The 72,089-nt window shown below is 44.2% G+C and overlaps 2 protein-coding genes across 3 annotated transcripts; one reads left to right on the forward strand and one right to left on the reverse strand.

The window, feature by feature from the left end:
• Positions 1 to 1,217: 1,217 nt before the first annotated feature.
• On the reverse strand, positions 1,218 to 56,323 carry LOC147433488 (metal-independent phosphoserine phosphatase-like). 2 transcript variants are annotated; one of them, XM_086490172.1, is made up of 7 exons: positions 56,015 to 56,323; positions 55,568 to 55,708; positions 55,320 to 55,370; positions 55,130 to 55,243; positions 34,350 to 34,481; positions 34,135 to 34,210; positions 1,218 to 1,740 (listed from the first exon to the last, which is right to left on the reverse strand). In XM_086490172.1, exons 2-7 carry the CDS (start codon positions 55,643 to 55,645, stop codon positions 1,526 to 1,528), a joined length of 666 nt encoding a protein of 221 aa, XP_086346298.1. In that variant the 5' UTR covers positions 55,646 to 55,708; positions 56,015 to 56,323; the 3' UTR covers positions 1,218 to 1,525. The 2 variants fall into 2 exon arrangements, with proteins under 2 accessions (XP_086346298.1, XP_086346297.1); XM_086490171.1 differs by having other exon boundaries at positions 55,568 to 55,778; positions 56,015 to 56,322.
• On the forward strand, positions 35,974 to 38,262 carry LOC147433489 (uncharacterized). The gene has a single exon (XM_086490170.1). The coding sequence runs from the start codon at positions 36,783 to 36,785 to the stop codon at positions 37,686 to 37,688; it is 906 nt and encodes a 301-aa protein (XP_086346296.1). The 5' UTR covers positions 35,974 to 36,782; the 3' UTR covers positions 37,689 to 38,262.
• Positions 56,324 to 72,089: the final 15,766 nt, after the last annotated feature.

The following is a 72,089-nucleotide window of genomic DNA, read 5'->3' on the forward strand; positions in this document are numbered from 1 at the left end:
ACGTATTTGTTTGAAGCTGGCTACATCCGATGGTTTTGGAATGGGGGCATGTATGGAAAACATACCACAGCATTCAAAGAATCTGGGGGGTCATTGAAAGACCAGTCAGGAAAGTGGCCCATTTGTGCCTATCGAAGTCTCATTGTTGACCAAAAGCCATAAGAAGAAGAGCCTGTACCTACCTAGCAATGAACAAAACATGCAAGAGCCCAGAATACCATATGATCAAGCCTTACGCCAGTCGAGTACATAAGTTGACAAAGCAAATGACTGGCCCTGTGAAGTTGCAACTAGACTTACAATTAGAAGCCAATGCATTATAAGAACAGAAAAAACAAAGATTGATAACACAATAATATGTTGGCTTCAAGTATGAGTTGCAGAAGCAAGAGAAGCATGTTGATGATCTTCTTGATAAGAGCAGAATGGCCAATACTAAGCTCGTAGCTCAAATTAAATACGAGGAGGCTGTTATGGCTCAACAAGCTGGAAATTTTGAAGCAAAGAAAAAAAAAAAACTAGAGCAAAGACTCACTGGAATTATTGGAGGAGAGAGTCCATGAAAAATATATTACCATGCTCTAGGAGCAATCGTTTGAGAGAGAGAGAGAGAGAGAGAGAGAGAGAGAGAGACAGAGAGAAATGAAATGAAATGTGGTCCAAGATGGCTTTTTATCGAGATCATCTTCTTGAAGGATGCGATCAATAGCCTTCAGGATGGATTTGATTCCATCCTTTCCTTTTTGCCTTATCTTTAAGGATCTTGCTACTTCAATGAAGAGAGATAGACACATGCTCACTTGACTAAGCAATCTACAGTTTCTCATGACAATTTGGATCTCTCTTCTTCAGAGATGGGAGACTTCGGTGTCTTTATCGTAACCGTCTAGCGTTCTCATCATAGCATTACATGCTTACAATATTGCAGTAGCAATTTATTACTGCTTGATTGAGGTCAAGCTTCGGTTCTTCCCTTAAGACTGCACACCCCACCCACACGATTCAGATATTCAGCTATCAAAAGTCATTACTAGCTTGAAGAAAGGGGACTGTTACCTTCTATTAATAGTCCAAATTGCTTTCTACAAAGGGATATCAAAGAAAAAAATAAAATCGTCAGCTTAGCATCATCCCATTCAAATGTGCTCAACACATCCTCCAAGAGTTTATAAACCAAGCAAGAGGCCCAAGACCTTGAGACAATGGCAAAAGTGGGATCAGCTAAAACGCCCAGAGTATATAGCATTAAACGTGTTTCTGTTTACATTTGCTTTAAATGACCAGCTCAAGGCGGCCTAAATTTCACAATGGTGAGCACAAACTGGCTCTTAACTCTTGAATAATTCATTATACTTATTTTTGGGAACTGACACCCCTTTTTGTGCGCGAAGACTCGGCATTATTTTACTTAATAAGCCTTTGAAAGCATCATAGCTTCTGAGAAATTTCTTTGATATTTTGGTGGCATCAAAGCCCAATAGATTTGAATAGACTAGGAATGTTGGCATCAAGAACACAAGCACTTTTAAGCTGTATCCTGATCAGCAAACGTTTTGGCTTGTATTCGTCCTGTCAAATGGGAAACATCTCCCCAGCTCTGCAGAGTCCATACCTTGTGATTTGTTATTTTCAAGACATTAATAGATGTGTTGAGGACTTTGCCTGGTGGCGGTTTTCCTGTGACATGATGATGCAATGCATTCAAAACTCCTCCATGTGTGACAACCACAACTTGTTCACCTGTCAAACATGTACAATTAGCCTCTGCCACATACAATCAACCAGCTTCTACCTAACAGCTAACTTCTTATATCAAGTCAAAACAAGAAAAGCGCCCCCAACAACTGTTGCAGCTGCTGTACTAAGGGACACAACCATGAAGCTTCAACCGATTCTTAGCATTGAAAAACATTGGTGACTCATTAGAGATTCAAAAATCGCAGACTATTTATCTGAGGCATGATCAAACATCCTGAGTGAAAAGTTATCAGAAGCTGCTTGCTGGATATTTGCCTACTATCAGGCAGCTTCCTAAAAGGACACGGACAAAGTTTTCAAACAACATATGTGGAGCAACCAACACCTGCTCCCAACAAACTCGTTTTTCAATTTGAAAATAGTCTTCATTTGACATTTGATTGGCCTGCACACTTAGTATTTTTGACATCCTTCCTTGAAGAACTGGTCTTCATGCCCAACTGATATACAGAATAATGATTCAAAGCTTCCGATGCTCAAATGCTACTAGCTGTTACTATATCACGATCAGGACCAAGAGTCTTTTCATAAGTAGTGTCTCTTCTTTTCGAAGACTGAGGAGGAACATTGGAAGCACTTGGACATAGTGTTTCAGGAATTGCGAAAGCATGAGTTCCATGTGAATGCAAAGGAGTGAGTTCTTGTTCTTTCTAATTGAGATACACTATCTCGGCCATATAGTCTCACACAAGATTGGCCAACTCCCACTACGGTACATGATGTACGTAGCTTTTTGGGATTGTGTTCCTATTATCGGAGGTTTATTCGAGGCTTTGCTCAAGTAGCAAGACTACTCCATGACCTAACAAGGAAGAAGATCCCTTCCAAATGGGGATCGAGACAACAAGGCGCCTTTGATAGGCTAAAGTATCTATTAAGCCATGGACCTATTTTGATCGTGCCAACCTTAAAGAAACCATTCGAGGTTCATTGCGATGCTTCAGGTGATTGCATCGGTGCAGTGCTTAACCAAGAAGCCCATGCAGTGGCTTATGAAAGTAGACGGCTTAAGGATGCGGAATTGCATGCCTCGATCTACAAGAAGGAACTTATGGCTCTGATTCACGCCTTGTCTACCTAGAAGCATTATCTTCTAGGAGTGGATTTTGTGATCAAAACCGATCATCAAAGTTTGCAGTATTTCCTTACGCAACGGAAATAATCTGAAAAGCAGATGAGATGGGCTAATTTTTTGCCCATGTTTCACTTCCAGATCCTTAGTAAGAATGTGGCTGCAGACGCATTGTCTAGACAGCCTAGGGTGAATGAAGGCACAATGAGATCGCATATTCCATAGTATTTGGATATGTTGAAATCTTATATGTCAGAAAGACAGTCTAACTGGAGAAGTATTTGCCCTTGTCAAGTACGCGTATAACAATACCGTACATTCGTCTTCGGGGAAAGCATCTTTTGAGATTCTTTATAGTAAGCCTTTGCTTCCACCAATCCTTGTCTAAGGATAGGATTTTGCAACATATGAGTTTGTCCGAGATATGGACATGGCCTACAGGCAAAGTTAAGACAACCATTTTGCCCTCTCAAGAAAAACATAGAAAGCTGTGGACAAGCACAAAAGAAATCTAGACTTAACAGTCGATCAATTGGTCTTACTCAAGTTTGAGAAGGCAAGACTAAAGAAACAAGCGACTCATAGAGGAAAAGTGGTAAAACTTTCCAACCGTTATTATGGGCCATTTAGATAATTGACCAAGTGAATGATGTGAGGTTCCGATTAGACTTACCATCTAATTGGAAGATCCACAATGCTTTCCATGTTAATTTACTCCGGTTATATGTGGAATCGTCTCCAAGTCAGCCTATTGCTGAGGAACCTCCTAAGGTTGAGGAAACGGAAGAAATACTCCAACCGGAGCAGATCATTCATCATCAAGAGCGGCCACTCAAGTCCGCGAAGATTACACGGAAGTATTTGGTTAAGTTCATGAATTATTCTACTCTAGACGCTCAGTGAATGACCGAGCAAGAATAAGAGTCTTATCCCGAAATTCTGGAAGGATATGTAGAAGCACTACAGTTGATGACAACTCGTTAGAAGCTAGAGGGATGTTGCTAAATTTACTAGTTTCTTATTTTTCTGAGTAATTTCTTTTATTGAAATTAGGATATTTAAATGTGTGCACTTGAACCGTAAGGTTAGGAAATGTAGATCTACTGGAATTATTAAAAGCCATTGGGAATAGACAACTCTGATGTGTCATATGATGGGTGACAGTAAGCATCGCGAAGGGGTTGTACCGTTAGTTCGGTATGAGAGACCGGGAAACGGATAGCCCTGTGCATCACATGATGAGTGACGGGAGCATTGAAAAGGGAATATTCCTTTGGTCTGGCAGGAAATCCGAACAGGAAAAAGGAATACGCGTAAAAATGCAAGCACAAGAATAAAGGTGGGTTCTGAGAAGCTTTCTGTGAAAGTGGGACATTCACGGGGAAGGTTTATGCTTTCCCGCGAGGAATTTGTGTCTGCATAGCATCTATGCTTGGGAACTGCATCCGGGGATGCCTGGACTGTGTTTGTGTAGCATAAATTTTCAGCTCACTGGTCTTTTTGAATTTAAATACATTCACACTTTTTTTAAGTGACCTGCTGCCCACTAAAATAAAGCAAGACAGAAGGCGCCCCCTCCTAAAAACTGCCAACGCGGACCCTCTCTCTCCTCAATCTAACTGCTGGCTGCCAACCCTCACTCTCTCTCTTTGCTTTTCTTGTTCGCCAAGGTCTGCTATTTTTGGCTAGGTTCGGACCGGCTATTCTTGCCGGTGCCGAGAGCCTATAAAAGCAACACTCACCCCCACTCGCAGACATAGATTTGTCAGTGCTAGCTTGGAAGAGACTGTACCGGGAGAAGACGCAAGTGATCGCGAGACCACGGAGCACGGAGGTCGCTTTTCCGTGCAAGGAGCGACAGATGAAGCTTGCATATATGTTCTATGATTTGTTGCCTTGTGTGTTTTCTGCAGGTACTCCATCTTGAAGAAGAAGCAAGAAGGCCTTAGGCTATGCTTGGGAATTCCACGAACGGAATTCGGAAATTGTCTGCGAAGCCTCGGCTCTAAGTACAGACGGAAAAAGGATTGAGAGCTCGTCTCTAGGAACGACCATCAAGTCTACGCATTAGAACGGAGGGGTTTCCTCCAATTTCTGTGCTTGTTAAAGAAAAAACAAAGACATCCCTAGTAAAGATTCTCTTTAAGGGGGGGGGGGGGGGGGGGGGGCAGCCTTCTAGTCTCAAATTGTCACAAAATGATGACGTGGCAGTACTGCCCGGACGTGGTAGATGATGACGTGTCAGACAGTACAGAGGCCAGTAAAAGGCATTGTGGCAGGTAGCTTACGTGGCAGTATGGACATCCGAGAAACGCGTTGGCTCACGTGGGTGTTGTACGGAATTCCGCAAATTGCGTTGGAGGCTTTTTGCTTTTTGGGACTCTTTGCTTTTGAGTAAGAAGCTTTTGGACCAATTGCTTTTGAGTTTAACTGCTTTTGGGACTCTGCTTTTGGCATCCCTTGTAAGAATAAAAAGGGCCCAAGCGCCTCGCTCTTCAGAGCATCTGGGTCTGAGAGCAGAGGTCCCTTGGGAGTTGTACTTTGATCAAGCATTGATATAAAAGAAATACCAAAAGGGGCGCCAATCTTTGGGGCCAATCTCTCTGGGCACGGAGCTACGGTGGGCCATGTGGACAAAAATTGAAATGTGATTTAAAGTTTTGAAGTATTTTAAGTGATTCTCTAGTGTGTCGTGTTGAATTCTCGTCTTGGGGTGTCCAAAGCTTGACAGTGGTATCAGAGCTTTAGGCGTGTGCTTTTCTCAAAGCATACCGGTCCTATCAAAAAGAAGACAGGGCACTTGGGCACAATTTTGGAAATTGGTATTGAAAAATCTCTATGTCCCGACCCCGGATTTATTAGCCACTTCCACCCTTACTTCATTGTGCATCAGGCGCGCTCCCGTCTTCATCGCTTTGTCTTATAGGGCATAAGCCATAAAGAATCCCAGATTACACATGGGTTCTCCTGGAGAATCTGACAGAGATAACATCTCTCAGCGGGAAAGCAAAGAAGAGTTGAAATCCGGCATGGAAACTGAAGAAAAGAATGAAGATTTGGGCAAAAAAAAATTCGACGGAGAAGTTTGCCAGAGCGAAGTACAAGCGTTAACTGTAGGTTCACATGTGTGTGATCAAGTACTCCAGAGACCCAAGATTTGCGAAACACCTAAAGAATTACCCGATTGATGAGATTTACTCGAGATGGCGTGAGGCCATTGAGTCTCCTCTCACGACGGGGTGGAAAGCTGAAAGGACAAACAAGTGCAGAAAAGCGGAAGCTTTACTCGCAGGAAGAGCTGGAACAGAGCTGTTGACTAGAAGATGAACCAAATACTAGAAAGGACATTGAAAGGGATACTGATGTACTGACAATATGGTTGTTTGTGACAGATAACCAGAAATAGAAGCGAGGAACTCGCATCTGTACGATTGGGAAGCATGGAGTTGGACATTCACTCTTTTGCAACCAGGTGAGCCATCTCCTTGCTAGTTTTGCAGGTGAATCGAGGATGAGATGGTGAAATCGGAAGCGACGGAAGCTCAAGAATGGATCCTTCAATCGAGATAAGAATGATGAATTTGAATAAATGGATGATGACGCATGTTGAATGATTCTAGTGCATCAAGACTCCATATGAATGAGGTGACTGGATACTATGGTGAGTGCATCAAGAGTTCCTGCCTGATGAGATGGCTACACAGGGATCTAGGTGCATCAAGACTTCTGGACGGATGAGATGACTAGATGATTGAAATATTGTGTTCAGTATGAACTAAGTGTGTGAATGAAGAGCTTTGAAATAGGAATTTCCGAAGATGATTCTGATTATGTGTGAGATTAATGTTCTCTAGAAGAAGTTGCTAGATGTATGCAGATAACATGTGAAAATTGAAGATAATGGATGACAAATTTGGAGCAATGACAAATCTAGAATGAACCTGATAAGTATCATGAATTTTGAATAAAACTAATGGAAGAAACAGGATAACAGGATTGTGAAAAGATGATGATGATGACTTTGGAGCAGTGACAGCTCTTGAATGAACATGAAGTGGTAGAGAACGAGGAGATACTCGTTCCGAAACAGATACTAGAAAAGAAAGAGAAAGGTAAAGTGAACGGTGGTTCTTAGATAAGAACCATCCGGCATTGACTGCAAAATGGATGGAGGACCTAGCAAATACATCTCAGGTTTGAAACTTTACCTTGATGCTTTTGGTCTAGCTTTGGCTATTCCAAGAGTTCCCACCGGAGATCAGCAGGTAAAATCTAGTGCAGGTGGGACTGCACAAGAGGGGAGTTACTCCGCTCCTTTGTCACAATTACCTGGATGGGATAAAGTCATTGATTTCGCTTTGGACTGATGTGCTGACAGTATTCTGTTGGATGACTTTATGAAAGAAGTACTTCGAATTGGGATTCCTAGAAATGATTACTCGCACAAAACAGTGCTTGAGTGGAATAATTGACGAAATCCTGCAGCATTTCGGTCTTGAAAATCTCTATAGACATGATCCCAATAAGGATTAGTTAATTCAACATCAATGAGGTCCGGGATGGATCTAGATGTGATTACTAAATACGTTGCTGGCAGTCATGGTCTGAGATTTGGAATGAATTTTCTATGATTGATTTGGTTTGTCATGTGATGTGATGTGATGTGACGTGACTGTCGTCTTTGTACAAGTTCTAGATTTGTGTCGTCTAGTGTGTCGGTACTTAAGAGTCAGTGTCTACTGAACTCGTTTATGGCTTATGTCTGATTTTGTAGGCGTAATCGAGGGCAATTACAATTCTTTCAAGAGGGGGGTATGTCACAAAATGATGACGTGGCAGTACTATCTGGATGTTGCAGGCTCGTAAATGCACTTGCAGACAACTGACGTGGCAATATGGACATCCGCGAACTGGTTTTTATTAACTGGTTGTTATCCTTTCAGGGGTGCTGAGCTGACAATACTCTGCCATCACTATATATTTTGATAAAAGTTGCAACACGAATGATTTATTCTCCCATTTTGATTGATGTCTTTAGTATTTCATTGAGTATGATTGGATGGAATGACTGCAACATTCTGACTTGATGATGTACTAATTCGTTAGAGACATCTGTGGAGTTCGAGTTAGAACTAATGTGATGATTAGTATGGATAAATCTAGTGCATCAAAGGTCCAATTTGGATAAGATAAATTGTGTATGTGGTTTTAGTGCAGATATCCATCAAAGATCGGTCAGATGTGGATTTGATGGCTAATATTGCTACTCTGGGATATCAAAAGTTCTGATGAGGATGAGATGGTGAGATAGAAATTTGATTGATTTTTGTGAATCAAAGACATCCGTGGAGTTCAAGTTTGAATTGGACATGATGACTAGTCTCATTGATTCCAGTGTAACCAGCCTCGGGTTCCACAGCCACCTAGACCTTGACACGAGCTCTTCTTTCTTCACAGAAGAGATGGTCAAGAAGGCCATCCACCGCCTACAACACCGGCGGTCTTTAGGTCATACAGGATCACCGAGTGAGAGTCTCATTTACACAGCCGCCACTATAGACCTGTTGATACATATATTGAACCGGGCTATAGAAGAAGGCTGCCCAGAGGAGTCGACTCGGCACACCATTGTGCCAATCCACAAATCTCGGGACACCTTGGACCCAGGGAATTACAAGATTATCATGATTGGTCATACAATGGCCAAACTGTATGGGGCAGTACTTGAGGCTGAGCTTAGCTCATATGGAGAAATTGAGGGCCTACAGGCTTAGGCGGAGCTTCTCCACCATCGACCACATCTTCGTTCTGCGCTGCCTCATTGATGCTTTATTGCTGCTATGTGGACTTCGGCAAAGCGTTTGACATAGTCCAATGGGAGAGGCTCTTTCAATGACTTCAGAGTCTACGGATACCATCGGAGATGATATGGGCCATCTATGCTCTCTATGAGAGAGTGATTGGGAGAGTTTGTTGTCTAGGCAGTGTGTCACAATCCATTGCTAGCACCATTGGTGCCAGGCAAGGATGCCCCTCTCCCCACCCTCTTTGGTCATGACACAACGAGCCGAACAGACTTCAGCAAATGAAAGTAGAAAGAGAAAGAGCAACCCAGAAAGAAAGGATGCATGACCCAAGCTTACTCCTCAGGAGAGAGCTCGCTTCATTAGAGAGGGGAAGTGCTTTGGATGCGGGGAACATGGACATATCTCCGTGAAGTGCCCTAAAAAGGCACAGAAAGAACAGAATGACAAGGACGACGATAGGTCTGAGAGTTTGAGAACAGCTGAGGAACGTGGAAGAAAAGGCAAGATGAAAACAGGACTGGTTCCAGATTGTGTGGGTACCGATCCCAACACCATGGACGAAAGTACAGAACTTTGCCGAGCTTGGGGCAAAGTGAAAGATCAAGAGGCCCTGATCTTCTTTGATGGAGGAGCCAAGGCCAACTTCATTTCACCGGAGTTGGCGGCGCGGCTCGAGATCACTCCCGATCGGATGGGACCACTTGCGGAGGCTGTTCTAGCGGCACCCGGTAGGGACATAGCCATTACACCTGTCATTGGCAAACTTGGTTGCATTGTCAGGGGTATTTGGGGCATGAGGACTTTTACATAATTCCTTTGGAAGGTTGTGCTGTTCTCTTGGGGATTCCCTGGTACCACAAGAACAACGCCGTGGTCAATTATGGGGCGAGCAAAGCGACATTGACTACAGAGAAGGGAAGAACCATTTTACTTGATATTAAACTAAAGGGCGAGTCTGTCCCTATTGTATCGGCTTTGGCCATTTCTAAATTAATGAAATCCAGTCTGTTTGTTTACTCAATCTTTATGAAAGAATTGAGCGATAAGGATAGGACAAATATGTCTAAACTTGATAAAGAACGCCAAGATTTTCTCCACTCTCACGCCAATTGCTTCTCAGAGGGCCTACCAGGCGAGTAACCACCTACTCGTCCTGAAGATCATACCATTGATCTGATACCTGGAAGCACACCATTGAACCGGCCACCTTATTGTGTGAGCCGAGCACAGAATGAACAAATTATGAACCAAGTGAAAGACCTCTTGGAAAAGGGTCTTGTCTAGCCTAGTACTTCACCGTATTGCTCTCCAGTGTTGTTGGTTTTGAAGAAAGACGGATCTTGGAGAACGTGCATCGATTATAGAGCTCTCAACAAAATCACCATCAAGAACAGTTCCGATTCCTAGGATCGATGATATACTCCACAGATTACAAGGATCCTCGTGCTTTAGCAGGATTGATCTAAAGAGTGGATATCATCAGCTCAAGATCGCGTCGGGAGACGTCTACAAGACAGCTTTTCGGACGACTTTTGGATTATTTGAGTTTTTGGTGATGCCTTTTGGCTTAACCAATGCTCCTGCGACATTTAACCGGATGATGGATATGATTTTTCGAGAGTACAGGCTATTTGTTGGCACTTTCTTTGACGATATCATTGTTTTCTCCAAGAATGAGGCAGAACACAGCGATCATCTGCTTCAAGTCTTTCAGGCATTACGAGATCACAAGTTAGTGATAAATGCAAAGAAAAGTGAATTTTTCCTACCAGAGATACACTTTTTGGGATACATTGTCTCAGCAGCAGGAGTGCAAATGGATCCGGCCAAGATAGAGACTATATGTGATTGGCCCGATTTGAAGAATGTCCATGAAGTTAGAAGCTTCCTGGGACTGTGTTCGTACTACAAGAGGTTCATTCGAAAGTTTGTAGAAGTTGCTTCCCCTTTGCATATCTTGACATAGAAAGGAGTCCCTTTCTCGTGGGGACCCACAGAGGTGACTGCCTTTCAGAAATTGACTACGGGACCAGTTTTGACTTTGCCGGACTTGCAGAAGTCATTTGAAGTATATTGTGATGCTTGTGGTCGTAGTCTGGGTCCGGTCTTAATGCAAGAAGGCCATGTCATTGCTTACGAGAGCCGATTGTTCTCAAGGCCGGAAATGACAGCATAGATTTATGAGAAAGATCTTTTTGCAGTTATCCATGCTCTTACTCAGTGGCGGCATTACCTACTCGGAGCGGATTTTACTATCTTTACAGACAATCAAAGTTTGCGCTACTTCTTGTCACAGAAGCAGCTTTCGGAAAAGCAGCTGCGGTGGACGAACATCTTGTCACAATTTCACTTCCAGATTGTCCATGTGCAGGGACAGAAGAATGTGGTGGCAGATGCTTTGCCTCAGAAGCCGTTGGTTCTGGCTATTTCCGCGATACATCATAGATGCTTCGAGGATATGGTCAATCAGTATGCCAAAGATACAGATTTTGCAGACGTTTTCACACGGATACGGGATGGGGAGACAGTAGCAGGATATTCCATTCGGGATGGTTACTTGATGAGAAGAACCATGTTGTGCATTACACAGCAATTGAGGGAAAAGGTTATGACTGAATGTCACTGTCCACCTTTTACGGGTCACCGCGGCATTGCTACCACCATGAAAGGGGTAGAGAGATACTTCTTTTGGCCGTGACTCAAGAAGGATGTGGAAGAGTTTGTGCGCAGTTGCTTAGTATGTCAGAAGGTCGGATTGTTACAGCCTTTACCCATACCCACCCGCCCCTGGAAAAGATTTACAATGGATTTCATTTTTAATCTCCCGAGAACACAAAGTGGTCATGATGGTATCTGGATTGTTATTGACAGATTTAGCAAACAGGCTCATTTTATTCCAGTGAAGAAAACAGTCAAGCCGGATCACTTAGCGAGACTGTTTGTGGCCCAGATCTCCCAAGAATACAGAATGATCACGATGATTTTCCGATTACATGGCATGCCTGAGACGAATGTCTCCGACAGGGACCCCAGATTTACGAGTTTGTTTTGAAAGGCAATTTGGGAGAACATTGGCACGCGGTTGCAGTTCTCGTTATCGTTCCACCTGTAGACTAACGGGCAATCTGAGATTGCCAATTCAGTGGTTCTAGATTTATTGAAGTCTTATATCTCGGATCAGAAGACTCAATGGGAAAAGTACTTACCTTTGGTGGAATTTGCCTACAATAACACGATACACTGTTCGACGGGGAAGGCGCCATTTGAGATTGTTGAAGGTGCTGCGAAGGTTCCACCCTTCCTAAGCACGAAAGATAAGATTTTTGAAGCGGATGAATATACGCAAGATTTAGATACGGCTTTTGCCAAGGTTCGCGAGACTTTGCAGAAATCTCAAGAACGACAGAAAAAGGCAGCGGATCTTCATCGTCGCAACTTGAAATTGAAGGAGGATGATTGGGTGCTCTTACGTTTTGAGAAGGCACGCCTAAGAAAGAAAAAGGGAAAGGAGAGGCTTTTTCCAAAGCTTAGTATGCGATACTGCGGACCTTTCTAGATCATTGAAAAGATAAATGATGTCTCCTTTCGACTGAAACTGCATGATACTTGGAGGACTCACAATGCATTTCATGCGAGTCTCTTGAAACCTTTTAAAGGTGATGTGCCTGATGATGGGGAGCCTGATGAGCAACCCGAAGTGGAAGAAAACGAGGAGATCATTGTTCCTGAACAGATTTTGGCACATAAGGATACGAAGAATAAAGGTAAAGTCCGAAGGCGGTTCTTGGTTAAGTTCAAGAACTATCATGCATTGCGAAGTGGATGGAGAAGGAGGACCTAGCAGATACTCCTCAGATTGTGAAACTTTACCTCGATGCTTTTGGTTTAGCATAGTCTACTCCAAATAGAACCAAGAATTCAGCTTGGCCGGAGATCTGGTGCAGTGGGATGCACAAGAGGGGAGTCACTCCGCTCCTTTGTCAACAGATGCCTTGATTTAGATACTAGAGTCACTGATGTCTCTTCGAGCTTCAGGGATACTGAAAGCTTATAGTATTCTGCAGTATGACTTTATGAAATGGAATTCCTGATTATGATATTGATTTGTTCTTGACTTTTTTAAGTGCAGAAACTGATAGACGAAATGACTGTAGCATTTTGGTCTGATTGATCTCGAATAGACATGGTTGCAATAGGGGTTAGTCAATCGGACATCGATGAGGTCTCGATTGGATCTAGATGCGATTGCTAGCTACATTGCCGATAAATCATGGTCTAAGATCCGAATGAATGTTGAATGTCATGTGATGTCCTGTGATGTCTAGTGATGTCCTGTGATGTCGTGTGATGTGACTGTCAATTAGTACATGTGCTAGATATGTGTTCCTAGTACGTAGGTACTAACAGTCAGTGTCTGCTAAGACGGTTTATGGCCTCTGTCTGTTTTGCAGGCGTAATCGAGGGCGATTACAATGCTTTCAAGAGGGAGGTATGTCGCAAAGTGATGACGTGGCTGCTCGAGAGGAAACCCTGATTGCTGCTGAAAACCCGAATTCTGGAAACCCTAACCCTAAAACCTGCAAACCCTAATTTTCGCCAAAAACCCTAACCCTAAATTTGTCTTGACCTAACCCTAAAAAGCAGCAGGACTGAATTCCGTGAAATGCGTTGGCATGCTGACATGGCACCGTATGGCAGCCCGTAATTGGCAGAGATTTTTCAGCTTTTGCGGCAGTGCTTTATTTCCTACGCAATTTGAGAAGAGAGGGAGAGTTTGCTTTATGTTAAAACTCAAGTGAGTTTGAGAGAGGAAAGAGCCTTTGCTTTTCTTTAGGCTTTTGATCTGAAGCTTTTGGGGCTCTGCTTTTGGCAACCCTTGTAAACTTTAAATAAGTGATTTGGGCACACACTCCGTAGAGCATCTGGATGCAGAGTCTGAGAGTGAAACCCTAACCACTCTCTTGTACTTTGAACACTGATTAATACATAAAGAAATACCGAAAGGGGTGCTAGTCTTTGGGGCCAATATCTCTAGGCACGGAACTCCGCGGGGCCAGTGCAAATCTATTGTGAATTGTGAACTGTTTTGAAGTGGTTATTTGGTGCTGTTGTGATTGATTCTTGACTTGGAGTGTCCAAGTCTCTTACACCAGAGGGTTGACAGAGCCATTTGAGCATCGTGGATGAGTTTTGTACACACAAAAGACTGATAGTGCACCTTGGGAAGACCAAGTTCATGATCTTCAACACCTCGAGGTTAGTTCGGCAAGCACTCACATTTACAACAGCAAGAGGTGCAGTCAAGGTGGTCACCTCCTATGTCTACGTGGGAGTCACCTTCACTAGCGCAGACAGGGCCCCTTCTCATGGCTTAGGCCGCCATTGACATACTCACCTCGCCCCTGAAAATGCAGCTTTTGCCATGTTAGAGCGGAGATGTGTACAACATTCGACACCTGTCACGAGGCTGTGGCAACCACTAACCTTAGTTGCTGGTTTCTTTCCCTTGATTTTCATATGATTTTTGGGACCCTCTTTCTGAAGTCACATATGGTCGGACATTGTGTGGCCAATGTGAAACGGCCGATGGCTGAGAGTTTCACCCGCAATCGGGAAGGGTAGGTCGCCACGAGATGGTCGGGCTAGTCAACACTGAAATCCGAGTAGTAAAAGGTTGGCTAGGCTCAGTTCAAAGTCATTTAGGCCCATCGCTACACATTATGAGTTGGGGGCTACTAGAAAATTAAGCCAAAGGGAGTCAAATGAACACATGGCCGTCAGGAACTGCATGCAGGCGAATACACAGTCTCCAGAAGCCTTATCCAAGAGGGGGAGCCCAAAGTTGAGGGGGGAGGCTGATTTTTGTAAAAGTGTGCTACACAGTGTGTGTGAGTAGTGGGAGCAAGTGATCACAGCTTTAATGGAAAGCTTGCCTTCTCCCTTGCTCTATGTAGCGCGATGATTTGCTCTCGCGCATCTCTTTCTCCCCGTTGCACTCATGGTAATGCCCCTCTAGTTGGGCTTCTCAAATAACCATGTACAGTTCTTAGGGTTTTATGGGCATTTGCCAAGGCAAGAGCCTTCTAAACAGGTACCGGATTAGCTAATTGCTAATCCCCCACAGGAGCACAGTTCCATCGCGAAGAATCGCGAAAACAGAGAGTTTTCTCGCGTGAAAACTCGTCTGATTTACAGGGCTATCCCATTGCGTGCGGGAGCGTCTGAGACACGCATAGACATGTTCGCTCCGTCCAAACAATCCAAAACAAAAAATTACAGCCTGCTGTGTTTTTCTGCAGGTTTAGAGTTTTGCACCTAATGTGCAAGATATCGTCAAGGGAGCCTCGGGAAAGCCGTGCAATGCTTAAACAGGGCTTTGGGCACCTAACAGTGACAAAACAGGGAATTACAGCATGCTGAAATTGACCTGCAGCTCACTAGAAGCTTCCAAACCGCAAGGGAAAATGTCCTTGACGTGTACTTCTGACCTACAGGGATTTTTGCACCGTTATGTTGGCGAAATTGGGTCAAAAACCTGCAATTACAGCCAAGGACAGGTTTGGACAGCTTGATGAGGGTTAGGTGAAAGCGTTTGGATGGTTTATTTGCCAGGGGAGCCTCGGGAAAGCATTGGGTGCTTATACATGACAATTTAGAGAGATTTCCCACGAGGAGTCTCGTCTAATTCAAGGGGCAAGTGACCCTACAGGTGCGAGAGCTCAAGGCTATCCACAGAAGTGATCCGCACGCGAATCGGAGCGCAATACAGAGAATTCAGCATGCTATAATTTCTCGTAGGTTTTGTAAAGTCCTCTAAAGTGCAAGGAAAGTCATCATGTACTTGGGATTTTGTCGATGGAGACTTCTATTGTGGTTATGCTATCGAAATCGGGTTAGAGTAGGGGAATTTCAGCCAGATAAAAGTGGGTCAGCTTGTAAAAGTTTACAGTTTTTTCTCAAGTGTAATATGAATAAAAAAATATGGAAAGGGGCGCCAGTCTTTGGGGCCAATAGTGTGTCGTTGTCTGCTTGGTAGCACTCTAGCTGTAAGGCCGTGGTTTGTTTTGAAGTGTAATTCCAGTCACAAGCTTATTCGTGAAGTTCCTTTGTGTCGTAAAGTTTAAGTAAAGATTGGGTGAATGGTGGACAACACTGTCGATACAAGGACAGGCACTCGCTAGATGAGTATACTTCAAGTGATGTTTGCATCTGCGTGGCTGTCAAATGAATATGAAGCCGATGTCATGACGGATTGGCACCCCACTGTGGCTACTTGCAAGAGCCTACATGAGTACAATCAGAGGTTTTGTAAAGCGTTGCTCTCAGTATAACCTCCTATAGGTTTGTACCACTGACAGAGCAGATTGAGAAGTATCGTTGCGGACTGCCTAAAGGGCTTCGAGATTACTGTACAAAGAACAAAGTGGCTACCTTCACTCAGCTTATGGAAGTTGCCAACATTGGTCATACCTTGTTGAAGAGAGAAGACAGTGGGTTTCAGGGCAACTAAAAGGGGGTATGTCAAAGAAAAGACCAGCAAAGAGGTCCTTTGCAAGAGCAGCTCCTAAAGCTTCCCAAGAGTCTGAAAGAGAAGAGAAAGCTGAAGATTCAGCTGAGTCTTCAGGAGCACTGGCCAAACGAAAGAAAAGTTAAGGGAAAAGTGACGGTATTTGGTGAAGTTCAAGAAGTATCCACCTATGGATGCAAAGTGAATAGAAGAGTGTGAACTGCTAGAGTCACCAAATGTATTGCAGCTTTACCTTGAGGCCTTTGAGTTACAACCTATGTATGCCCCAACTCAATGTGTTCGAAAGCGGGGTGATGATAGAGCTAGCAAATCAAATGTACATACGGATTTAGTGCAATAGAAGTGTACATTGCTTGACAAGTGTTAAAGGTACAATGCTCACTTCTATGATTCATAGAAATGACAAAAGTATGCAGGTCTCAATAACTCATTTGTATCTGTGTCATGATCTTTCTTGCAGATACATGCGATGATAAAAGGGTGCCTAAATCATCTGTGGCATGTATATCTTGCATGCAATTGAGGACAATTGCGATTTCAAAGGGGGGAGGGAAGGGGTTATGTCACGAGGCTTTGGCAACCACTAACCTAGTTGTTGGTTTCTTTCCCTTGATTTTTTATTTGATTTGTGGGACCCTCTTTTTGAAGTCACAAATGGTCGGACATTATGTGGCCAGTGTGAAATGGCCGATGGCCGAGAGTTACACCCGTAGTCAAGAAGGGCAAGTCGCCACAAGATGGTCGGGCTAGTCAACACTGAAATCCAAGCAGTAAAAGGTTCGCTAGGCTTAGTTCAAAGTCATTTAGGTCCCTTGCTACACTTTATAAGTTGGTGGGTACTAAAAAACTAAACCAAAGGGAGTCAAATGAACACATGGCAGTTAGGGAGCTGCATGCAGGCCAATTCACAGTCTCCAGAAACCTTATCCAAGAGGGGGCGCCCAAAGTTGAGGAGGGAGGCTGATTTTTGTAAAGTGTGCTACACTGTGTGTGAGTGGTGAGTGCAGGTGATAAGAGCTTTAATGGAAAGCTCGTCTTCTCCCTTGCTCTATGAAGCGCGATGATTTGCTCTCGCGCATCTCTCTCCCCCCTTTGCACATATGATAATGCCCCTCTAGTTGGGCTTCTCAAATGACCATGTACAGTTTTGCAGTTTTATGCGCGTTTGCCAAGGCAAGAGCCTTTTGAACAGGTACCAAATTAGCTGATTGTTAATCCCCTACAGCACAGTTCCATCGCGAATAATTGCGAAAACCGAGAGTTTTCTCGCGTGAAACTCGTCTGATTTACAAGGGAATTGTCCCATTGCTTGTGGGAGGTGGGAGCGTGAGACACGCGTAGTCATGTTCGCTCCACCCAAAACGATCCAAAACAGAAAATTACAGCTTGCTGTGTTTTTCTGCAGGTTTAAGGTTTCACACCTAAATTGCAGGACATCGTTAGGGGAGCCTCGAGAAAGATATGCGATGCTTAAGCCTTAAACAGGGCTTTGGGCACCTCACAGTGACAAAACAGGGAATTACTGAAACCGGCCCATAGGGTGGCAGACTTTGGCTTTCACCGAAACTTTACTTTAAGCTTTAACACACAAAGAAACCTTGCAGAAGGAACCTGTATTGGGAATTAACACTTCAAAGCACACACGGCTCGGAAGCTAGAATGCTCCGAGCAGACACCGACAACCTGTAGGCCCCAAAAACTGGAGCCCCTTTCGGTATTTCTTTATTTCTATAGAGGGTAAAGTTACAAAACTAGAGTCCTGGGGATCTTCACTTGTATCCGACTAGATCACACCTACTCTGGCAAAATTTCAGCAACATAACAGCCCCAAAACTCGCCTTGAACAAATCCCCCTGCTGGAACTCGCTTCCAAAGACATAAACCCTCTGTTTTCAGCCCAAAAACAGCAATTACAGCTCGCTGTATTTACTGGCTTTTACCTTGTTTTCAGCCTAAACAGTCTCAGAACTGTCCTCTAACAGTGGGGCATTGTTCCCAATGCTTCCGGCATCCATAAGGCCTGCAAAACACTCCAAAAACAGCGCATAACCAGCATTGAAAATGCACCTGTAAGATGAGGTTTTCACCCTCACCGCCTTTGCACATGTTGTGTTGGGGCATACGTAGGTTGTAACCCAAAGGCCTCAAGTTAAAGTTGCAAGGTAAAGTTGCAATACATTTGGTGACTCTGACAATTCATGCTCTTCCATCCACTTTACATCCATAGGTGGATAGTTCTTGAACTTCACCAAATAGCGTCTGCAACCTGTCCCTTAACTTTTCTCTCCTTATGTGCCAAAATCTGCTCAGGAACCAAGATTTCATCAAGTTCCTCAACTTCCGGCTGGTCCTCATCTGGTATATCTTCTGGCACATCACCCACGAAGGGTCTTAGAAGACTCACGTGAAACGCATCATGAATCTTCCAAGCATTAGGCAATTTTAGCCTGTAAGCGACATCGCTGATCTTATCAAGCACTTGAAAAGGCCCATAGTAACGCACGCTAAGCTTCGGAAATAACCTTTCCTTGCCCTTCATCTCCTTTAACCTTGCCTTTTCAAACCGTAAAAGTACCCAATCACCACGTGAAAAGAGTAATTCACGACGGTGACGATCAACAGCCCTTTTCTGCTTTGCTCGAGTCTTCTCCAAGGCAAGTTTAATCTTATTATACATTTCATCCATGTTCTTGACATACCGATCTGTCTCAAAGATCTTGTCCTTTGTATGCAAAATGGGAGGAACTTTCTTGTTGCTTTCAACAATCCCAAAAGGTGCCTTGCCAGTTGACGAATGCACCGTATTGTTGTTCGCATACTCAAGCATAGGCAAATATTATTCCCAGTTGCCCTTATTATCTGACACATAGCATTTTAGTAGATCCAAGAGAGTAGAATTAGCCTCTTCTGACTGTCCCCCATCAATTTGTGGATGAAATGAAGACGAGAACTTGAGCGTAGTGCCCACGTTCTCAAACAATCCTCTCCAAAATAAACTTGTCATGCGAGGATCACGATCACTGACAATCAATTGTGGCATACCATGGTACTTGAACACATTGTACATAAATAACCGTGCCATCTGATCAGATTTTATCTTCTTCCTGACAGGGATAAAATAGGCATGTTTGCTGAACCTGCAAATAATGGTCCATATATCATCATCCCTTGTTGGCATTGTGGGAAGATCAAAGATAAAGTCCATAGCAATGCTTTCCCATGGCTTATCCGGAATCGACAGTGGATGTAACAACCGTGGTGCCTTTTGCCTTGTCAAACTTGACCTTTTGGCAAATCATGCATGCTCGCACAAAGGCATCCACATCTCTCCTCAAAGTAGGCCAATAAAAGAATGTCTCTACCGCTTTAACTGTCGCATCAATACCACGATGCCCTGCATACGGTGGGACATGACTTTCTACCATGACCTTAGGTCGCAATGACCTAGTGACAAAGTTTGCCATGCACCATCATAAAACCGTCTCTGAGGAGGTAGTGCTCATGATGTTGCCCCTCTTGTAACTGCTCAAAAATCCTTGCAAAGTCTTCATCTATAGCATATTGTTCCTTCATGTCATCAAGTTCATGATGATAAGGAATTGATACAGCTGAAATATGTGGCTTTCTTGATAACGCATCAGCCACAACATTCTTCCTGCCTTCCACATGTATAATTTGGAAGTGGAACATAAAAAGAATGTTTGCCGATCGCATATGCTTTTCGGATAGCTTTGATTGTGTCAAGAAGTATCGCAAGGTCTAATGATCTGTCTGGACAACAAAAATCAACACCTAATAGGTAGTGCTTCCAGCTAGAGAGCGCATGAATGACGGCCAATAACTCTTTCTCATAGATATGCAGCCTTTTCTGGCCCTCTCATAAGCTACTACCCGTCCATCTTACATCAGCACCACTCCGATGCTATTGCCACACGCATCACATTGGACCACAAATGACTTCTCGAGATCAGGTAAAACAATCACGGGATCTAGAGTCAACTTTTCCTCTAAGAGACTAAAAGCTGAAATCTCTTTTTAGGTCCATCTAAAAGTGACATCTTTCTTTTTCAAAGTGTGAAGAGGTGAAGCTATCTCTGCAAAATTCTTGATAAACCTTCTATACTATGAACACAATCCCAAGAAGCTTCGGACATCGTGCACAGTCTTTAATTTTTTTCCATGTCTTAATAGCTTCAACCTTTGCGGGATCCATTCGGACACCATCCTTTGACACTATGTGGATAAGAAAGTGGATCTCTTCCAAGAAGAATTCACTTTTCTTAGGATTGACAAGCAGCATGTGACTACGCAACTCCTCGAACACAATGGTCATGTGACGCCTATGCTCCTCTTCATTCTTCGAGTAGACTATCATGTCGTCAAAGAAGGTGCCAACAAACTTTTGATGCGAGCGGAATATCCGATCCATCATTCTATTGATCGTGGCAGGAGCATTTGTAAGACCAAATGGCACCACTAAGAACTCATAAAGATCAAATCTCGTTCTAAACGCAGTCTTGTGCACATCCTTTGGCCTTATACGAATCTATGGTACCCACTCTTAAGGTCTATCGTGTTGAAAATTACAGCACCCTCTAAACGGTCAAGAATATCATCAATCCTTGGAATAGGAAACCTGTTCTTGATGGCATTCTTATTCAACGCACGGTAATCAATACACATGCGCCAAGAGCCATCCTTCTTCTGCACTAAAAGCATTGGGGAGCAAAAAGGTGAGGAACTAGGCTGAATCAGCCCCTTCTTTAAAAGCTCCTCAACCTGGTCCATAATCTCTTTCTGCTGCACCGCACTAACCTTGTAGGGAGATATGTTCGATGGGCTACACCTTGGCACCAAATCTTTCACATGGTCCTCAGGCCTCTCCGGCGCAATTGTGACGGTAATGAATCAGAAAAATAGTCATTAAACTCTTGCAAAAAATGTTGGCCCTTCTTTAATATCTAACAGAGATAAATTTGACTGACAATTATCTGAAACATCACATGCAAAGATCAAGTACACAGAAAGATGATTTTTAATTACAGAAGCGATAGCCAAAGCAGATACAAAAGGGACAGACTCCCCTTTAAGCTTTACATCCAAAACATAAGTTTTACCCTATGTTGAAGGGTGATCGTCTTGTTGCAGACATCCAGCACGCCATCTGTTTGGAACATCCATGGAATTCCCAGTAGCGCATCACACCCTTCCAACGGCATGATATAAAATTCTTCTGTATCCACATACGAATGAATATGTAGACGCAACTTTCCAATGATGGGAGTAACACACTCTGAGTGGCCTGTACATGCCAACCCTGCCTCTGCCGTGTACCCCATCTCTTCAGCTCTGATGCCCAGCTTCATAGCTAACTCTGGTGAGATAAAGTTTGCTTTGGCACCTAGATCAAAGAAAATGAGTGTCGTCTGATCTCTAACTTTACCCCATGCTCTGCATAACTCGCTGGCATTTGTGCTTGGCCTGTCACCCACCATATCTGGCACCAAACCTGCAGTGGGCTTAGGCTTCTTTCATTTCTTATCTTCTTTATCATTCGAATCAGCAAGCCTTTTCCTTTGTGGACAATCTGCAGCAAAGTGACCACGTTGCTTGCATATAAAGCATATATTTTCAGCCATCAAGACCTTCTTTTCCTCGAGTGACTTGCACACAAAAGGCTTCCTTTTTGGCTTCTTTGCCTACGCTCCAGAAGTCCCGACTGATTCCTTATCCTTGTTGTCCTTTTCTGAACCGTGTGATGCTTCAGGAGCCGCTTTTGCAAAGGGCTTCTTTGCTGAATTTTTCTTTTGTTGCCTCCCTTTCGCGTTGCCCGGAAATCCACTGTCCTCTCCCTTCAACAAGGCAAGACCAATGTTGGCAACTTCCATAAGCCGAGTGAGGGTAGCCACTCTGTTTTTTGTACAGTAATCTCGAAGCCCTTTAGGCAACCCACAACAATACTTCTCTATCTGATTTGTCAATGGCACGAACCAGTGGGAGGTTACTGAGAGCAATGATTTACAAAACCTCTGATTGTACTCCTGTAGGCTCTTGCAAGTAGCCGTAGTGAGTTGGTGCCAATCCATCATGACGTCGGCTTCAAATTCATTTGACAGTCACGCAGATGCAAACATTTGCTTGAAGTATACCCACGTGGTGGGTGCCTGCCCTTGCATCAAGAGGGTCGTCCACCATGTAAGTGCATTTCCTTTCAAGAAGGTGGCAGCTTTCCTGACCTTGGAGGCCTCTAAAAAATTCCCCCCCGTATAAGCTGTATCGACCTGCCGGAGGAAAGTGAGAGCCTTCGTCTTATCCTCAAAGCTACTAAAAGTTTCAAACTTAACATTGCACCACCGTCTTTGTATGCTTTGGAGGCCTCTATAAAATACCCCCCCGCATAAGCTGTATCAACCTGCTGGAGGAAAGTGAGAGCCTTCGTCTTATCCTCAAAGCTGCTAAAAGTTTCAAACTTAACACTTGCACCACCTTCTTTGTATGCTTTTGGTTTCTCCAGTGCCCCCAAATTGTCATAGGGAATTGCCTGCAACATGGACACTATGATAGGAATCATTTGGGCGCCTTGGCCATTAACATTGTGCGTTATAGGTTCCATATGTGGTTGCTGTCCAGAAAAACCAGCCATGCCAAAATTGCCCTGTGGCACCCCAAACTGGCCCTGGTTGCTCTGAAAGCCTTGCTGCATGCCGATCCTACCGTACATGGGCTTTGGCATCATGCCTTGCATACCACAAACACTGTTCCTAGCATATAATGCTAGTTTCCAGGCGCATAACCAGCTACACTTAGGAACACAGATCCACCCTCGAAATACCCAGGATGTACCGTGGGTGGTGGAAAAACCTGATGCATAGCCTGGAAATTGGTTCCCTGTCCCTGTAACGCAACATGCAGGCTTGGAAAGGTGGCGGACTAAACTGGCAAAGCCTGTAGAATAGGCGTCCTAACCACCTGTTCATGGACGGAAGGAACTTGTTTTGGAGCCCCTAACTCCGCAACATGCGAGTGCTCCCTATCCTGCTGGGACGCATGAAGTAACTGGGCTTGAGCCTCAACAGGCTCCACGAGCTGTGTGACTTGCCTTGACTGCTGTGGCATTGGTGGCGCTTGCAAAAACTCCATAAACCTTGGGTTCTGCACCAGTCGGGAAAACACGTTCACAACGGCAACTAACTGAGTCTCGAACGCATCATCTTCAAGTTGCCAAGTCATAAAGCCCTGCACTGGTGGAGCATTCACATCAACAAGAGGTACAGACAGAAGTGGCCGTGAACTCTCGCCAACCTCAAACACTATAGGAATTTCATGCCTGTCCTTCGAAGAGGAACCCTCTTCCATAATGCCCTTCCCTTTGTCGGCCATAGTGTAATCCCGCATTCTTGTACTCTATGTCTTCACCAAACCAACCGAGGCTCACTTCTTGAGGAAAGTGATTCTGTCCCGGCAATGGAACCACGAAACCAGCCCGTAGGGGGTAGACTTTGTCTTTCACCTAAAACTTAGCTTTAACTTTTTAAGCTTTAACACACAGAGAAACCTTGTAGAAGGAATCTGTAACAGGAATTAACACTTCAAAGCACACACGGCTCGAAAGCTAGAATGCTCCGAGCAGACGCCGACAACCTGTAGGCCCCAAAAAATGGCGCCCCTTTTGGTATTTTTTAATTCCTTTAGAGGGTAAAGTTACAAAACTAGAGTCCTCGGGATCTTCACCTGTATACGACTAGATCACACCTGTTCTGGCAAAATTTCGGCAACATAACAACCCCAAAACTCGCCCTGAACAAATCCCCCTGCTGAAACGCGCTTCCAAAGACATAAACCCTCTCTTTTTAGCCCAAAAACAGCAATTACAGCTCGCTGTATTACTGGTTTTTTCCCTGTTTTCAGCCCTAAACAGTCCCGGAATTGTCCCTCAGACAGTGGGGCATTGTTCCCAATGCTTCTGGCATCCATACGGCTGCAAAACAGTCCAAAAACAACGCATAACCAGCGCTGAAAATGCACCTGTAAGGTGAGGTTATCACCCTCACCGGTGCCTTCTTTTGGAGTAGCAGTTAGCTATTCCTGTCCTGCTCAAAGAGGCTCTTGCTTCAGCACAAAAGCATGAGACCACACAATTGTACATAGGTCAAATGAAGAGCCCCTCTTGTGGGGCATCACGTTACTGCACGTAGGGGAGAGAGAGAGAGCAATGTAGAGTGTGTAGGACATCACTTCTTGCACTACATTGTACATAAGAGGAAAAGCTTGCAGACAATAGCTTTGGTACCTGCAACAATCCACCATGCGGATGAAAAGTGCAGCCCCCACGTTTATTTCAATGATTCTCGCTCTCTCAATGTGGAAAATGCTCAAAAATGTGCCAAGTGGCACTCATGCATGGTTTTCCCGTTTTGTACCTTCCTATCTAAAAGTATCTCAACCAGTTGCTCAGTTGACTTAGCGGCAGAGTGATAAAATGGTCCCCTTGTCATTCTGAAGCTAAGGACGCGAACAGATTCCGTGGTCCAAAATAGCAGTTCCCTAAATTTTAGGAGATGCTTCCTCTCACTGGTCATATGACCATCTTTCACCATTGGGACCACGTCCAAAAATGCAATGTAACCTAGTTCTCGGGTGATTTTCTCTTGGTGACCCCACCTTGTCACTGTGCCTCTATGTAGTTAATTTCCTAGTATCCACCAACTTATTAAGTACGGTGAGGGGACCTAGATGACTTTGAACTGAGCCTAGACACCCTTTTACTACTGGAATTCTAGTGCTGACCAACTTACCGTTTGCGGGTGAAACTACTGTTTCACACTGGCCATACAATGTCCGGCCATATGCAACTTCAAAAAGAGGGTCTTAAAAATTACACGAAAATCATTGAAAAGAAACCAACAACTAAGGTTAGCAGTTGCCATGTCCTCGTGACAATTACAACATGCTGAATTTGACATGCAACTCGCTAGAAAGCTTCCAAACCGCAAGGGAAAGTGTCCTTGACGTGTACTTTTGACCTACAAGGATTTTTGCGTTGTTATGCTGGCAAAATTGGGTCTAACACCTGCAATTACAGCCATGGACAGGTTTGGACAGCTAGGTGAGGGTTAGGTGAAAGCGTTCAGATCGTTTATTTGCCAGGGGAGCCTCGGGAAAGCATTGGGTGCTTGTACAAGACAATTGAGAGAGATTTCCAACGAGGAGTCTTGTCTAATTTAAGGGACAAGTACAAGAGAATTTAGAGAGACTTCCCACAAGGAGTCTCGTCTAATTCAAGGGGCAAGTGACCCTACAGGTGCAAGAGCTAGAGTGCTATCCACATAAGTGATTGCCAATTCAGCGTGCTGTAATTTCTCGCCAGGTTTTGTAAAGTGCTCTAGAGTGCGTGGAAAGTCACCGTGTACTTGAGATTTTGTCCGTGGAGACTTCTACTGTGGTTATGCTGCCGAAATCAGGTTAGAATAGGGGAATTTCAACCCGATAAAAGTGGGTCAGCTTGTACAAGTTTACAAGTTTTTCTCAAGTGTAATAAGAATAAAGAAAAACCAAGTAGGGCGTCAGTCTTTGGGGCCAACAGGGTGTTGTTGTATGCTTGGTAGCACTCTAGCTACCAAGCGGTGGTTTGTTTTGAAGTGTAATGCTAGTCACATGCTTATTCGTGAAGTTCCTTTGTGTCCTAAAGTTTAAGTAAAGATCGGGTGAAAGCTAAAGTATACCATCCTACGGGCCGGTTTCATTCTACACTCGCCTATTAGCACAAGATGGAGCTAGCTAGCTTGATGCATTTGCATGGTTGTACTAGCATGCTGTAATTTCTCGCCAGGTTTTGTAAAGTGCTCTAAAGTGCGTGGAAAGTCACCATTTTGTCCGTGGAGACTTCTACTATGGTTATGCTGCCGAAATCAAGTTAGAGTAGGGGAATTTCAACCCGATAAAAGTGGGTCAGCTTGTAGAAGTTTACAGGTTTTTCTCAAGTGTAATAAGAATAAAGAAATACCAAGTAGGGCGTCAGTCTTTGGGGCCAACAGGGCGTCGCTGTATGCTTGGTAGCACTCTAGCTACCAAGCAGTGGTTTGTTTTGAAGTGTAATGCCAGTCACATGCTTATTCGTGAAGTTCCTTTGTGTCGTAAAGTTTAAGTAAAGATCGGGTGAGAGCTAAAGTATACCACCCTACGGGCCGGTTTCATTCTACACTCGCCTATTAGCACAAGATGGAGCTAGCTAGCTTGATGCATTTGCATGGTTGTACTAGTAGACATGAGCTTATAGACATGCACAGAGCTCCATCCCTCCTCCGCTCCCTCCCCCCCCCCCGCCCACCACACACACACACACACAGATCCCATCTAACACCGAGTTTTCTCTTTATTTTGTACCAGTGTGGTTTGTTTTGTCTTTTCCGATAGATGGAAGACACACACATGTATACTTGATTTGTCTCATAGGTTGACTTCTACCTCACATAAACGGTAACAAATTACTCTCTCTCTCTCTCTCTCTCTCTCTCTCTCTCTCTCTCTCTCTCTCCAAGTTGAAGTGTCTACTATTGTGATTCACCATTTGTTCTTAACATATAGAAAGGTTTTAGTGATATCTGATCTCATTCACTTGTTCTTCTACGAACAATCCGATCCTTTCCACAGTAGCAGAGCGAGATGGTTCAGAGTCAACCTTATGCAAAGATGAAGAGGAGGACAACATCAATGATGTGGATAACGTGGATTCGCTTGAATTGCGATGAAATTCACCAATATATATGACTGAAATGTGGTTTTTGCGTTCAATTTAAATTTCGCTAAGTTCTTTAACTTTCCACGATGATAATACACAAGATTGCACATGTGCCCATTTACTTTTCATTACGATTGACTATCTAGAACGTGGGCAAATTCATAAAGGTATGCAACGCTTGCTTCTTTGGGCCGTGCTGAAAGCGACACAAAGTCTCCTGTGGCTCCTTCAATGCTTCAACTTCGTCTAGAGTCATGCTTCTTCCTTCTTCAAGAATCTCCATGGCTGAAAATTCCTGAAACCACTTCCAACACAAAAACATGAACATACCTATTCCATGTAAAGTGACTGGAAAAAATCTTGTCTTCCTCGAAGACTATGCATGCAATGTAGATGAACAAATAGACGGAATGCCAAACAGTTCACCACACATACACAAACAATGAGATCTAATCTTTCTCTTATGATCTAAATCAATCAATTGTGGCAATTCACAATGGAAATGCCCATGCTTGGTGCTCATACTTTCATGTGCTCGTTCTACGAATGTGTCATGCCAAGGCAGAGACAAGGAATGTGACTTCCTTGAATGCATACTTTTCAGCTTTTCATGAAAAATCCGCATACATTCATGCTCATCCATGAGTGAAACGTGCTCAACATACAATATGTCATGCCTATCACATAAAGATGCTGACGAAAATACAAGAAACGATCCGAATGAAACATTCGAACAATGCGTGCGTATCAATCATGCGAACACATAATACTTCCTGTAATGGTTCTTTGGACCTAGGCTCGAGAGCCAAGATCGATCCTTCATGATTGATCAAATCTGCAACGAGGTTAGCTTCGCTAGAAAAAGCATCAACTAACTCATCAACCTTGTGAACAATCACGTCATCTTCATGCAAATCATCATGCTTGTCCTTGTCATCCAGATCATCATGCTCATCATTATCATTCAAATCATCATGCAAATCATGTGTGTCATGCTTTGGAGAAGAAGAGACTGAGAGAGTCTCCTTCTCTTGAATCCTTTCAATCTTGTCCTGCATATTAGCAATGAGAGAGGGAGAATGAACAATGTTCTCTCCACGAATGACAATGGGAGAGTCACTTTTGGCATTGAGAGTGAAAGTGTTAGCCTCCCATCAATGAGAGGGTTAAGATCACGAAACCATCGAATGCCCAAAATCATATCACATCCTGAGAGAGGAGAGACAAAAAATCTTCTACGGAAAGTAGCTTGTTGAATTGAAAACAACACACTAAGACACTCTTGCGTGATGAGAGAGTCCATACCGGGAACAAAGCCAGAGACCTCGAGAGGAGATTTCTGACTAACTTCTAGGCGGGCTCTCTCAACAAGAGAGGGACTGATCACATCATGCATACTACCTGGGTTAAACAATATGACAAAACACTACCTAGCTGCAAGAAACGATTAGAAAAAGACATAACCGGCATACCATTTTGCTTGAGAGCGCGCCAATCGTCCTTCAATCGTGCCAGGTACTGAGGTGGCATAAACCGCGCCTTGAGCTTGTCTTGGAAATCAACCCAATTGAAGGAAAGGGGCATGAGTTCGTCGGCTTTCTCTAGATGCTAACTGTGCCTCTTGCCATGCGTGGTACCAATTGATGGCATCACCGACAAGGTACATAGCTGCCGTCAAAACCTTGCTATTTCCTGTCTTCTTAGTTGTAGCAAAATAAGCATTAAATTGATGCAACCAAGAATGAATAACCGTAGCATCCATCTTACCATCATACTTTCTGAAAGTCAACTTCTCTGTGACTGGATTGTTGGAATCCACCTCGTGGCTTGTGCCACTTGAGGAACTCCCACGATCTTTGGCTGGTTCAGACTTCGAGGCAAGTACTTGTCGAATCAATTCTTGAGTGTGGAGGTCTCGTTGAGCCTCACGCTCGGCCGCTCTTTGAGCTTCCCGTTCCTCCTTTCTTTGTGCTTTTCTTTCGTTTCGTTCATCGCGCTCGCGTTCTAAAGCAATGCGAGTTGCTTTTTGTTTTATAGCATTTCTTTCGTTTCGTTCTTCGCGCTCGCGTGCCAAAGCAATGCGATTCGCTTCTTGTTGTGCCAGCGTAATTTGATTCGCTTCTTGTTGTGCCAATGCAAGGCAAGTCACTTCGTGATTGGCTTCTTGTTGTTGGGCCATCATGTCCAATATCGACTTGACCGTCGCCTCCATAGAAGTTGGTACAACTCGTGGCGTAGATGGAGAAGGGGGAGGGTTGGAAAAATCTCTTGGTGGGGAGAACTCTTCGTCGCCTCTCTCATGCTCATCACCTCTATGCGAAGTATCCATTCCGCTTCGGGTGATGACCGTGCACTATGATCTTTGGTTCTTAAGTTCAGGAGGAACTTGGGTTTTTGAGAGTCTTGGGTTCTTAGGTTCTTGAGGGTCTTGAGGTTTTCTTTCGCTTGCAATCTGTGTTTGAGAAGGATCTTCTCTTCACCCGAGTTCTACTCTTTTCCGCGGGCGCACCCCTTGGCGGCCTTGCGCTCACACAAAGGTTGCTTTTTCCCACCTCACGTTGATTGGCCGGCCGCTAAGTGCACGGTCCGCTCTCAATGAGTGGAAAGAGGCACAAGGGGAGGCTGGACAAGCCCTTCTTTCTTGGGATTCCTGTCACTCTTCAAAATCAAGATTAGGAATCGACACGCCCAAGCAAACTTGGGTTCGTGCGACCGCAACAAGCAAAAAAAAATTCTTGTGATTCTTGTGGTTCTTTTTTTGAGTAATACAAAACACGCCAAAGCTCTGATACCAATGTAAGGTGCAACGGAATGAATGTTTGCGCTTTGCTCAAGATGAGTGCTCCGAACTGTGCTCAAGGTTCCTTTTTGTTCTTATGGAAGGGAGAGCCTTCCGTTCTTAATGAGAGAGTGCTATGATCACAACAAAGTGAATGGACACTGTGCGTGTAAGTGTATCAGATTGAGAGATAGAGAGAGAAGAGAGATACGACACCAGAGACGTTGTAAAATCCTCCTCCGAAGGCCCCACTCTCGTCGACGAGAGTGGTCTACTTATGATTGCACAAACTAGTACAATGGAAATGCATGTGACTGATGCAAGTCTAGGCTATGTCGACGGGGATGACGACACCGACCTAAGGGCTGAAATCTGCAATCTTTTATCTACTGTCCAAAAATGCTATGGGCTGAAATCTGCTACAAATCCAAAAACGCTGGTTTTGGGGCTGATTCTGCTGATCTGTCGCTGAAATTCTGCAGGTCTTAGGGCTGAAAACTGATGTTCTTTAGGGATGAAATTGCAAGTTCTATAGGGCTGAATCTGATGTTGCTTTACTGTTGAAAAACGCCAGGCAGTAGGGAGGGCGATCTGGTTTGAAAAACGCTAGGGCTACAGTCTGGAAACGCTAGGTACTGGGAGTGTGTGGGCGATGATCTCCTGATGCAAAAACGCCAAGGGTTGTTGTGCTAGGGCGATGATGCCTGATGAGAAAACGCTAGGTGCTAAGTCCTTCCTTGGAGGGGAGACCACCAAGTTCTTGCTTGAGAAGTTGCCTGCTGACCTTGGCTCCTGTTGCCTCTTCTGCCATTTAGTGCTAGCCTAGGTTTGCTTATATACAAACTTACTCAATTTGCCCTACATACTTTCCAACAAAAGTCACTTAAAAATAATAAGTAAAAAATGTCAAAAATAGGGAAAATAGGCTAAATGCACTGGAAAATTCCCCTGTGAAGGATTCTGATGGATTATGATTATGATCATGCTGTGTGCAACCAGAGGATATGCATCTACACTAAGTGACTGGACATGCACGGTCTGCGAACAGACTCACAAAAGTGCCAGAACACTTCTAAAACTAGACTGATTGGACTGACTGAACCCTTGTCGTGCTGTAGCTTGTCCACGGAAACATAGGGTTGGATGTGTCACTTGACAATTGGCCCCAAAGACTGGCGCCCTTTCCGTATTTCTTTTTATATTAATCTGTGTGCAAAGAACAAGAGAGTCCGCGGGAACTCACTCAGACTCTGTGTCCAGATGCTCTGAGTAATGAGGCCTAAAAGACCTATTTACTGTTACAAGTGTTGCCCCAAAAGCAGAGCCCCCAAAGTTTAAACTCAAAAGCAACTATTCCCAAAAGCTTCGCTCAAAATCTGCCAGCCAAAAGCAGCCAGCGCAAATGACGGGCATCCGTACACTGCCACATCAGCATGTCAGCGGAAAAGGCGAAGATCTGTACGGCCTGCCACGTCAGCCTGTCAGCGCGATTTCCGAAAATCTGCCACGTCATCAGCCCAACGCGTTTTACGGGTGGGTCTGTGCCAGTAGGGTGTGTGTGTCCGGGGGACCAGCCACATCACCAGTTTGTGACACTCTGCCGTTCAATGTCGACTCTCATCTTATCTTTTTTTTTTTGGAAAAATCAGGGCTGTATATTACTGAGTACAATATAATCCCCATCGGATGCCAAAATAGCCTATCACGTGGGGTGTACAAGCTGAATGTAAGGGTGAGAGCCACTATAGTGACAACTCGACTAGAACAATCTCATGGTGGTCTGTGTGATGAGTGGAGGAGAAACCACCGAGGGGGGGAATAATGCCATGTAATCTGGCCACCTGTAAGTGTGAAGAAGAGTGGAGATCGGGCCCAAAGCCGAAGGAAGGCAAATCGACGAGCCTCGGCTGCTGGAGATGTACCTGAGGAAGAATCCCACTGCCAAATCAGGGTGTGAATGATGTCCAGCCAAATGGCAGTGAGGGTATCCTGAAGGAGCTGTGGAGCCGCACTGAGAATGTGAAGACAACGAGCTCTCCAAACATTCCATGGTGTAATGCTAGTGATGACTGAAAAAACTTCATCACGTGTCTGAGGATCCCCCTGCCAAGCAATCTGTGGTAACATAGCCAAAGTCCCTCACTGATAACCAGTCGAGGTAAGCATAAGAGCTGGATCTGTGTCTGAGCCCTGGTAGAAAAGATGCGGTCTGGGCATCGGCATCAACCATGAGACAGATCCCCAAGTGAGAAATCCATGCTGAACACCGGCTCTGCTAAGTAAAAAGCAAACTGCTAGCCACACTACATGAGAAGAGGAGCATGACCAAAGACAGTGTGCAGGTGACTCAAGTAGTCGCAAAGGACAGCGAGTACATAACGGATCATGACCCATAGTAGCTAGCCAAGTCCCAACTCGAAGTCCTACATGTGCAATCATCCAGATGAAAAAAGAAATACGACGAGCCGCATGTAAATCCCAGATGGCTGATCAAAACTGTTGTAGATAGGCATGGGAGAGACCTGAATGTAACCAGAAACACATACGAGTGGGCTGCTCTGGGTGCTATCTCATCAGTGCTAATCTTCCAATTCTGACAGTGTACTCAAAGAATGATACAGGTGCACCGGTGGGGTTAGAGTGAGGCCAATGCCACTCTCCTGGGTCCCAATAAAGCTGAGATAGGGCACGACCCTCCCACACCCAAAGCCTCCAAAGTGCGGCATCAGCGGAAGCGAAACGGGGGTCAACACAACGGCGCTTCCCGCGGGAGCCAACTACTCTTATCTTATCTCTTTGTATTCAAGTTCAATTCAGTTATTTGCAGTTTCTCTTTGTTTGTTGTTATTGATTCCTCACTTGCAGTGTCCAAGCCTGTAGCATCTATCCATGGGCACTATTGGCTCTCATAGTGTGGAGTCCTTGAGAGTGGGACCCAAGTCAATTTCCGACGATAATTTTTGAGCAATTGATCGATTAGTTTAGTCCTAAAGAATTTGCAACCAAAACATATCACGGAAGTGTATTCTTCTATGTAAATGGAAGCTCATTCAAAAGGAGAGGACCAACTTAATGGAATCTGGCCCTCAGCCTCTAGTGTTAATCGCTCAATTTTTGCATAAGCACAATTAATTAATTTTCTTTTGTTGGTCACTATTGTTTTTCACAGTACTGAGTAAAATGCCACGACATTCAGCACATAATGTCACCTTACAATGTCTTCTTATGGCCATCCCCTTGATCGTTATGGCTTTTAAGAGCAATTTTGTAGGATACCAAGCCGAAGTGTAACCCATAGCCCATTATTCTGTAAGCGTTGTTGCTTACACCGCATTACCCAAGCAAGGTGGAACAAAAATCAAGGATTGTATGTGAGCGAAACTTCCTCCAATAGCTGAGATGTTCAATCAACTCTTTTTTTCCTGTTTGTAGGAGATCTGCCAGCCTTCAAGTCACCTATAAGCAAAAGGGAATAGAGGAAAGGAGTTGCAGAAAACATTCACGAGAGAAAAGTGTAAGCTTTCTTGCCAAACATTATCGAGCACTAACCACACTGAGGGAGAGGTCTAGTGAGAGAAGGGCAAAAACAAAGGGTACAAGCAATGTTAGTGTTTGGGTCTTGCACTGAATATCCAATGGACCATGGACTCATGCCCCAAGTATTGCAGCAAATCAGTTGAAGAAGATGCTTGGACTAAATTCTAGCTTTTTACAAAAATCAGCTAGCGAAAAAGTTGTTATTCATAAAAAGGCTCTTCAGAGTACTCTATAATAGGCTCCAAGATAGGTGGCCGTGCTGAAATCAAAGGAATATCCAACAAAGGCACTCTCTACAGATATGTGCTTCTCTGTTTGCTCACTCTCTTGCATCTTCTTCTATTGGCATCTCTCTTCCCGCCTTTTTCTCTACATACTGCACCTGTTCATTTTTTAACCACTTGCAGGCCGCCATGTGACCTTTCTCAACAAATAAAGAAGTGGTTCGGAAGCACAATATAAAATAAACTTTTCCACCATGTATTATGTAGGTAACGGCTCTACATTTCTGCTTGTAGCCAAAAAACCATGAGCTCTGACTGATGCTCTGCAAAATGCAGGGTGGATCTGGTAGAGCATTTATGTCTCATGAGTCTGCTCAACCAATCTGGGGGCTCAAGGTGGTGAGCACCACACTGTTAGCAAAAGTGACGCAAGCACCGGCTAGAGACGGGACACATACAAGAAGGCGGACGAGGTGCCTCTGGCGAGGTCATTCTGCAGCAGTACTAACTTATAGTCAATCACACTAAACCCACTGGATGCACTTGGAATGGAAAGTGGCCATTTGATTCAAACCATGGGGCTTTCTTAGACAGGGATTCTATACATAATTTCTTCCACATGGAAAAGCAAATATTGTACATTCTGAATTTTTCGGCAAGCTGTAAACTCTTGGAAAAATTCATTGATTACCAAGGTGCTTTTCTGCAATTTTCTCCAATGATAACCTTGAACGCTTGTGAAACTCGTTAAAGCTCTCCCCACCACCCTGCAGATCCAACACAGCTTCATAAGGCTGTTACCCATTTAGCAGTAGCCCATGTTAAGCAATAATACCCTTATTTACAGAGCCTGCTTGCATCTTGAATGACCCAAAATGAATGAAACAATTGAAAAAAAATATGTACCGGAATTGGTTCCTCCCCAAGGTGAGACACAAAAACTTTATACGCCTCTGGTTCCAGTAGACGAGCATCTTTTCGAGAAAGTCCTTGAAGCTTACCAAGATGTCTTTCACGCAACTCCTTCATAGTTGTTACCTGTAAACACCTGGATCAGTGTCAAATCCACAACACTGTTTGTTGAAATCAAGGATTAAGTGTTCTCCCATGTATAAGTTCTGATCTAAACTGACTTTTACTGAGGCAGATGCTCCTCATTGGCAAAGAATACCAAACGATAAGCACAAAAAAGCTCAAGTCCAGACTCTGTAATTAAGTTGGATAGATGAGCCCGTTGCTTAGCTTCTAAAGCGATCTTTGAAAGGATATATAATGAGGGAGCTCGAGTGAACGGTGCCATCTTTTAAATGCAAAGATGCAAAAGTCACTGGACTTCACACTAACCTAGTAGGTTTTGAGGTTTGTAGGCTGCATATATTACTCAAGTGCAGGAAGCTTCATGGAGGGGAAACCTTGATTCCCCATTTTCTGAACCCCTATGTTTCCTTACATTAGGAAGTCTAGAAACAACTAATTTTTTCAAACCACAAAAATTGGCACTATTATTCTAGGAATACAAAAATAGGCCCGATTTGTCACAAAGCGATGATGTGCCTTATCTGTTGGCCAAGTGCTGTCGTGGCAGTCTTGTATGGACTGTATGGAAGGAGATGTAGTGCTTAAAAATGGAGCCCCAACAGCTTTGCAAGCTCAAAAAGTCAATGCTTTCAAAACTGGCCCAAAAAAAAGCACCCGTTCATCTACCATGTTTGCAGCCCGAAAATTGCGGCGCAATTGCGGCAGGTTTTACGGACCTGCCACGTCATCACTCGGCAAGATCCCTCTCTTCTATCAAGGCAATTGGTTGCCACATCATCACTGTGACATATCCCCCACAATTAGAAGAAGAGTAATCAAGGACGATTCCCACTGCAAAAAAGGCAGTAAACATTCAAACAACTCAATAGACACTGACTCCATACAGACATGCAATTTGACTACTCAAACCATGCACTAGCACAAAGAACACTAGTAATTGAACAATCACAATCACAATCACATCCACATGCACATCACTATCCTCATCGAGATCTTAGACATGAATCGTGATCATTATGTCTTATTTGACCATTACATTTGGATCGAGTTGGATCTCTAACAGATGTCTTGATGGCCTAAATTTCGTCAAAATCGTATCACCTCACTAGTGATCAAGATAATCTGCTGCAGACATTTCATCTTATACATATGCTCAAACAAACACACAGTTGCAAGAGTAAATAAATCAATCTGTTATAAGGAATTCCAAGTACTGTCAGCTTGTCAGCACCCCTAAATGTCAAAGACAAATTGGTTGACTCTCTCATTCTAGGCAATCTGCAACTTAGGAGTGGAGTGGCTCCCCTCTTGTGCAACATGAAGATTCTACCTGCTGACAAATTGGTTGACTCTCTCATTCTAGGCAATCAGCAACTTAGGAGTGGAGTGGCTCCCCTCTTGTGCAACATGAAGATTCTACCTGTTGACATGCACTCGGGGCTAAACCAAAGCTCCAAGGTAAATCTCTAGTATATAAGGAGTATATGTCAGTTCCTCCTCCTCCATCCACACTTCACATCAAGAGCAGTCCCTAGCACACAAGGGAAGGACAGTGAAGGGTAAGCCGGTTTAGAAATTCCCTAAAAGATGAACTAGGACCTCAATTTTGGAAAGAGAATGCGAGCGTGGCAGCCTAGCCCTCGAATGGCATAAGTTCATGCTGACCTTGCACATTGTACGGACAGTCTGCAGTTTACGAAAATAGCCACATAGGCACCAGGTTTTTGGACCAACACCTTTTGGAAGAGTTGCTTTTCATGTGAGATGGCAAAGGGCCGTTAAATGTGTGAGCCAAAGTCTCTCTCAAGCATTCCCAATTGCAAGAAGCAGAGCAAAGCACCCTCAATTATACCTTGTTGAAGCAATATAAAGAAATACCGGAAGGGGTGCTAGGGTTTGGGGCTACTGCATTTTGGGAGTGGAACCCCGCCACTCTGTGTCTCTCGCGTGGATTCTCTCTCTCTCTCTCTCTCTCTCTCTCTCTCTCTCTCTCTCTCTCTCTCTCTCAGCCTGCGCGTCGTCTGCTGCACTCTCTCTCTGCCTGCGCGCAGCGCGCAGCCCTGCCTACACATGGCCCTACACACCAGCAGGCCATGACAGTCTACTGCTTGCGCAGGACTCCATGAGCTGCCTGCTGCTCGCCACTGCTCTCGCCACAGTCCTCAACAGCCCAACACCCCTGCGCAGCATTGCTGTGGAGCACACCCGCTGCCGCCATTGCCCCCGCCAGCCCTGTTACACTGCGCAGAACTGCCATGGACACCTGTGCGCAACACTGCAGCAAGGGTGAACCCCATATGAATGAGTGAACCAGTCAACCTGCGGGTTTCAAGAAGTGGTTTCTCCGTGCGATCGTCACTGACAAGAAACGTGCCAAATGCAAAGGATAAACAAACACCCGCATCCAAGATGGATACAGGTACAGGTACAAATACAAGGACAAGTAAAGACACAGGTGCAGGAACCAGGAAATCGGTGCTATGCTCGATGCAAGACATTTGGGGTTTTATCTCATCATTACAGGAAATGGTGATGAAGCAGGGTGAAGACATCAAAAATCTTGCACTAAAGAACCAGGAATTGGAGCACACAATCCAAATACAGAATCTGAAAATGCAACATCAAGATGAGAAAATTCAGGCCCTGCAAGATGCATTAAACAAACAGGTCTCTAATGTGCAAGACGCTCTAGCTACACACGACGAGAAGCTTGCACACATCAGTGATAGTGCAACAGGAAATACGACCTCCTGGGCACATGTAGTAAGAAGTACTCCAAATGCCATTCCGCAGACACATGAGACGTATGCAAATGTAGATGGCACAGAGTATAATGAGCGAGAGAAACGCAGTATGAATATTGTGATTCGAGGCATATCCGACTCTGACAATGAGAAAGTACTCATGTTGAATGCGGAGGTCACGGACCTCCTTGCAAACACATTTGGCATGCATGATGTAGTGGTGTATGGGGCATACCGTGTGGGTAAGCAGAGACCTGAGAACAATCGCGCAATTGTATGCACAATGTTGGATGCACGTAAAAGAGCCATCATACTCAAAAATGCTCGCATTTATCTAAGGGACAGCCCAATTTACATCAGTGAAGACAGGACACCCGCGAAACAAAAGGAAAGAAGACAGGCATATGAAGAACGAATGAAAAAGAACACCACCCCCACAAGGGCAACACCACCAGAAGCATGACAGGGGGAAACCCATGGGACCACGAACATACACGTCACGAGGTTGCCCTTGGCACAAAGGGGAAGGATTGACAGAGGTTCTACCACAAGCAGACATACTTTTTCTACTTGAAACGTGAGAACAGGACACATGTAGACTGCCAAGTATTCCAGGATATATTACACACTCGGTTTGGTGGCCTGGTACTAAGATGCGCCGGCAAGGGGGTGTTGCTATAATGTACAAGAAGGAAATGCAAAATCAGGTTAAGATATGCAAGATAGATGAACACAAACGATACATATGGGCTGAGATTTGTACATCTGGGAGATCGATGTTCATTGCGGGATGCTACATCCCACATCGGGAATCCCCGTTCTATGATTTGCATAATCTCTCCAAGAATGACCCTTTTGCCGACCTATATACAGATATTGCAACCTACACACCACAGGGGTAGTGATGATACTCGGGGATCTTAATGCTCGCATAGCCAACATACAGGTTCAATAGGTTGACTACTCAACCCATCCCGCCGACAAAGATGGCGATCTTGTATTAGATGCAATATGGGATAGATGCTCATGCGATCACCTCATGAATGAACAAGGTTCGGCTTTGATATCCATGATGAATTCTATGCAACTTGTAGTCATGAATGGCACCAAGAAATTTGCAAACTCCGGAACATACACATGCTATACATCAAACCATGGAAGAAGCACTAATGACTATGCGTTAGTTAGCCACAATGCATTGGATTTAATTGGACACTTTAAAATTGGGGCTCGGTCACCGAACTCGGACCATACTCCAATTCATGTATGTCTAGACCTCCACACATGCTTACACAACGCATCCAAAAGGCAACAAGTTGGGCATATCGAATGCAAGCCACAAAGAAATTCGATTATGCCACTTTTCTGGACAGCCTATTGAGTAGCCAATGCATGTCCCAAAACATTTCAGAAAATTGGGCTACCTTTCATCAAGCAATAGAAGAGGCTGCAAAGGTCACTATGGGGCGATCTAAAAGAAATCACCAACAAGTGAAAGGTCTCCCTCATAACCCATGGTTTGATGCAGAATGTAAAGCAGCCAAACGCAAGTTAAAGTGCTTCAATAAGTCCACGAAGGAGTGGGAAAGTGCAGCCAAGGATACAGGATGCTGAAAAGGAAAAAGAGAAGGATGCATGAACTTTGGAAGGAGAAGCAAGAGGTGATCAGATTTAAGAAAGAGCCCAAGAAAGCATGGCGCAACATGAAAGGAAAAAAGGAGGATATAATGGGAAATTTCAGCATGGACGAAATGTATGTATATGCACAAACACTCTATGCTCCCATCGATGCTCAAATAATGATGAATGCTGAAATTCAGGTTGACACTAAGGAACCTATAACTTTTGCAGCGGCTTTAAGAGGTTTGAAAAAACTAGCCACTGGGAAAGCCTCTGACATTTTGCACTTCAACTCAAAATGCTGAAATGGTCGGGCAATGAAGCCAAGAAATGGATACACTGCATGATGAATCAAGCTATCCACCAAGGCATGCCTGAAGATTGGCAAGAGAATTGGGTCAAAGCTTTGTTTAAAGGCGGAGACCGTAACCTACTCACGAATTACCGCACCATCATGGTGGGCTCTTATATGGAAAAACTTTTTGGGAGCTTGATAGAAAAGGATATTAGCACATTGGCTGAAAATAGTGGAAAGAGGGCTCTCGGTCAAGCAGGTTTTAGAGCATAGATCACTTGATTACAATCCGGATTATGATGGAAGAGACGCGACTCAAAGGGGAAACTATGTACTGCTGTTTTGTGGACTTTAAGAAAGCGTTTGATACGGTACCTCGTCATAGGTTATGGTCCCGCATGGAGACCATTGGGGTTCCCATACACTTGAGGGTTGCGGTGGCAGGCCTATACCATGCGGTTCGATGTAAACTGAAAATGCAAACAAGCTTCTCCAAAGAGTTCTTTAGCACAATAGGGGTCAAACAAGGATGTCCTCTGTCCCCAACATTATTTGGGCTATGCATAGATGAGCTTGAGGACTTTATCTGCCAAACGACGAAAGATAATGGAGATGCACCAAACATAAGTCTCATTACTTTGCTACTCCTCATTTATGCTAATGATGTGGTTCTTTTAGCGCATAGCATGTCTCTCTTGCAAAAACTTTTGGATGCGGTACATACTTTCTGCGAAGCCACAGGACTTTCAGTGAATGTCACGAAAACAAAATGTATGGCGATTTGTACACACAAATCAAAGATCAGCCCGCCCTTATGTATGATGGGCAAGAGATTCAAGCAGTGGACAGCTTTAAATACTTGGGCATCATTATACCCTCGAATCATAGATGGGGGCAATGTGCAAAAACAAGAATTGAAGCAAGACAAGCAAGGTATTACGAGTTTGAAAACATGTGCAAACAAAGCGTCACTAGAAGGTGGGAAATAAAGTCCATGGCTTTCAATGCGTGTGTGGTCCAAACGCTATTGTATGGGGTAGAGGTATGGGGACCAAGTATTCCAGCCAGCACATGGAATGACATTGAGAAAATTCAGAAAAAGTTCTTATGTAGACATATGGGGATAAAAACCACAACACCATACTCAGTGATGCTATTGGAGACTAGACAAAGACCATTGGAAATGCTTGCCTTGCAAAGAATGCATAGATATCTCTTGAAGGTGAAGCTGATGCCTCATAACCGTTTGCCTCACATAGCATGGGAGGTAGGATGTAAGCGCAAAAGAACCACAAAAGCAAGTTTCTCACCTCTAGCCTTGTTGAGGACATAAGGAAATGGTTCTCTAAATGGAATGTGGAAGCACATGAGGACATGCATGTAGAGGCAGGTACCCAGCATGAGCACGAGCTACATTTTGAACTACAATTACTTGAGGCCCTCCACAGCAAATGGAAGAATGCAATGCACAGGTCCAAGTTTGAATACTATTGCAAGCACATAAACACGAGATATTGGGAAGAGTACAAGACCGGGGAAACCCAAATACAGATCAGGACACCCATGTCTTACCGTGCGAGACGGGCCATCACCTTGATGCGGACAAGATCACACATGCTCAAAAGTGAAACGGGAGGATGGCTGAATATTGATGCAAACATAAGGAGATGCACTCAATGCAACTTGAACTCATTGGAAAATGAGGCACATGTAACCCTTGAATGTCCAGCATATGCACACATTCGGGTCGACTTTCCCCAACTTATTCAAGGATGTACTACATTTGAGGAGCTTCTCTCAAGAACACATCCCTCTCCAGTAGCACTATGCATCTGTCTTGCCAAAGTGCTAGAACATCACACCACACTCACAAACAAAATCACCACAGAATCATGACACGTCCCCTCCTTCACATGGGAAGGGGGGAGTCTCATATATGAGATTTTGGGTCCCATGGGTCATTTTGGCCCCCCAAGGACGTAAATACATCATCATCATCATCATCATATCTCTCTCTCTGAACAATTGTTTTGAAGTCCTAAAGTTTGTTCCAATTTGTCTGTGGTCCCATCTCGTTACAATGGAAGAACTTCACACATTCTGTTTTTCTGAAAGTAAACCACTCCATCAAAGAACAAACAGAGTAAGATGGCGCTGCTAGATTATAGAGAGTACCTATAGTTCCTTCTTAATGAACTCTACGACATACTCTCGAGACATCCTCAACAGAACCTCCTGACTCTGCAGAGTTTTCAGTAGTTTCTGAACTACATGTTGCCGCCTCTGTTGCCTCAAGTTGTTCCTCCTACTCCGGCACCAGAAAGCACAAGGGCTTCTACTCGACAACCTACTCAATCCTCTATTCTAATTGGGAAGTTTTTAGGAACATGGTGCAGCCATCTGATTTTTACCCGGTGCAACCGCCTCCACCATTGCCATTCCCACCATCTTCCCCACCACTGCCTAGGTATTATGGTTGGAGCTTGTATGCCTATCCCCTATTATCCACATCCTAGATTTGCACCGCATAAGCCAAAGGTTTTCAAGGATGGTGGATCTACAGTAAAATTTTTCACCTTTTCGGGTGTAAAAGATAGAAAGAAAGACTTACACTTCCTGCATCAGTTTTACAATATATATACCTTGGGGAATTACACTGAAGAATCAAAGATCTCTCGAACCGCCTATTTTCTCAAAGATAATGCTATGCAGCAGTGAAGTTCTATAGCTACCAAGCCACGCACTCCAAGTACTCAGCAAGCTTTCAAAGAATATTTTTTTCCACAATCACATGGCATCTCACTTTGACGTACAGCTTCTGGTAGAATGGAGTAGCTTGAAAATGCTTGCCACAAAAACCATGGAAGACTACAACCAAAGGTTCCTCAATGTCTACCTTCCGGTGTCTTTCTTCAAGCTAATAACCTTGGAGGACCAATGCGAACGTTATACTATTGGACTGCCTTGATACTGATCAATAAAGTCATCCTCCAAGAAAAATTGATCAGATGGATGATGTTTCTTCTGGAGTTTGATTTTAAGATTTCATAAGCCTGGCAAGACTCATTGTGGTGTGGACTATCTATCTCGAAGTACTAAAGACATCTCATAAACGTCATTAAGAGAAGAGCCACTAGATGTTGAATTGTTTCAGACTTTGACTGCTGAAGAGCCAGATCTAGAATGGCAAGAAGTTTATGATTTCTTGTAGTATGGAGGTTTAGCAAATCACTGATCGCAGCCCAATAAGAAAGCACTAATCCTCACTGGGCTGTCAGGTTGGTTTGGACTTGTCTCCCGAGCAGCAGATTACTCCCCTCCTCTCTATCAGGAGGAAGTTGTTACATTGGAGCTCCGCAGGACTTTCTCTGGCAGGCAGAGTTGTAGTGGCCAACCAGTTGTTGTTGGCTACTATGTGGTACATCACTTCGTGTTGGATCTTCTCGAGTTCTTGTATCAGCTAGGTAGAGAGGCTGATCAGGAACTTCCTTTGGTCACGGCATGACACTCAAATAGCCCGGGCCAAAGTGGCATGGCAGGTCCAGCACGCTCTTTAGGTGACTGGTTACACTTTTCGGGCTTGTCAGAGGAGCTCCAGGGCATTTAGCTACAGGGCAGGAGAGGGGTGCAGAGCATGTGTCAGGACATCTCAGAGGCTGTACTAGTTGAGTGGCTCACACCTCTCGAGTCAGCAGCGCCCAGATGAATGGGAACCTTCACTCAATTGGAGGTTCTCATCTTAGTTCGGGCTTGTTCAGAGACTATACCCTCCCTGTTTTTCGAGCTACAGGGTGAGGGACGTTTAAATAGAGTTGCAGTAGAGGCTCCACAGGTGGCAGAGTGTTGTTCTCAGAGGATCCGAGTGGTGGGCATCTATGGGAGGACTTGTGTCATAGATCCCGACCCAGCAGCTCTTGAGACTGGCCACTAGAGACTGTGGGTTTGGGAGAGCTGTCCACTGGCACGAGTACAATGGGATCCTGGAGAGTGGCTTTGGAGGGACCCTTTCTCCTCAGCAGACCATCCAAGTGTCCTTTCTTTCAGTACACTATTCGACTGGGACGTCACATACTGGCAGCGCAGAGAGAGACTCGTCCTGCTCTGCAACACCTCATTGGCAAGAGGAGGGTTTCACAGCTGAGTTCTTGGCAGCTTTTTGGGAGAGGTTGTGGGACTCCAGACAGCCAAGGCGAGTCACTTTGTTCCAGTGGCTGGTTGCACACCGAGCTACAGCAGTTGGGAGTTGGCTTGTACATAGTGGTCTCTCAGTCGCATGCGCAGCTTGTGACCATCTTGTGGAGAGTCAACGTCATTGCCTTTGGGACTATCCTTTGGCACAGCAGGTGTGGCTTCGTGTTCTTCGAAGCTCTTTCCCGGCTCGGCAGTACATATGGGGAGCAGCTGCTTGGTCTACTCTCACGGGCCCGGCACTTCAATTTGAGCTATCCTCCAGCCTGCTACAAAGCTTACTCCACAGGAGTGGTGCAATGAGAGAGAGGAGTGTTGGGAGCTCATTAGCGGCCTGACACTCTCATTCATCTGGCAGGCCCGCTGCTTCTGCATCTTCGAGGCTCATCCCAAACCACCAGCAGAGACTGTTCGGGATCTTTGCGTGAGCTGATCCATACTCTTAGAGGACACTTCGAGAGACTCCAAGGCAGCTCTGACCGCATGCAGGAGCGTAGAGAGGCTTTCCTTCGACTCTGGCGTCCTGGGCCTTTCTTCACCATGTTCCAGGGTGTGCTCAGATGGCACTACCGTCCACCTGTATGGTTCCTCCCTCCTCCCATCTCTTGATTTAGCCTCATTGTACAAACGCTGTTTTTTCATTGGGAGAGTCTCCCCATCATGATTGTTGTAGCCGTCTCTTGCAGAGGTGGTTGTAGCCCTACAGGCAGTTTTAATTAACTAATAGAAGGATCTTTTTCTCGAAAACAAAAAAAAAACTGACTCAAAAGTTGGCGCTGAAAATCAGCCAGTATAAATCACGGAAATCCGTACAGGCTGCCACGTCATCAACCACTCTGCATGAGTGTGTGTGGCCTTGCTTTATTTTAATGACTTTATGTCACTTGGGTCCCATTAGCGTAACCGCGTTCAAGGCTGAAACGTTTCACCCTGAAACATGGTGTTTCACCACGAAACGTTTCAGTCCAAAATTATTGCACAGTGAAACATGAGATTGAAACGTGCGTTTAGCGACTTTGAAATTAAAACTACGGTAACTTGTTATTAGTGAAATGGCTTGTGTTTCACTTGCTAAGCGAAACGTTTCAAGGTCCGAAACATTTCACCTGTCCCGAACTGTCGAAACACGTTTCATGGTGACGCTGGCCCCCATCGAACGCTGGCCCCCATCGAACGAGGTCCCATAAGTTGGTGGGAACTTCTTCCGCTTCTTCTTCTTCTTCTTCTACTGCTCCTGCTTCTTAGGTTTTAGGCCCCTCGGCCGTGATCTACAAGTCAGCTCTGTTCTTCAGTGGCTTGACACATCAGCAATTTGTGACATCCCCCCTCTTGAAAGAAAGTAATCGTCTCGAATTACAGCATATCTGCAAAACAACTCAAGTTAGCTATTTTAAAAAAAATCGAGGGACATTCAAAGGGACAATCAATTTGCTCTTTGTTTTGTTAAGGAGTTGGCTTCTCCTTTCGTCCAGATCAGAACTCTTGACATTCCGACGTAGTAAAATTAGCCATCAGAGGGTTTCCAATCAACGAGCAAAGAAAACCGAGCAAAGCCAAATTTCGAGCAAATATGAGCAACACCCTTGACAAACTAATGCGAGAGCAAGTAAAATAATCATGTCATTCTAGATTTGACCACCCAACACCTCAACGCAAAAGGGTCGCACATCTAAAAATTTCCACAAAGCAGCGAAGGACATGTCAAGGTCCTAACAAAACCCCCAAGTCACAAAAGTACATATAAAGCATAAGTAACCTCAAGGCACATATGTAGCTGGAAACTCAAAGCAACTGAAGACCCTTATGGTCTTTAGGATGTCCTTACCTCTCTCCACGTGTAGGTGGCTATCATCCCCCCCATCCACACATGAACACATTTATATGAATGTATGAAAGGGGATCACATTTTTAGGGAAAAAAAAAGGCCCTCGGGCATTTTAAAGAAGCCAGACAGCTATCTGAATGGGTTCTTGGTGCTTGGAGAAGCCGAACAGCTATCGAAACAGGTTCGCGCCCATTTGGGCAATTGTCCATTAGCTTCTCCAACATGCCTGTGCGATTTTTTTTTCCATACAAATGTGATTTAGTTTAACCAAAAGATGATTTTATTTAAAAAATATACCGCAACATTGCTCGACCCCACCGTAGCACCGCCTTGATTTGTCGTTGGCGGCGGTGGCACTGGCCCGTGCTGGAGCCGGTTCGCGCCGGCGTGCATTGGTTTGGACTAGTTTCATCAACACCATATGTGGTGATTATCTAGCTTCATATAGCCTACTAGAGCCAATTCCACATACCACATACTGGCTACTATAAATTTCTTTAATAGGAATCACGAGAGATTCCTTCAAGGTCTCTTGGTTTGTTTAATAAAAGGACCAAGAATTATGGAAAATGGACCCTTGTCGTGGGCGAAGGAGAGAAAAATTAAACTACCATGGTAATCCCTTGCAATAGCTCCCTTCTGCAACATCATGATAGCAAAAAAAAGACATGCGTAGCATGCACTCTCCAGATGTTCGCCTCCTCTCGTCCTTCTCAACCAACTTGCCCTTCCGCCCCTCCTGCCACCCGTAGCCATCACCACCAACTCCTACCTGCCTCCCCCTACACATCCCCTCACTCATCGAGTGCACTGCTATGAGGTCCTACGCCATCATCTTCCCAACCTTCCCAACCAAAAGATTCTGAGGATTCTTCTTTATTCACCCTTTTTCAAAATGTGTTTCCAATGTCCCTATTGGAGCCCATTTTATTTAAAAAACGAAAGCCTTCATTGTATGTATAGGGTACTCCTAAACCTGCTCAAACCAATTCGCGCCGACGCGGACTAGTTTTGATAGGTTTCACAAGACTTCAAGAGGTCGTCTTTTGCCCTAAGTTCTACCGCTACCATGGCTCTCCCACGTGTGCACATTGCTCGTTCGTGCGAGCTATGCCGGAGAGAGAGAGAGAGAGAGAGAGAGAGAGAGAGAGAGAGAGAGAGTTAGCAGCACTGGCCCCCATCCTCTCGATCTCTGCATGCACCTCGTTGCTGTTTCCATGGCGGCTTAATTCCTGAGTCTGTACTAGCCAGCCACCTAGACACACATACACACAGTTTTTCTTTGTGCCTTTTATTTTCGCTAGCCCTGACCCTCACTTTTTCAAGTTGCGATGAAGCTGCCACGGGAGACGGCCTCATTGGGCGAGCTCAATGAGCTTTGTGCAAAAATCGTATAGCATACAATGGGCTACTTTGACGCAGAGGTGCAAAAGCATTGGCTCTCCATAGCTACTGTTGCTTACACACAGAGCCTGCGGTAGAAGATAGGTCTAATCACCTTCCACTGCAGTTTCATCTATGTAAGGATTCTAGTCGCTAATCCTTAATTAAGTACTTAAACTCATGATTAAGACTTGAGAAACTGAAACTGAACTTAGAACAAGACTTAGAAGACTCTGTGTTTGATTGATTGATGACTTGTTGAAAACTGAGTACAATAGGCTCCTTATATAGGAGACGAAGAGACATAAATGAAAAGACACATCTCTTGGTGAAGAGACATGACTTTGGACGTAAAGACACATCCTTTCGGCGAAGAGCTGCAACCATTGGCCGAAGAGTCGCACCCGTAGAGCGAAGGGGTGTGACCAGTTGTCGAAGGAGTGTGGCTTTTGGCAAAGTGACACGTCCTTTGGGCGAAGGGGTGTGACCATCCAAGCGCAGGGGTCCTGCTTGGCATGGCACTTCGCGTATCTGCAACTAGGAAGAGAAGTAATACTGCAACATTAGTCACAATCGTGACATTCCCTCCCTCTTTAAATAAAACCCTTTTTGAGAATTGCTATCGGGTTCCCGGGTAAAATATTGTTGTCACCTTCTCCGGACATATTGACAGCTCAGAGGGAATATCGTCCACGTAACTCAGTTACGTGATGAACGCGGAGCCTTCGAACCCATCTGGAGAATTGGCCATGGCACATTCACAGGGGTTGAAGTTCCATTGTCGGCTGCTGAAATTTGATTGCCAAGGGGCATGTCCACACGAGCGGGCAGTACCCGAAAAATGGCTAGCAGAGGGGGCGATCAAAGTTGGGTCAGCAAGGGGTGCTGAAGTTAAGCGTTGGCTGGATTCGTGGCTGGCTGAATTCGTGAGCTTTTTTTTTTTAATGTTCAAGTGGGTGCCCAAAGTGGCCTGTAAAAAATATTTGGTCTTCAGTTTTTAAAAGTGCCCAACCTTTGTGTGAAATGGGTAAAAGGTACATGAGCAAAGCCAAAAGACACCAGCGTAAAGAAAATCACCAGCGCTGACTTACCAAGGTTGCCAGCGTAGGCTGTTTTAACTAAGGGCTGCCAGCGTTTTGTGATGATTCGCCACAGGCTGCAGCCAACGCTTGGGGAGGAGGTATCTCGAAGAGGCACGGCAGTCAGTAGGCTATACGCCAAGGGGCACGGCAGCCAGCAGATCATACGCCAAAGGGTGCGAGCAAGTAGAGGCACGCCGGCGGGAAAGGGTGCGAACACGAAGGGGCAGCCAAAGGGTACATCCCTCGAAAGGGCAACAGCAGGGCCACCAGCATCACCATTCATGGGTACGTGCACGCGTGTACACACATCTGTGTTCTGTTTTCTGTTTACAGAGTTGAGAAATAAGGTTTAGGTTACCTCATATGCTCGTATGCACATGCGTACCACCTTTCTTCTGCTTCCATGTAACTCCGGGAAGGGGGGAGGAGAGTAGCGGCAAGGGTGAGAGGCTCACAACCTTCGGGTCCCGGGAAAAAAATTTGTTGTGATACCACTGTAAGGATTCTAGTCGCTAATCCTTAATTAAGTACTTAAACTCATGATTAAGACTTAAGAAACTGAAACTGAACTTAGAACAAGACTTAGAAGACTCTGTGTTTGATTGATTGATGACTTGTTGAAAATTGAGTACAATAGGCTCCTTATATAGGAGACGAAGAGACATAAATGAAAAGACACATCTCTTGGTGAAGAGACATGACTTTAGACGTAAAGACACATCCTTTCAGCGAAGAGCTGCAACCATTGGGCGAAGAGTCGCACCCGTAGAGCGAAGGGGTGTGACCGGTCGTCGAAGGAGTGTGGCTTTTGGCGAAGTGACACGTCCTTTGGGCGAAGGGGTGTGACCATCCAAGCGCAGGGATCCTGCTTGGCATGGCACTTCGCGTATCTGCAACTAGGAAGAGAAGTAATACTGCAACATTAGTCACAATCGTGACAATCTAGCTCCCTCTCTTTGACCCTGATATATTGCTCCTTTTGTGTCCCAACTCCTTTGTTGGTGATTGGCTTGACGATGACGGAAGCTCTCTTCCACAATGCACTAGCATTCCTACCGTGCATAGCTCAAGCCTGAGCTCCTTGTCACCATCTCCAACTTCCCAATGCATTCTTCTTCCACCCTTGTCACTATCATTCTCTTCTTATACACCCTCATCACATACCAATATTCTCTTCTACGCCCAATGAAAAGCATGGGCAACGGCTTCCTAGACATGCTACGATTAGAATTTTGGGGCTCAAGCTTTGGGTAGTGACTGGCATACGCTAGGCGTCATTGTGCTCATCTTAATTTCTTTTGGTCGCTTTATTATCTTAGCTCTAGAAGCAAATCTAGAAATTAGAGAAAACCCCATCTGTCATGATTCCCATGGTGTCCAACGAGATCAATCTGGATCATGTGAGCCAGCCCTCCTCAAAGCAGCCTCATCCATCCCTTTAATAGTGCACGGATTCATGCTGACCACTTGACTAAGAGAAAGCAGAGGTTCGTGTTAGTCAAAATGTTGAAAAGGGGATACCAAAGTAAACCATGCAAGTTGGACTTTAGAGTCTCCTTCCTTCGTTATAGGGGAAAAAAACTTGCATGACAATGTAGACGCACCACAGCCATGTACCTTGGAAGAAGAAAGGTAACAGGACTATTGGGACGGCTTATATACGCCATCCATAGAAAAATCCAGTAGGAAACTAAGAGAGCTCGTACAAGCCACACTCGTTCAAGAAGACAAAAACACAAACACAGAGCACTTTGTGTGTGTGTGTGTGTGTGGACGACAAGTACATTAAAGTTGCAATTTCCAAGCCCAGAAAGAGCTAAAGGAAGGTGGTTACTCATCCAAGCTCCCTCGATGTTGACTGTTGTTGCCAGCCCGCAAGAAAAAACACTTGGCCCACATGTCCCCAAAAAAAAAGAACCTACCCATTAGCCTCAAAAAAAGGTTCACCGTGTCATGTTTCAACCCCTAAAGCCTTTGCACTTCTATAATGTTCTACAATGCATTTTGCTGGTCGATATGCATGTTTTTTCCCCATCCAATGCAAGGCAAGAATTTCAAGAGAAGCCAAGCTTAGGTTGATGAGGAAAGGGAAGACAATAGCTGTCTACGGTGGCACTATTCCATTGAGTTAAAGACTAGAGGCACATTGTTGGGCACACCTAACCATGCGAGGTCCTCTCCCTTTGTCTAGAGAACATGTAAAGCTTGAGCACAAAGAAATAATATGGGAGAGCATGTTTATGCTATTCATCATGAGGTTTCTCAGTTCTACAAGGTTGTTCTGTCTGCCTCTTTATTGCAGAGCAACGCTGGTTCCAAGATCTCACCAATTTTTATCAAAGAGAACCTACAAGACAACAGCCATTACTTTTGAAAATCTCTCTATGCACAAATAACATTATTGAGAGACTTGCTCGTTTTTTCGTCACTCGAAAAAACTCGCTCGCCATCTTGTAAGACTCGGCCATCACACCCAGACCGCAGTGATCTTGAACGGGTGTCTTGATGCACTAAAATTACATACCCAGGCAATCTCCTCCAATTAGAAATATTCAGTGGTTGGCACATCACAATCCAACACAAATGCTCACATATGCATGTTACAAGACACAACGAACAGCATCGTTGAGCACTCCCCCAAGACGAATGGTCTGAGGTATGAAGCTACTCAATGACTACCTCGTCACTCCCCTCGCAAATAACCTAAGAAGATCCGCGCCATGAGCTCAGAAGACTGTACAACCAAACGCTCCTCAGACTGCAGTCTACGTCGCTTAGAGGTTCAAGAATACAACCAAACGCTCCCCAAACATCGGTTTGCGTCGTTGGGAGGTTTTCTAGCATACAACGGAATGATCCCTAGACATCGGCTTGCGTCGTTCCGAGGTTTTCAAACATACAACGAAACGCTCCCCAAACATCGGCTTGCGTCGTTCAGAGGTTCAAACAATACCAAAACAATATTTCTCACTTCTCCACCCGAGAATAAAATCACCAATCAATGAAACCAATATTAAAACCAGAGTCGTTCAAATCGGCGCCAAGACAAGTTTAAAACAGATACCATCCATTTTAAACAGATTCCAAACAGGATCACCAAACAAGTTTCAAACAGAACTCAAACTTAAAACGGAATCTCCACATCAGTCCAGCTCGAAAAGTCGATTCGCTTTTCATCCTGAAACCTACACCAAAAATTAGGGTTAGGTTCCTTCCATAAGGTCGTAGCCGACCACAGCATGGTCCATCAACTCTTGGACAGACAGTGTTCCTCTGGCGGCGATGGTAGTCCCAAGACAGCAATCACACCGGACCTCCAAGGTTATCAGCTTGAGAAGAAACACCTAATGAGAGATGTCCAAAAATTTCAAGACGTAATCTGCTAGGGTTTTCATAGCAAGCATTTCAGGACACCCCTCTCTGCCAGAAGTTGCACTCCGAAGAGAGATGTGAGAAACCATAGAACTTCGGGCAAAAAAAATTTTGAAAGCTTGCCAAGTCCTTGGAGCATGCGGCTTGGTAGCTGTAGACTTCTTCCACTGCATGACATTCCATCTTAAAAAAACAGCATCTCAAAACAACCCTTGGATCCTTCTCTTGCAAGTGATCTTTTTGGCTTATGTCCTGTAAGACATGAGCGGTGAAGACGGGAGTGCGCCTGATGCGCGATGAAGTAAGGGTGGGAGTGGCTAATAAGTCCGGGGTCGGGACCCAAAGATACTTCAAATAAGATTTCAATAGACTTTGGAAGCGCCAATTTGCTCTGTTTGCTCTTTTGTAGGACCGGTATGCTTTCAGAAAAGCACACGCCTGATGCTCTGATACCACTATCACAAGACAGGCACCACGTGCCAATAGAAAAGAACACACTGAACAAACTTTTAGCACTTCGACAACAACTAAAACTGAAAGAGAGAGAGCACATGCAACACGGAGTGGCGGAATTCCACCCCAGAGAGTATTGGTCCCAAACCTTGGCGCCCCTTTCGGTATTTCTTTATATTACTTGAACTCCGTACAATGCCGGTACTCGCAATCTGCACCTTCACCCAGAAGAGTGCCAGAGACTAAGCCCTCTGCACTTATTTAAAGGCCCTTGGCCTTCAGAAGCAAATTACATGAAAAGTTTTAAACTCAAAAGCAACTCGCTCAAAAGCTTGCGTTGAAAATCAGCCAGTGTAAATCACGGAAATCCGTACAGGCTACCACGTCATCATTGTAAACGTGAAACGCGAAAATCCGTACAGTTTGCCACGTCTGCAGTCTAGTGCAGATTGCGGAAATCCGTACAGCTACCACGTCATCAATCTCTCCACGTGTGTGTGTGGCCTTGCTTTATTTTAATGCCTTTATGTCACTTGGGCCCCATCGGACGGGATCCCATAAGTTGGTGGGAACTTCTTCCGCTTCTTCTTCTTCTACTGCTTCTACTTCTTAGGGTTTAGGCCCCTCGACCGTGATCTGCAAGTCGGCTCCTTTCTTCAGTGGCTTGACACGTCATCAATTTGTGACAAAACCAAGCCGTGCCGCAAGAACCAGCAGACACCTAGAGTTTTCTCAGCATGACCAACCTCTCCATAAGCGTTTTTCAGCCCAGCATGATCAGCATTTTCAGCCAGGACAGCCAACGATTCAGCCTATGATCGCCACCAGATTTCAGCCCTAGCCTCGTCATGGTTGCAGAACCAAGCCATTGACATTGCTAGCAATTTTAGCATTCAGCCATAGCCTCGTCGTCATCGTCGTCAACATAGAACCCATCAGTACACCGTCGTCGTCGTCGTCGTCGTCGTCATCGCCGACATAGAAACCCTCAGTACCCAGTCGTCGTCGAAATAGAACCCCTCAATACCCCGTCGTCGTCGACATAAAACCCCTCACTACCTCGTCGTCGTCGTCGTCAACATAGATCCATCAATACCTCGTCGTCGTCGTCGTCGTCGTCGACATAAACCCATCAGTACCTCGTCATCGTCGTCGACACAAAACCCATCAATAGCCTCAATATCCGCAATACCCCAATACCCGCAATACCCTTCAGTATCTCAGTAGTACCCAACATCAATATCCACGAGCATCAACATCTCAGCATTTAGCATCATTGTATCAGCATTGTGCAAGAATAAAGAAAGTACTTGCTCTAGCAACAGAGCAAGGGGGCCCTTGAGGATTTGGGGCCCGACATCCGGTGTCGCCTCTTTTATCTCTCTCTCTCTCTCTCTCTCTCTCTCTCTCTCTCTCTCTCTCTCTCTCTCTCTCTCTCGTGTCTCTCTCTTTCATTTAGTTCAGTTCAATTCTTTCAAGTGAAGTAAAGTGTCACTTGTGTTTGTGCGGAGTACTAGATCCGAGCTATATCCTTAAACACCTCCGCTACACCTATCAGAGCTCTGTGTACATTGCACCTGGCATTGGTATTAGAGCTCTGTGTGTGCTTCGGCTTCACAAACTCAAGGGAAGAACCACCTAGACCCAAGTAGAACCAAGAACCCAAAGAACCTCTCTCAAAAAAAAATTCCCTTAAAGAAGCTTCACGTCCCTACCCGGTCTTATTAGCCTCTCAACACCCTCGGTATCAAGCATCCAATACCCCTCTTCATTGCCATGTCTTTGAAGGAAGATCGACATCGAATACACTAAAACCAGATCTACCAAGATCTACTTGCCTCCTATGCGGATATGGAAGGAGTTGGAGACAAGATCCCTAACCCTTTTCTGCATTCGCATTCGCATGTAGTGTGCATCCACTTTCATCGACAAGCAACCCTTGGAAATATCTCCGAGCACCCTTACCTTTCAGCTTCACCCGCAATTTTTTCACAACAGGACTATTCGAGTGGTAGTACTTGCTCGCAGGGCAGAGTTAGCACCAAGGCTGGTATTCTGCGACAATAGTAAGCCTGCCTAGTAACTCGTGTGGTCGGTGTTCACATCCCAGCTGATCTACATCCGCAATATCCAGCCATTTGGAGAAGGTCTATGCGTCCACAAGCATCAAAAGCATTCAGCATCAGAAGTACAGAAGGTATCCACAGATAAGTTCAACAGTTGTGTCTCACCTTTAACAAGGGGGATGTCACATGCGCACTGCACTTGCGTTACATGGACATGCTTCTGCTACAGTCTAGCATGAGTTTCAGCTTAGGTGTCACGTGCACGTCAAACCCTATGTGCATGTGAACAACTACTTTAGGTCTAGGGTTCAGCTCAGCTTAGGAAGTGTTCTGGCACCTTTGTGAGCATGTGCACAGGCTGTGCATGTCCAGGCACTTAAGAATAGTTGCATATCCTCTGGTTGCACACAGCATGATCATCAGCATTACAGTCAGTACCCATCATGAGCATTTTACAGAGCATAAAACCCATTTTCCCTATTTTATCCATTTTTCGCTTATTATTAATAAGTGACTTTGTTGGGAAACTGGGTGGGGCAAATTTGCTAAGCTCTATAAAAGAAACCTAGCGCTAGCACCTTCTGGTAGAAGAGGCAGCAGAAGTCCTACAACTTGCAATGCACCTTCTCAGCAAGATCGATAGAACTCCCAAGCGTTTTCAATCATGAAGACCTCTGGCGTTTTCACCAGCAATTTCAACCCAGCGTTTTCTACAGCAGATCGGACCTAGAGGTTTTACTACAGTACTCCTAGCGTTCTCCAGTTTGCAGAGTGCTTAGCATTTTGCAGTTCCTGGCGACAGGTTAGCCCAAGCACTCTAGTGTTTTCTGTTTTCAGCACTTAGACTCCGCAAGTGCAGCCCCAAACCTCGCAGGTCTCACCTCCCTGCAGCAGATCCTCGCGGCACGGTTAGATCAGCAAGCGTTTTCAGTTTCAGCCTGCTGTTCGCAGATTTCAGCATCTGCATTTTCAATGCATCGTCGTCGCGTCGCCATCGCCGTCTTCGCAGACATAATGTCAAAATTTAGCAGATAGCGACTTGCAGATTTCAACCCCTGGTGTTTTCAGATTTTAGCCCATCTCGTCGTCGTCGTCATTGTCGTCGACATCGTTGGCAAGTCCATTGCATCTAGACCATTGTACCAGATTTGTGCAATCAATAGCATAAACCTCTCTCGCCATAGAGAGGGGGACCCTTGAAGGAGGGTTTGACAACCGTCTGGTGTCGTATTGTTTTCTCTCTCTCTCTCAGTCTTAGTACCTTCATTCACAGTGTCATTTACTTTTTTTGTAATCATTGCACTCTCTCACTAAAGGAACGGAAGGCTCTCCCTTCTGTAAGTAAAAGGAATCCTTGAGCACAGTTCGAAGCACTCATCTTGAGCAAAGTTCAACATTCACTTCCGCTGCACCTTACATTGGTATCAGAGCTTTGGCAGTGTTCTATATCACTTAAGGAAAGAACCACAATAAATTTTTTGCTTGTTAACCCAAGTTCACTTGGACGTGTCGATTCCTGATTGTGTTTTTGAAGAGTGACAGCAGATTTTAGGAAACCTTAATCTTTGTTTTTGTAATCTTAAAACAAAGCTCCATGCAAATTTGAACAAGAAATCTTGCCTGTGAGATATGGCATTTATTGGCAATAAGGTTTGCAGTGTCTAGTGCTCGTTCAAGATCGGAAGAGTAAATAGCTGCAATCGCAGCTTGCTTAGTTGCCAAGCGTTCTGCAACCTGAAAAGAACCTTCACACTCAATGGTGTACCAGGAAGATTAAAGTATAAAGCTACAAGGAATCCAAGATACTCACTGCACGAGCTTGATCTTTTCCAACATCACTCAAGCTCGATGCTGCTTGCCCCTGCAAGAGAAACAGAGACGTAAACAAAAATCAACAAACGATGTCAAGGCGCATGTGTGTAGATGAAGGGGTGGAGGTATGCAGCATGCTCTCTCTCTCTCTCTCTCTCTCTCTCTCTCTCTCTCTCCCCACACACACACACACACAAAAACAGAGAGAGAGAGAGAGGCTGTGGCGGGCGCGGGGGGTTTGTTCACCTGCAGAATTCCGCCAACATTCCAAGTGGTCTCGCCATGGCGCACGACGATCAGCTCCGTGGCAATGTTATGAGACATGCTCGACGTAGAAACGATAAGAGTCTTCCTGAGCTTTGATAGCGAGTCACAAATCTACGTGGCCTATGTTCCCGGAAATTAAAAGGGCCGGGATGTAAAAGGTCCGATTTAGACTCGATCAGCGTGCAATCACCTGCTCAAAGCTTACCTCCTCTCTCTCTCTCTCTCTCTCTCTCATACACACACACACGGAAAAGCCGCCTACATATGGCGATCACTCGAAGCGGCCCAAGATCAGCAGCTTGCATTTTGCAGGTGAAGCAGTTCAACAAATTACGGTAAAGAGCATGTGGAGCCAAGATCGTACAGTACAACTATTAGACACACCAGCATTTAGACAAAAGAGATTTGAGCTAATTAACGCAGCACCTTGGAGTGTAAGGGTGGATAGAGCTATGTGAAGCCCTTGTTAGAGAAGAGAGGATTGACATCTTCTGGAGATCGAGTTAGGGACGGTATCCTCTCTGTCAAGGGTTTTCAACACAGTACATGAGACAAGGGGATGCACGGTTCTTGAAGGCTGAAAGATTAAGATAGGAAACCATGAGCGTGGCCATGTTTTAGGTCTTCAACTAGACGATGGAAATGTCTCATTCATGTGTGTCTATATGTCCCAAACAATGCTCTGAAAGGACTGAGTTTTGGAAAATGCTTGCAAGGCCAAGGAAACCACTCTCTGTGCAGGTGGCTGGAATGAAGCTAATCTAGAAACTGTGATTGTAGGTGGCTCTGAGATTGCATAAGCAAACAAGCAGGATGCAGTGGACATGGCACATTTTGACGGTTGTTGTCAAGAGTTAAAATGAATTTGATGCCATATGTAGACCGGAACTATGCCATGCATACACCAGACAGATTGTAAATATCGGTACTTGGTTGGTGGGATGGATCTGTAGGGGTTTTGCATATCTGAGTGAGAAATGTGTTAAAAAGTGGCAAATGACACAATGTGGATCCCTTTGCCGTGGATGAGCGAAGGTCTCGAAAAAGGACGGACGGTGAGAAAAATGCACGAAAAAAGCAGGATAGAAGAGCATTTAGGATAATCGATGTAGCATCCTTGGGAAGGAGGGACTGATGGACCATGTTTGGGCTAACAACAAACTAAAAAGAAATGTAGGTTATGAATAGCAAAGGCCATTGAAACTAGAAGTAGAGATAAAGGAAATTGAGCCTTGGTCAAAAACAGATCCTTCCAAGGAGAAAGAGAATCCTTATCAAATTTTTTTCCCCTTTTTTCCTCTCCACGTCCAAGTTGCCACTAACTTCCAGCTCCTCCCACCGCGCTGGCCAACCTCCCCAGCCACCACCCCAACCTACTCCTATAGCTCCCTTCTCCTCTCATGGGCGAGCTTGAGCACACAACAACCTGCAACAGCTACCAACCGACATCTAATTGCCCCTCTACGTACATCTAATTGTATTGGTGTATGTCCGGCAGCCCTACCCTCCCTCCTCGTCTCCCCCTTAACATGCAAATGCAAACCCCAAGAGTTTAAAAAACCAAAAAATTTGTTGCCACATATGAGCCCCTCTCCTCGTCGGATAGATCTTTAAGGTCTCTTGGGATAGTTTCCTAAGACACTAAAATACTCTTCTTCTCAAGTGTGCGCGCACTAATAAAAAGAAGGAAATGGTATAACCTTTCTATCACCCAAGTGTGGTAGATTGGTTATGCCATTTTCTCTTGAATAACAAGTCTTGAGTTCTACTCTCCTCATTGCATAGATCTCCTACATCTTTGTTCTTCGGGAACACTTCTGGCATATCTTCCTTTATGGCTAGACCCTTGTTCTTTAGCTCCTCTTTAGCCTTTTGCAGATGTGCCTTCAAGTCATCTATTTCCTATTGCATGGCCTCCTCTCTATGCATATGCAGGAGTGGTAGATCCTTCCTTTGCCTTTATTCTAGCTCCTTGTTCTTCAACTCTAGTGTTGCATATGTGGCAGCTCCGCTAGAGAAATCAATTAGTGTTGTGTTTTCTCATACTTGCTTGAGGATCCTTTGCAAGTCGGACTTTACTTTAGTGAGCTTAAACTTCTTGTTGGGTAGATGGCCTTTGGCATATGCACCAACATATGGTGTGCACCTTCCCTAGTTTTAGTCACTAGCCTATGTGGAAGCTTGTTATATGACTCTTGTGTTATGTGTGTCATAATAATCAATATGTAATTCTCCTGAATGATTTTCTCATGTTAAACTGATCATTTAATATGGGGAAGTGCCAGGGGAGAAAAAGCTAGAATATTGGTTAAGCTAGCAGACCGGCCACAGTAGGGATCCAAAGGAGGGAAAATAGGGATCCAAAGGGGGGGCCATCTGCAAAAGAGCCATGTGCAACAATGGGCTAAAAAGACCCTAAGGTTCAACCCATTAAGACTTCCAAAATTCAAAGGTTGTGTCCAAAGGTCAACCCTAGGGGAAATTGGATGCTTTGTGTGTGACCAAAAAGTCTTTTCAAATCCCTACATAGGAGGGGGCGAGCCTTGGGAGTAGGGGATGAAGAGAAAGTCACACACACACACACACACACACACACACACACACACACACACAGGCTCCCTTTACACAAAGGGAATTAGGGACACATGTCAGCTCCCTAGCCCAAATGCCCACAAGGTGTGCCCAATTCCTATTGGATGGCCTTGGAGGTGGACCAATGAGAATTAGGCTAGAGTAAATCTGGTTTAATTAATTTAAAAACACTTAATAAAAGAACCAATGAGAATTAAGTCTCCTAGAAGACTATTGGACAGTCTCCCAAGGGGTTCAATGAGCATTCAGGAGCCCAATGGCTTGCCTGATTCCTATTGGTCAAGAGGCAAAGGGGTCCAATGAGAGTTTAGTTTAATTATTAAATTACCTAAAGCTCTCACAAAAGGGGAAAGGGGGACACATGTCAAAAGGCTATCACTTATGCTGCTTAATAATCATTGGCTTGACTTGGGGAGGGCCAATAGGGAGATAGCAAGAGCAAATAGCAAGAGGGCTCGCCCAAGAGAGAGAGGGGGCTGATTTTTGCAAGGCATTATCACACACACACACACACAGTCTATGTGTGAAGTAAAGAAGACTATCTCTTCCCAAGCTTTAATGGAGAGCTCATCACCTACTCCAAGCTTGTGAGATAGAAGCCTACATTGACACACTCTTGGCATGTGGATGCAAATCCAACCAAGAGCCAAGCTTCAATGCATGCTCATCTCCTCTACCAAGCTAATTACTAAGCTAAGCTATGCTAATATGAGTGATTATGTGAGGAGATGTACATCTTTCTCGTAAGATACTCCTTCTTCCTCTCAATCTACTCTCATACCCTGCTAGCTCTCACCATCTTCGAAGGTGTGTGAGGTCTTGGGTCTGAGAACGGGGATAATTAAAGTTGTGTTTGTTGCTAAGTGTTTTGCTTAGTGCATGAAGCTTTCATCTTCATTGCACTAGCTAGTCTTGAAGGAACACAAAGAATTGTATTGTACAATGTCTCTCTTGATGGGAGAAACCATAATACAAAGCCTTTTGGAAGGGGGACCGGCTCCATGCAAATCCGGTCCTCAACTATTGTCAATAGCTTAATTTGTCTCTCTTTTGAAAGTATTGTTGATTCTATCTAACTAGGTGTTATGCTTTTTGTTGCTCTCTCCACCCAAGCACTCTTGTAATTCTCATTAGGAATCTATTCTAATGAAATGCCCATTATGTTCATGCTAATTTCTGCTACACATAAGGTTTTAGACCATTAAATGTTACATTGGTATCAGAGCACAAGGTTTCTCTTTTCTTGCTCAAGAAGGGAGGTCCTCAAGCTAGCTATAAATGGTTGGTATTATTAATTGCCTGTGAGTAAGTAGAATAGGGATTTTCCAGCCTTGCAGTGTGCCTACCTTCGTGCAGTTAACGGGGCATCACCGTCGAGAGCTATGGTCTTAATAGTGGAGTCCTGCGGGGCTTGCCTACGGCTTAACCACTATTGAGCTATTAAAAGCTTGACAGGAGTCGGTGTTGTTTTGGTGTCGAAAGACCCTCTCTTCTATTCCTTGCAATTAATGGTATTCGAGCCGCTTGAGTGCTTTTTCTAAAGGGGTAAAGAGGAGTAGCAACTAGGGATTGAAGTGCCAAAGTACACCTAAAAGTTGTTAGAATGGCTGACAATAGTAAAGAGAGTGAAATTAATGTTGATAACTTTGATTTTGCTCATGAGCAAGCTACTAATGATGCTTCAATGCTTGTTAACTATCTTGTTTCTAGGCTTCAACAAGCCATGGGCAATCCATCTCTCCAAAGTGAAGTGCAACGGCAGCTCCTTGCTCACGGGATTCTCCAAGTTCATCACCATGACGAGAGAACACCTAGGAAGCCTCCTTGTGAGACTACCAAAAGAGGTCTCTCTCCGATTCGGGAAGAAGAAAAGAATTTGTACGAAGGGCTCAAGAATTTACTTCTTGATGATGCATCTCCTTCCCAAAGGAGAACTTAAGAGCCTCCACCGAAGGAACGAGAAAGAAGTGAGTCTCCCGCCACCTCGACGGAGATGGCTCCACGAAGACGGCGGGCTAAACGCTCTCCATCACCACCAAAGCGGAGAAGACCATCACACTCTTCTCCACGCCATAATTCAAAGAGGGATGATAAAAAGCAAGAGAAGAAAAAGGCGAGAAAGAGGACACCCTCTTCTCCATCTTCTTCATCCTCTTCCTCTTATGAAAGTGATGGTGAAGACAACAAAGATCAAGACAAGAAAAAGGCGAGAAAGAGATCACCCTCTTCTCCACCTTCTTCAAATTCTTCACCTTTTGAAGAAAGTGATGGTGCAACCTTTGAACTATCAAAAAGAAGTGGCCATAGGAAATCCTATGCCGCATGGAAGAGGTCGTCCAAGTTGAAGAAATTCAAAGAGGGAGGGAAGAGCATCTCTTTCCTTACCTATGATGGTACCTTTGGTGCTACGGACAAAGTCTTGGCCTTTATCCAGCAATTCGATGCGGCGTTTGGAGATGAGGGCTTCACAGAGTCCTCTAAGCTACACCATGTAGCTATGCAATTTCAAAAGTCCGCCAGGCAATGGTGGTCTAGCCTACGAGCCAACGGTGAAGCTCCACGAACATGGAAAGCTTTAAGAGCTTCCATTATGAAGCAGTTTTTGGCCACCGATGCCAAAGACAAAGTACTCACCGAATGGCGAAGCCTAAAGCTCTCTCCCTATGAATCCATCCACAAATATGTAGACAAGTTTTGGGACCTACAACTCAAAGCCACTGTCTTCAAAAAGCTGGATTTTGGAGAGAAAAAGCAACAATTTTGTGCAGGCTTAACCGAAGAAATGGCGGAGTATGTCAACTCCCAAAGGCCACGTACCATATCGGCGGTAATACACCATACTATGGTGGCCTCTCGAATCAATTTCCAAATGGGGGCTAAAAGAAATAATAAGCCCACGGAAAACAAGGGTTCCAACGAGCCTAAGGGGAAGGACAATGTCCAAAAGTCTCCTAAGGGCAACTCCAACAAAGCTAAAGAGAAGGGAGTTTACAAAGGTAAGAACAAACTCTCTCCTGAAGAGCTTGAGCGTTATCGCAAGGATAACCGGTGTTTCAAGTGCGGCGAACAAGGGCATGCGTGCCGCGCTTGTCCCCAAAAGAACAACCGCCAAGATCCTCCTAGAGCTTCCTTGGTTGAAATCCAAGAGGAGGAGACTCACCAAACTCATCACAAAGGATCTCCTCTATGCCATGCTTGGGAAAAGGTAAGAGAATATGATGTTTTTATTCTCTTTGACCCCGGTTCTACTCACGATTTTATATCTATAGAGTTGGCCACCAAGCTAGGCATACAATCCTACGAGATGGGAGATGTCCTACCCGCAGACAGTGCCTTCAAGGGGCAAGAAGCTTCAGTCACTCCCTTAATCGGGAAATTGAGGCTTCATGTCCAAGGCTATGTGGACAAAGAGGACTTCTTTATCTCTCCTCTCAAGCATGAGGATGTAATCCTAGGGGCACCATGGTTTGACTGCCTGGCTGCCGATGTTAAATTTCCTGAAAGGAGAATCTCCTTTAAGTTCAGGGAAAAAGACATGTATATAGATGCTAAGGAAATGGGTAACACTATCCCCATTGTACATACACCAGCTTTCGACAAGTCAATAAAGAGCTCTATTTCCGTGTACATGATTTTTGTTAAAGATTCTCAAGATGAACCTAATGCTTTAGCAAAAGAAAATAAAACCAACCAAAAGGAATTAGAGTTATCCAATTTTCTCAAGGGGTTTCAAGATGTTTTTATTGATGACATCCCTTGTGAGCTACCTCCTAAACGAGGTAATGATGACCATGCAATTGAACTTCTTCCAGGAAGTTCACCGCCTAATAAACCTCCTTATAGAGTTTCTCAAGCTCAACAAGAGGATATTATGCGGCAAGTGCATGAGTTAATTAAGAAGGGCATGGTTAGGCCTAGCTCATCTCCATTTTGCTCACCTGTGCTATTAGTGCAAAAGAAAGACGGCACATATCCCCGGGGGATTCACTCTATATACAGAACGGGACGCCACCTGCGAGCGGATAACTTTGATAAAACCCCTATACACTCATATTAGGGTATATGACCCCCCTTTTTACACTTATACGATAATTAATGCTAAAAACTATCATACCCCTATCTTACATATAAAATTTAGGTCTCACATGATTTAACTGAGTAAAACTATTCAAAGAGCATGTAGCATAGTGACTGGCAACGTATCAAGAAGCCACTTCTGTTGATCCAATTTTGACCCCTCTAAATTACTCAAAAAACATGGTTATAAATTTGTGTTAGGTTCTCCGTGTAAACTTGCATCTATAAAAAATCTTATAGCTTTTATCCCTCAACAAATGAACTATACTCACAGAACAAGCAATTGATACAAAGCAATGTTAGTTCTTACATGTATCTTTGTAGCTATTGACTCACAAGTTTGAGAGCAGACTCTTTTGGGAAGCCATGATTTTGAAACACAAAAACTTCCTCTCATTTTCCCCTTTTCTCACCTCTCCCCTCCCCCCCTCCCCATGACCCTATAAACATGATACCCCCTCCCTTATTTTTAAGCTTGGGAGATAAATTATTGGGGGCCTGCCCCTAACTTATACGCTTATGTAACTTGTAAAAAAACCCCCCTCCCCTGCACTTACGTGGTGCGGTAAGTTTTCCATGGTGAATCCCCCAGGCACATATCATATGTGTGTCGACTATAGAGTACTAAATAGGATCACTATCAAGAATAGGTTTCCCATTCCACGGGTAGAAGACCTATTTGATAAGCTATAAGGATCGACCTACTTCAGTAGGATTGACCTAAAAAGTGGCTATCATCAAATAAGGATAGTTGATCAAGACATTGTAAAGACCGCATTTCGCACCACATTTGATCTTTACGAATACATTGTCATGCCTTTTGGCTTGACCAATGCACTAGCCACATTCAACCGCTTGATGGAGAAGCTGTTCAGACCTCATCGAACCTTCACTGGAGTGTTCTTTGATGATATTATCATCTACTCTAATTCATTAGACGAACACAAGCAACACCTCCAGTAATATTTCAAGTTTTAAGAGAGAATAAACTTTATGTTAATCGAAAGAAAAGTGAAATTTTCTTGCAAGAGATTCAGTATTTAGGTCATATTATCTCTCAAGATGGCATCCAAATGGATCCATCAAAGTTAGAGGTAATAAAAGGATGGCCTAAACCAAGGAATCTTCATGAACTAAGAAGCTTTATAGGTATGTGTGCATACTATAGACGCTTCATAGAAAATTTCTCACAAATTGCGGGACCATTACATGACCTAACAAAGAAAAACGTTAGGTATACATGGTCTGCTAAGGAGAACAATGCTTTCAAAAAGCTTATCTCTCAACCTATGCTTACACTACCGGATCTCTCAAAACCATTTGAGGTCCAATGTGATGCTTGTGGTGATTGCCTTGGAGCTGTTTTGCTCCAAGAAGGGCACGCCATAGGCTATGAGAGTCAAAGGCTCGACCCTGTTGAGCAAGCTCTAGGCATATACGAAAAAGAACTCCTTACAGTTCTACATGCCTTAGACTCATGGAAGCACTATTTATTGGGGACTCCTTTCATTCTGTGAACAGATCACCAAAGTCTTAAGTACTTCATGACGCAGACCAAGATCTCCGACAAACAAATGAGGTGGGAAAATTTCCTTTCGCAATTTCATTTTCATATTGCTCACATTGCTGGCAAGCATAATCAAGTAGCTGATGCACTCTCAAGACGGCCGAGAGTGAATGCGGTTTCCATAGCAACTCACAATGATCTATCTTCAATGATAGATGAGTACGCTATTGATCCCTATTTTAGAGATGTGATTTCCGCCCTTGCATTGGGGAAGAAAGAAGAACCGTGTACTTTACAAGATGGTTATCTTCTCTATGGCAATAGACTATGTGTTACTAACTCACTACGTGAGAAAGTAATGTATGAATCTCATGCTCCACCGTATGCGGGGCATAGAGGGATTCAGTCTACCTTAAAGAAAATTGAAACATATTTCTATTGGCCTACCATGAAAGTGAACATACAAGAGTATGTTTCTAAATGTGTGGTATGTAAAAAGACAAAATTTGATAGAGGGAAGCAACTTGGATTGCTTCAACCCTTGCCAATCCCTAATTCACCATGGGAGAGCATATCCATGGATTTTATCTTTGGATTGCCTAAGTCTATCCATGGGAATACGGGAATATGGACGATAGTAGACAGGTTCAGTAAACAAGCTCATTTTATACCTGTCAAAAAGACTATCAAAGCCCATCAAATGGCAACCCTCTTCATTTCACAAATTTTCAAGTACCATGGCTTGCCAATGTCCATAGTGTCGGATAGAGATCCTAGAATGACCAGTAATTTCTGGAAGGGTCTCTTTGAGAATTTAGGGACAAGGCTAAACTTCTCTTCGGCCTATCATCCACAAACGGATGGCCCAAGTGAAATAGCTAACCTAACCATTCTCGATCTACTAAAAGCCTATGTAACGGAAGTAGATCAAAGATCCCAATGGGAGAAGTACTTACCCTTAGTGGAGTATGCTTACAATAACACTGTACATACTTCTACGGGAAAAGCACCTTTCGAGGTAATTGAGGGGAGATCAAAAAGTCCCTTGCTACTTAAGGTACATGGGAAGATCTTCGCTGCAGATTAGTATAGCCGAGACCTACAAGAATCTTTTCAAAAGATTAAGGATGCTATCTCTATCTCACAGCAAAGGCAAAAGGCTGTTGTTGACAAGCACAGAAGAGCCCAAGCCTTTAAAGAAAACGATTGGGTCTTGTTAAAGCTTCCCAAGGCTCGATTAAGGCACACGAAGGGCAAGAATCCTACGGGCCACCAAAAGTACTATGCTAAACTAGCAAAAAGGTACTATGCTCCCTTCCAGATTCTTAGGCCAATCAATGAGATGGCCTATCAACTCAAGTTGCCCAATCATTGGCTCATACACAATGCTTCCCATGTGACCTTTTAAAGCCTTACAAAGGAGAGCCACCTCAAGAACCAACTATTGAAGACCCACCGGAGATCGAGGATCAAGAGGAGGTGCTGCAGCCCGAGTCCATTCTCCGACATGAAGACAAGGTACTAAGAGGCAGTAAGACTATCCGACGATATCTTATTAAGTTTAAGAATTATCCTTTTGAAGATGCTAGATGGATGCAAAGCATACAATTAAAGGATAACCTAAACCTTGTCAATGCTTACAATGATTCCCAAGAGTAAGCAAATGTACAAAATGTAAAAAATGAACAAAGTTTTTGTCTTATAAGACTCTCTTTTTCTTTATTGTGCACAAAAATGAAGTAGTATGCATGCTTAGATCAAGTTTGCGGAGACGGCGTCTCCCAAACACCAAGTAGAGCTTGTCACTCTACTATGGAATACTGATAGGACTAATGTGCAAACATGCTTGCGACAGCCTCAGGCTCTCAAGCGCCAAATGGACTAGTCATCCATTGTGGAATGATGTCGTAGGGTAACATAGGGATCCTCTACCCGCTAAGAAAAGGACTCATGAATATGCTTTATCTTCTCTACACCATAGTCGAGGACGACTATGATTTCAAGAGAGAGGTAATGTCATAATAATCAATATCTAATTATCCTAAATGATTTTCTCATGTTAAACTGATCATTTAATATGGGGAAGTGCCAGGGGAGAAAAAGCTAGAATATTGGTTAAGCTAGCAGACCGGCCACAGTAGGGATCCAAAGGAGGGAAAATAGGGATCCAAAGGGGGGTCCATCTGCAAAATATCCATGTGCAACAATGGGCTAAAAAGACCCTAAGGTTCAACCCATTAAGACTTCCAAAATTCAAAGGTTGTGTCCAAAGGTCAACCCTAGGGGAAATTGGATGCTTTGTGTGTGACCAAAAAGTCTTTTCAAATCCCTACATAGGAGGGGGCGAGCCTTGGGAGTAGGGGATGAGAGAGAAATTCACACACACACACACACACACACACACACACACACACACACACACACACACACACACACACACACACACACAGAGGCTCCCTTTACACAAAGGGAATTAGGGACACATGTCAACTCCCTAGCTCAGATGCCCACAAGGTGTGCCCAATTCCTATTGGATGGCCTTGGAGGTGGACCAATGAGAATTAGGCTAGAGTAAATCTAGTTTAATTAATTTAAAAACACTTAATAAAAGAACCAATGAGAATTAAGTCTCCTAGAAGACTATTGGACAGTCTCCCAAGGGGTTCAATGAGCATTCAGGAGCCCAATGGCTTGCCTGATTCCTATTGGCCAGGAGGCAAAAGGGTCCAATGAGAGTTTAGTTTAATTATTAAATTACCTAAAGCTCTCACAATAGGGGAAAGGGGGACACATGTCAAAAGGCTATCACTTATGTTGCTTAATAATCATTGGCTTGACTTGGGGAGGGCCAATGGGGAGATAGCAAGAGCAAATAGCAAGAGGGCTCGCCCAAGAGAGAGAGGGGGCTGATTTTTGCAAGGAATTATCACACACACACACACAGTCTATGTGTGAAGTAAAGAAGACTATCTCTTCCCAAGCTTTAATGGAGAGCTCATCACCTACTCCAAGCTTGTGAGATAGAAGCCTACATTGACACACTCTTGGCATGTGGATGCAAATCCAACCAAAAGCCAAGCTTCAATGCATGCTCATCTCCTCTACCAAAATAATTACTAAGCTAAGCTATGCTAATATGAGTGATTATGTGAGGAGATGTACATCTTTCTCGTAAGATACTCCTTCTTCCTCTCAATCTACTCTCATACCCTGCTAGCTCTCACCATCTTCGAAGGTGTGTGAGGTCTTGGGTCTGAGAACGGGGATAATTAAAGTTGTGTTTGTTGCTAAGTGTTTTGCTTAGTGCATGAAGCTTTCATCTTCATTGCACTAGCTAGTCTTGAAGGAACACAAAGAATTGTATTGTACAATGTCTCTCTTGATGGGAGAAACCATAATACAAAGCCTTTTGGAGGGGGGACCGGCTCCATGCAAATCCGGTCCTCAACTATTGTCAATAGCTTAATTTCTCTCTCTTTTGAAAGTATTGTTGATGCTATCTAACTAGGTGTTATGCTTTTTGTTGCTCTCTCCACCCAAGCACTCTTGTAATTCTCATTAGGAATCTATTCTAATGAAATGCCCATTATGTTCATGCTAATTTCTGCTACACATAAGTTTTTAGACCATTAAATGTTACAATGTGTATGAAATGTACTAGCATTCAAATGAGTTGTATATGAGTCCAAACCACCTCCTTAGCCTCATGGGTCATTCTCACATTTGTAGAGCTGAGTTGGGGGTGATTTGCGGTGCCTCTTAGAGCCAGATTCATTGGTACTACTACATTGTACTACACAAACTATTTCTATTTAAGTAGCCCATTCTATACACACTTTTAGTGTGAGTTTGTGGTCAGTCTTTACAAGTGATATGAGACCCTTGAGAAGTAGTTAACTACTTGTGATTGTAGCATTCTAATTACTTATCATCCTTAACCAAACACTTGAATAATCATGGGTGGGCATGCTCTTGAAAGACCCCAGTGAGCCACTACCTTCCATTTGATTAGGAGAGCTTAGGCACACTAACTAAAAGGTGTTTTGCATGATTTCACTTGCCAATAAATTCCATTAATTAATTCATTGATTGACCCCCAATTGATTACAACTACTTATCAATTAGAATGGCCAATGGATGGTTTAATTGCTTGATTACAACTTTGGAAGATTAGAGTTTTTCTTTAAGCATACATAGCATCGTTTTTCTTAATCTCACATTCTCAATTAGTCTCTTCACTATCAATATCACCTTGCATTGTTCACATTGTCTCAGAATCGTGTCTTTGAGCGAGCTTTGAAGTGAGCTCTTTTTTTTTTTTTTTGGGGTCACCCTCCCTATCTCCCTCCCCTTCCTCCTCTCACCACCCATGTGCTTTCTCCTCTTCCCTTGCTCCTCCTCCTCTAACATCCTCCCTCTCCTCCACCTCCTCTCTCCATATCCTCGTTTAACCTCCCTCCCTTCCTCCATCTCCTCCTCCAACCGCCCTCCCTTCCTCAAGGTCCTCCTCATCTCCCACTCCCATCCCCTCTCTTTCTTGGACACTCTATAACGCATATCCCTTCCTATTCCTCTCACCCTCTCTCTCTCTCTATCTATCTATCTCACTCTCTCTCCCCCTTCTCTCTCTCTCTATGTCCCTCTCTCCCCCTCCATCTCTCTCTCTCTCTCTCTCTCTCTGTGTGTGTGTGTGTGTGTGTGTGTGTGTGTGTGTGTGTGTGTGGAGCATATGCAGCTTTTGGGGAGCTCTGGCTTTTCAACACTTTGGTTACCTCAGCTATGCTTTATGGGGTGTAGATATGGGGACCATCAGCAAACCATCATAGCGGGGTTGGCAGCATTGATGGATGGAGAAGTATGGAGAGGCCTCTAGTCTCTATGATTTCCCAGGATATTAGGGCCAAAGCCTCTATACCGCACAAGATTATTTGTGTAGAGATTGCTAGATCCCCACTAGTCAAAGAGGCACTTACCAGATTCATCTCTTTTATTCACAATATATGGGATCTCCCCAAGATAGATATGCTCGCCTAGCCTTGGAGTCTTCTCGACAGTTGGCCTCATAGGGAGACACATCTTTTTGGTATGCACAAATGACCTCATGGTTTCAGGTACATGGTACAAACTACCCTCTTTCAAGTACTTGTTGGATGCACCCTCCTTGTCCCTCACACGGATTGAGATCACCCACCTCATTATACAAGATTTGATTCAACTAGACACCAGGAGGACATAGATAGGACCACACGAGAGCTTGGCAAGAAGATGACTTTCTATAGAGAATATCTTCTCTAGCTCATAGAGAATGACACTCATTTATCCCGTGGGATATGATGTGTTATTGGTCAGATGTGTACATCATTGCATCAGTGAGAGATTGAGACTAGTAGAGTTATAAGAGTACCAGCAGAGCCCAGGATTTACCAGGTGTGTCATATAGAGCCAGAGACAGAGTTACATCACAAATGTATACTATGAGATACGAGGTCACTTACACTGTCTATTTAGAGAGGGCTTTGCACCATTAGCTAGAGTCATGAGATATCAGGATTAGAGATGCCTCGGGTTGTTTTTGCTAGAGCTGCTCAGACATAAGGAGAGTCTCTTGAGGGGATCAAGCAATGGGAGACCTTCACGAAGGGAGATCACTAACTTGTTTAGAGAAAAGACTCGGCAGTCAGATGAGCACGCTTCACATTGTACTTTAGATCCCACCTATACCAAAGGTACATTAACTGACACAACCATTGAGGTTGGGAGAGCTAGATGTCCATGTCTACGAGGGCTACCACAACATCGATAGTGGCTCTATCAGCGGATTAGGACTGACAGAGCCATTGAGCTTGGCAGAGCTAGATGTCCTTGTCTATGAGGGTTACCACAACATCGATAGAGGCTCCATCAAAGGATTAGGACTATTCTAGCACGACATGGGAGACGTCCAACATGACTTTTTACTGAGGTGAACATTGACGATGCTCTTCAGCAACCGATGTCTATGAGGGTTACCACAACATCGATAGAGGCTCCATCAAAGGATTAGGACTATTCTAGCACGACATGGGAGACGTCCAACATGACTTTTTACGGAGGTGAACATTGACGATGCTCTTCAGCAACCGATGAAATACATTCTCAAAGCAAAGCCCTATGTTGGGCATCCTCGGAAATTGATGATCATCATTATTTTAGTTTTACTTTATTTCATTTTTATTTTATACCTAGACATTTAATCGAGTCATTTTGGCCTTTTGTAGATGCTTAATATAAAATTTCATTTCTCTCTCTCTCTCTCTCTCTCTCTCTCTCTCTCTCTCTCTCTCTCCAATATGATGCACCATTGGAAACTAAATGGGAAGCTTTCAAGCAAGTTATTTGTTCTTGTGCCAAAGAATGCTTTTCCATAAAGCATCTCCATGGTATTAACAAAGATAGATCACGCAAAAGGTGGTTTGATAAAGAATGTCAAGATGCTCGAAAGTCCTTCATAAAGCTTGATGCAACTATGGATAAAGACAACTATCAAAGTCATTTGCATACATACAAGGCATTGATTCAAAAGAAGAGAAGAAGATGGGAAGTAAAACAACAACTTTTTCAAGTCCAAGAAAAGGCACATGCATGTGAAATATTTTGGAGATCAAACTTGAGGGGCAAGCAGGTTGAGAATTTTGGTAACTTGAGTCTTGTGGATATGTATACACATTGTAGGCAATTATATGAGCAACCAAATGCTAAAAAATGCCATTTTATGGTTCACTTCCATCTATGCTCTCTTTTTTACTATTGAGGATGTATGCCGTGGGCTTGAAAGTTGGCCACTCACAAAGCGGGAGATCTTCAAGGTATCAAGTCGGAGATGGTCAAATGGACGGGAGATTCTACCCATGAGTGGATGTGTGATATGTTCAACCTTGCACTTCAACATGGTACGCCTTATGATTGGAGTAGTAATTGGGTTAAGCCTTTGCATAAAGGAAGGGATGTAAAGAATGTAAACAACTACCGGGCTATAATGATTGGTCTCTTATGGAAAAGTTGTTTGGGTGCATAATGGAGATGAAATTGAGTGATTGGCTTGAAGAGAATAACAAGCATGCAAAGGGACAAACGGGTTTTCGTCAATGCCATAGCACCATTGATCATCTTGTCACTCTTCGTGTTCTCATGGAGGAAAGTCGGTTGAAAGGCAAACAATTGTATTGTAGTTTTGTGGAATTTAAGAAAGCCTTTGATATGATTCTACGTAATAATTTGTGGAGAAGGATGGAAGAACTCCAAGTGCCAAGTGAGTTAATGCTTGCGGTTTCGCAAATCTATGAGAAGGTGATTTGTCAATTGCGCATGGGAAGAGAAATTACAGAATTTTGGAAAGCACTATTGGGGTTAAACAAGGATGTCCGTTGTCACCAACTCTCTTCGGTCTATGCATCGATCAATTGGAACAAATGGTACTTGACTTTATGCAAGAATGCATTGAAGAGGTCACTATTTGCAATGCGGTAATCATGCTTTTGTTGTATGCGGATGATGTAGTGCTTCTAGCACACACTTTAGAAGATGCACAAAAGCTTATGTGTAATGTAAATGGCCTATGAACTTTGAGAGTAGCGGAATTAGGAAATTAGGTGAAGCATTTTTAAGAGATTACTTTGTGAGCATAGCGGGTGAACTTAATTGATGGTAGCAACATAAACATGGTACTTAGTTAACTTGGCATGAACAATACTTTTGCAAGAGAGAGAGTTTAGAGAACATGACAATAGTTAAGGACCGGATTCATATGGAGTCGGTCCCCCCTCCAATAGGCATTTGTATTATAGTTTCTCCCATCAAGAGAGACTGGGTACAATACAATCTTTGTGTTCCTTGTGACCTACGTGATGCAATGAAGATGGAAAGCTTCATGCATCACAGGCATAACATAAACTTGTAGAAAGAATTAACTATCCCAAGCCTCAGTCCCAAGGCCTCAAACACCTTCGAAGGTGGAGAGAGCTAGCGGGGAATGAGGGTAGGGAAGAGGAAGAAGAAACATTCCATAGGAGAAAGAAATAGTTCCTCACTTATCATCACTCTTCTTGCTAGCATACATAATAGCATAGTAATGAAGATGGAGAAGATGGTAAGCTTAAGCATTGAAGCATGACTCTTGGTTGGATTTGCATTCCATAGCCAAGAGTGTTGGTGTAGGCTCTCACTTCTCACAAGCTTGGAGAAGGAGGTGGTGTTCCTCAACTTTCACCAAGTGAGAATTCCCCTCCAAATGAGTGTGTGTGTGGAGTATATCCCCCTAGCACCCCCCCTCCTTGCTTTGGGCGAGTG

The sequence above is a fragment of the Adiantum capillus-veneris genome, chromosome 19, assembly GCF_014529385.1.
Source record: "Adiantum capillus-veneris isolate H3 chromosome 19, ASM1452938v2, whole genome shotgun sequence".
Taxonomy (NCBI): domain Eukaryota; kingdom Viridiplantae; phylum Streptophyta; class Polypodiopsida; order Polypodiales; family Pteridaceae; genus Adiantum; species Adiantum capillus-veneris.

Coding starts and splice junctions, on each gene's coding strand:
- LOC147433488 (XM_086490172.1), bottom strand. CDS start 55,645: ATGTCTCATAACATTGCCACGGAGCTGATCGTCGTGCGCCATGGCGAG. Junction 55,244..55,319: donor GAAAAGATCAAGCTCGTGCA/GTGAGTATCTTG, acceptor GGTTCTTTTCAG/GTTGCAGAACGCTTGGCAAC. Junction 34,482..55,129: donor ATAAATGCCATATCTCACAG/GCAAGATTTCTT, acceptor AGGTGTTTACAG/GTAACAACTATGAAGGAGTT.
- LOC147433489 (XM_086490170.1), top strand. CDS start 36,783: ATGAGTGAACCAGTCAACCTGCGGGTTTCAAGAAGTGGTTTCTCCGTG.